This window comes from Mesoplodon densirostris, chromosome 6, assembly GCF_025265405.1.
Source record: "Mesoplodon densirostris isolate mMesDen1 chromosome 6, mMesDen1 primary haplotype, whole genome shotgun sequence".
NCBI classification, from domain to species: domain Eukaryota; kingdom Metazoa; phylum Chordata; class Mammalia; order Artiodactyla; family Ziphiidae; genus Mesoplodon; species Mesoplodon densirostris.
This window is the reverse complement of record NC_082666.1, coordinates 110,338,851-110,410,939: the sequence shown is the minus strand read 5'-3', so window position 1 is coordinate 110,410,939 and position 72,089 is coordinate 110,338,851. Positions and strand designations below refer to the sequence as shown.

General features: G+C 38.6%; 1 long non-coding RNA gene across 1 annotated transcript; it reads right to left on the bottom strand.

Moving 5' to 3' along the window:
• Window positions 1-45,531: 45,531 nt before the first annotated feature.
• Window positions 45,532-60,398, bottom strand: LOC132492778 (uncharacterized). Its single transcript, XR_009532864.1, has 3 exons — window positions 60,267-60,398; window positions 46,776-46,859; window positions 45,532-45,593 (listed from the first exon to the last, which is right to left on the bottom strand). It is a non-coding gene; the product is annotated as an uncharacterized LOC132492778 (long non-coding RNA).
• Window positions 60,399-72,089: the final 11,691 nt, after the last annotated feature.

Sequence of the window (72,089 nt, the reverse complement as noted above, 5' to 3'; positions counted from 1 at the left end):
GTATAGAAAAATAAATATAATTAAACTTCAAAATTTTTAGAAGTAAAATTTAAAAATAAAACAGAAAAAAGTTCTTCCCTTCACACAGATGTATTTCTATGAATGAATTATTTCCATGCTTATATCAATAAATACATAAAAGATGAATACATTCTAACTTGAACCAAAAAAGAAAAAAAAAACCTGAACCCAGGAGTTATACAGAGGAAAACTCTATCAGGGCACTTGCTCCAGCGGTAAACAATTCTGAAATTGGTCAGAGGTGGGGAATCATCTCCCATACAGCCAGCAGCCCGGCCCCCACACGCAAGGAGCATCCTCATTGAAAAGCTGGGGGACCGTGCCAAGGCCTGTGAGTAAACGTGAGCTGAGCCCCAGGCCAGCTGCTGCTGAACTGTTCCCACCCTTCCCAAGTAAAACACCTGAATACGTACAAGGGCTTGAAAGCCTAGAGGAAGGGCCGTGGAGCCACACCAGCGACAGCACGCAGGCCAACTTGGTGCCTGCAGGCCAGCCAGGATGGTCCTGGCCCCGGGCGCTCTTCTGGAAGCTTTCCATTTCCCTGCCTGAGATACCCCTCCTGTCCCGGCCCCCACTCCTTTTTTTCCTTCCTCACCTCAGCCCGGAGAGAAATTCCAGTGGAAGTTATGGGTGACACATCCTCTTCTTTACAGGTGGCAGCCTGGCAACTCCTGCAGAAAGTCCAGCAGAGCCCCACTCACACCGGGCCACCAACAAAGTCGTGGACCCTCACACCCTCCCACCAGCACAGCCCCGAGACTGCTGACGGGGCAGAGAATATGGAGTCAGGCACAGCTGCAGGGGCTATTGCTGCCTGGAGTGCTGTTTCTATTGACCTCAACCCAGGCACACTTGGGGAGGGCTTGCCGGCAGGGTCAGGCTGCCCAGGTCAGCTAATCCTCAGCCCTCAGGGAATCACATTGCAGAAAATGGACCTCACTAAGACAGAATATTAGCCAAGGAAAAAAAGGGCACAATGCCATTTGCAGCCCCGTAGATGAGTCTACAGGTAATCATGTGACTTTTAGTAAGTCAGAAAGTGAAAGACACATATCGTAGGATATCACTTATAGGTGTTACCTAAAAACGGATACCAGGGCAGATATTTCCACGGAGAAGGGCAATCACAGATTCATTAAACAAACTTATGGTTCACCAATGGAAAGGTGTGAGGATTGGATTCATTACGATATTGGGGTTAAGAGACATATACAAACACAGGTGAAATATATAATCACCAAAGACCTACGGAATGCCAAGAGAAGACTACTCAACATTCTGTCATAACGTACATGGGAAAAGGGTCCCAGGAAGAACAGACATATGTATATGTGTAAAAGAACCACATCTTGCACACCTACAACAAGCCAAACGTTGTAATCAAACTTGCTGTAATAAAAAAATTAAAAATTAAATTAAAAACTCGAACAAGAAGTCGTGAGACAAACTTGAGGGGCTTTCTCCTGGCACATTCCATTCTAAATTCCAATCTAGAACACGGCTTCCATTGAGGCTCTGTTGCCCTAGTAACCAGATTTGCTAAGGGAGAACTGCTGCCACCTTGTGGCCGTTTCACACAACAGCAGCTTTAATCCCAGCGATAATGGTCAGTGGATATTCCAAATCATTGCAGGCCTGTAAATGACACCTGTCCTGAAAACAAATCCTGGGGTCATATATCGACCAAAAAGTTCAAAAGACGTCCATATTTCAAAACGACTTTTTCAAGAGGCATATTTCACGCACATTAGTGTTCTGCTTCTTTTGCTTTCTTTCTTTTTTGGTTAAGGAAAAAAACGGGAATGGAAAAAGGCAACCCTCAGAATGGGCGAAAACGTTCGCAAACGAATCAATGGACAAAGGTTTAATCTCCAATATATATAAACAGCTTACGCAGCTTAATATTAATAAAACAAACAACCCAATACAAAAATGGGCAGAAGATCTAAATAGACGTTTCTTCAAAGAAGTCACAGAGACGGCCAAGACGCACATGAAAAGCTGCTCAACACCACTAATTATTAGAGAAATGCAAATCAAAACGACAATGAGGTATCACCTCACACCTGTTAGAATCGGCATCATCAGAAAATCTACAAACAACAAATTCTGGGGAGGGTGTGGACAAAAGGAACCCTCTTCCACTATTGGTGGGAAGGTAAATTGATACAGTCACTATGGAGAACAGTATGGAGTTTCCTTAAAGAAACTAGAAATAGAATTACCATAGGAACCAGCAATCCCACTTCTGGGCATATACCCAGAGAAAACCATAAATCAAAAACACACATTCACCACAATGTTCATTGCAGCACTATTTACAAAAGCCAGGTAATGGAAGCAACCTAAATGCCCACAGACAGACGAATGGATAAAGATGTGGTACATATATAAAATGGAATATGACTCAGCCATGAAAAGGAATGAAACTGGGTAATTTGTAGAGAAGTCGGTGGATCTAGAGACTGTCATACAGAATGAAGTAAGTCAGAAAGAGCAAAACAAATATTCTGTATTAATGCATGTAGGTGGAACCTAGATATATGGTACAGATGAACAGGTTTGCAGGGCAGAAATAGAGAAACAGAGGTAGAGAACAAACGTATGGACACCAAGTGGGGGAAGCCATGGGGTGTTGGTGGTCAGATGAGTTGGGAGATAGGTATTGACCTGTATATATGTATATGAATGAAATAGATAACTAATAATAACTTGCTGTATAGAAAAATAAATATAATTAAACTTCAAAATTTTTAGAAGTAAAATTTAAAAATAAAACAGAAAAAAGTTCTTCCCTTCACACAGATGTATTTCTATGAATGAATTATTTCCATGCTTATATCAATAAATACATAAAAGATGAATACATTCTAACTTGAACCAAAAAAGAAAAAAAAAACCTGAACCCAGGAGTTATACAGAGGAAAACTCTATCAGGGCACTTGCTCCAGCGGTAAACAATTCTGAAATTGGTCAGAGGTGGGGAATCATCTCCCATACAGCCAGCAGCCCGGCCCCCACACGCAAGGAGCATCCTCATTGAAAAGCTGGGGGACCGTGCCAAGGCCTGTGAGTAAACGTGAGCTGAGCCCCAGGCCAGCTGCTGCTGAACTGTTCCCACCCTTCCCAAGTAAAACACCTGAATACGTACAAGGGCTTGAAAGCCTAGAGGAAGGGCCGTGGAGCCACACCAGCGACAGCACGCAGGCCAACTTGGTGCCTGCAGGCCAGCCAGGATGGTCCTGGCCCCGGGCGCTCTTCTGGAAGCTTTCCATTTCCCTGCCTGAGATACCCCTCCTGTCCCGGCCCCCACTCCTTTTTTTCCTTCCTCACCTCAGCCCGGAGAGAAATTCCAGTGGAAGTTATGGGTGACACATCCTCTTCTTTACAGGTGGCAGCCTGGCAACTCCTGCAGAAAGTCCAGCAGAGCCCCACTCACACCGGGCCACCAACAAAGTCGTGGACCCTCACACCCTCCCACCAGCACAGCCCCGAGACTGCTGACGGGGCAGAGAATATGGAGTCAGGCACAGCTGCAGGGGCTATTGCTGCCTGGAGTGCTGTTTCTATTGACCTCAACCCAGGCACACCTGGGGAGGGCTTGCCGGCAGGGTCAGGCTGCCCAGGTCAGCTAATCCTCAGCCCTCAGGGAATCACATTGCAGAAAATGGACCTCACTAAGACAGAATATTAGCCAAGGAAAAAAAGGGCACAATGCCATTTGCAGCCCCGTAGATGAGTCTACAGGTAATCATGTGACTTTTAGTAAGTCAGAAAGTGAAAGACACATATCGTAGGATATCACTTATAGGTGTTACCTAAAAACGGATACCAGGGCAGATATTTCCACGGAGAAGGGCAATCACAGATTCATTAAACAAACTTATGGTTCACCAATGGAAAGGTGTGAGGATTGGATTCATTACGATATTGGGGTTAAGAGACATATACAAACACAGGTGAAATATATAATCACCAAAGACCTACGGAATGCCAAGAGAAGACTACTCAACATTCTGTCATAACGTACATGGGAAAAGGGTCCCAGGAAGAACAGACATATGTATATGTGTAAAAGAACCACATCTTGCACACCTACAACAAGCCAAACGTTGTAATCAAACTTGCTGTAATAAAAAAATTAAAAATTAAATTAAAAACTCGAACAAGAAGTCGTGAGACAAACTTGAGGGGCTTTCTCCTGGCACATTCCATTCTAAATTCCAATCTAGAACACGGCTTCCATTGAGGCTCTGTTGCCCTAGTAACCAGATTTGCTAAGGGAGAACTGCTGCCACCTTGTGGCCGTTTCACACAACAGCAGCTTTAATCCCAGCGATAATGGTCAGTGGATATTCCAAATCATTGCAGGCCTGTAAATGACACCTGTCCTGAAAACAAATCCTGGGGTCATATATCGACCAAAAAGTTCAAAAGACGTCCATATTTCAAAACGACTTTTTCAAGAGGCATATTTCACGCACATTAGTGTTCTGCTTCTTTTGCTTTCTTTCTTTTTTGGTTAAGGAAAAAAACGGGAATGGAAAAAGGCAACCCTCAGAATGGGCGAAAACGTTCGCAAACGAATCAATGGACAAAGGTTTAATCTCCAATATATATAAACAGCTTACGCAGCTTAATATTAATAAAACAAACAACCCAATACAAAAATGGGCAGAAGATCTAAATAGACGTTTCTTCAAAGAAGTCACAGAGACGGCCAAGACGCACATGAAAAGCTGCTCAACACCACTAATTATTAGAGAAATGCAAATCAAAACGACAATGAGGTATCACCTCACACCTGTTAGAATCGGCATCATCAGAAAATCTACAAACAACAAATTCTGGGGAGGGTGTGGACAAAAGGAACCCTCTTCCACTATTGGTGGGAAGGTAAATTGATAGAGTCACTATGGAGAACAGTATGGAGTTTCCTTAAAGAAACTAGAAATAGAATTACCATAGGAACCAGCAATCCCACTTCTGGGCATATACCCAGAGAAAACCATAAATCAAAAACACACATTCACCACAATGTTCATTGCAGCACTATTTACAAAAGCCAGGTAATGGAAGCAACCTAAATGCCCACAGACAGACGAATGGATAAAGATGTGGTACATATATAAAATGGAATATGACTCAGCCATGAAAAGGAATGAAACTGGGTAATTTGTAGAGAAGTCGGTGGATCTAGAGACTGTCATACAGAATGAAGTAAGTCAGAAAGAGCAAAACAAATATTCTGTATTAATGCATGTAGGTGGAACCTAGATATATGGTACAGATGAACAGGTTTGCAGGGCAGAAATAGAGAAACAGAGGTAGAGAACAAACGTATGGACACCAAGTGGGGGAAGCCATGGGGTGTTGGTGGTCAGATGAGTTGGGAGATAGGTATTGACCTGTATATATGTATATGAATGAAATAGATAACTAATAATAACCTGCTGTATAGAAAAATAAATATAATTAAACTTCAAAATTTTTAGAAGTAAAATTTAAAAATAAAACAGAAAAAAGTTCTTCCCTTCACACAGATGTATTTCTATGAATGAATTATTCCCTACAACCTGGAAGATTTAAAAAATCTGTAAGATTCCTCCAAGCAAGATCTTTGAAGGTATTTACATTTCATTTTGTAGAGACATTTGGTAGCAGACATTTTTGCAAAAGATAGATACATTTTACTTTGGCAGCTATTCACACATCTGGCAATTTCCAAGTTGGTTAAATAACAAATGTGAATTGATGAAGCTAAAATAAAAGAACTGTAGTTGGTGAGACCTATGTGTTTTAAACCGTGAACTTTGAGGAATTGTAGACATGCAAACTCCACCATGGTTTCAGTGTTAATGTGTGAGAATTAGCTAAGGTATTTTCCAAATACTCATTACTCTCTAAAGAGCTTCTGAGCAGGAAATCAGAACAGGGCCTGTGGACCTGAATTTTATGTAGTACCACAGTCGATTCTGTTGCAGGTGGTTTTCAGTCAGCCCTTTGAGAGACACCAAGCTGGGGTATTTGCCCAGATATGATTACCAATGGTCATGCAAGTCACCAATGAGATACAATCGAGAATCAACAAATGACTGAAAAGAGTGACAAAAGAAGAAGAGGATCCAGTAAGGATCAGTAGAGACGCTATCCCAAGCACTCTTGGCTAGGAGTTTTACAAATCCATTCATATAAATGGATGATAGTTAACAGCCAAATGGCACTGCACATTTTTTTAAGTTGCTGAGTATTAAAGTGTATGGCTAAGCATCATAAGTTTTGTTAAATTATATTTTGGTTGCTATAAAATTAGGTGTACATTGTGTGTCATAGATGTAGGGATACAGATGTGTAAATATATGTCATTGTTTCAGTTCTTCAGCTGATACTTCATAATGTCTTTGCAACTTCTAAATGAAGGGCCTCTTCAAATATTGTTTAGAAAGGAAAGATACCTGTTCATCCCTGTCCACCTCCCTTTCTTCATCCCCTTCCTTGTCCCTTCCCTTTTTTATATATCTTTATTGGAGTATAACTGCTTTATAGTGTTGTGATCCCTTCCCTTCTTGAACAAATTAGTCCATTAAGTGAGGTAAAATAACCCTTTGTCAGCATGGGGGAGGTGGGCATTCAAGGAACCAAATGACTTGGCATTGGGTCTCAGAGTCTGAGAAAGGGGAGAGGATGTCTGCATAAGGGAGCCTGGAGTTGACTGCTGAAGTCTGATTCGTGTGAAAGGGCATCCACATGAGGAAGTGGCCTTGGCAACCACTCTGTACAGACTGTCCTAACCCGTGCCAGGTGGAGAAAATGTGTGGATGGGAAAGTGGCAGCTACAAGAATTTACTTAAATACAGGAAGATTGATCAGATAATTAAGGATATTAAGAATATGGTAATCAGTGTTATTTTAATATCTGTGGAGGGAGTTAAAATATGAAAAGGGCAAAAACTAGAATGAAAGGGTGTTGAAAGGGAATGGAGGATGTTAATGTGAACACATGATTTTCAGTATAGAGACATTATAGAAAAAACCTAGACTATATGTATGCATATGTTTATGAATGTGTTTGTGAATATGTGTAAATGGTTATGAATATGTGTTTGCATATGTGTGTATGTATATATGTACATAAATCCCCTAGCTCTGCCTATTGAGAGTACCTGGGACCACTGCTTCCCAAGAGCAATGAATACACCTAGTGTCCAGATCTTGGTTTCTAAATACAGCTCTCCAACTGAAGGAACTAAAGCTCTTTGGAGAAATGGCTGATTCTAGAACCACTACAGGGAAAATATAAGATGACCCTAGAACATATTATTGTTTCAAGAAGTAAGGGATCAGCCATAAAAAGAAGTGAAATCGAGTTATTTGTAGTGAGGTGGATGGACCTAGAGTCTGTCATACAGAGTGAAGTAAGTCAAAAAGAGAAAGACAAATACCGTATGCTAACACATATATATGGAATCTAAAAAAAAAAAAAAAAATGTCATGAAGAACCTAGGGGTAAGACGGGAATAAAGACACAGACCTACTAGAGAATGGACTTAAGGATATGGGGAGGGGGAAGGATAAGCTGTGACAAAGTGAGAGAGTGGCATGGACATATATACACTAGCAAACGTAAAATAGATAGCTAGTGGGAAGCAGCCGCATAGCATAGGGAGATCAGTTCGGTGCTTTGTGACCTAGAGGGGTGGGATTGGGACGGTGGGAAGGAGAGCGATGCAAGAGGGAAGAGATATGAGGATACATGTATAACTGATTCACTTTGTTATAAAGCAGAAACTAACACACCATTGTAAAACAAGTATACTCCAATAAAGATGTTAAAAAAAAAAGAAGGGAGATATCACAGAATAATTGGGAAACATCAAAGGATATAGAAGCCAAACTGAAGGGGTTTCCACTGGACAAATCTTGAACAATCTCAGCCTCAAAATAAATAATGGCAGAAACGTATTATAGTCAATTGAATAAAATAGGAGTCTATTATGAGTTCATACTGATTTAAATAATTAAATTGAGTAAATTATGTTTGATGAGGAACAGGATATTTACATAATTACAAAGTGCCTTACCACAAAAATTATTAATAATGAAGGAGAAAAAAATAACTTTACAATGGAGAAGACTGGGTGATACACCTTAATCAAATGAGTAACATGATATTCCAGTAAGGTTACAGGTTAAAAGTTTGCCAAAATTGTTTGATAGGAAGCAGTGAGAAGAACAGAGCTTCACCACTGTGTTATTCCTGCCAACTACACATATCCTGAATAATCATGAGACAAATACAAACAGCTAAATCCTACAAAATAACTGATCCATATTCTTTAAAACTTTCTAGTTCATGAGATTCAAGGGAAGCCTGAGAAAATTTTCCAGATTAAAAAACTAAAGAGACAGGACAACTAGATGCAACATGTGACACTGGGCTGATCCTTTTATTATGAAGGACATGATGGGGATAATTGACAAAACTTGAAAGGGGTCTGAGGATTAGTAGCTCTGTGGTCATGTGTCAGTGTTAATTTCCTTATTTTCATGATTATATTTGGATATGTGTTTGTAGGAAATACTAGAGGATTTGGGGGACACATTGCATTGTGTTAGCAACTACTCTCAAATGGTTTGGGAAATAAATTATTTTTATTGTCATTTCAATCTTTCTTTAATTTTCGAGATTGTTAAAAGAAGGCAAAAAAAAAGAGGAGTAACCCTCCTTTTCCTGGCGACTGCCATAGTTAAAAGCTCAGTTTACAATGGTGGTCAGTTTTTCAGTCTATTTGTGCTAATTTCTGTTACTAACAACATAGCATCTTATTTTCTATTTGAGGTTTTTGGATTTTTCCGAATTATGCTTTTGCTTTTTATTCTATCAAATGTCTATGAATTTGATAAAGTCCTCAGTATTAACACAAAATCAGTAAGATTCATAAAAATAAAAATAAGTTCTTGGAGAAATTTATAAATTTCTACCTGCATTCAAATTGGAGTAAGTTGGCAAGAAATTTATAAGGGGAAAATACTATAAGGAGCACTCCCATTCAGAAACTCAAAATGGTTGCACGTGTTTATCTTGTAAGAGGTCTGTGATGAAACAGCAGGATGAAGGCTATATGTCCAAACTTAAATGCAATCTTTTAAATCGCCTTTCATGTCAGGCCATGTAAGAACTGGGCAATTCAAGAAGTAAATTAGAACAATTCTTATTTTCAATAATTTCTTAGGTCAACACTTAGAATAATGAAAAACTTATCTTTAACTCCAAGAAATCTGGACAGTTATTAAAGCAAATGTGTTGTGCTACTGGCCTACACCTGGTTACAAACAACAGTACGACTTCAGAAAACTCTGGACACTGAGTGGGCTTTCTAAATATAGCTTTTTCTTTCTATAAAGGTGTTTTACAAGAATGCTATCTTTTGTGAAAATGTGGCCTTTATAAAGGGTACACTAAGGTCTGTGACTTTTAGACCTAGAAAAGATTTGAAATATTTTCTTAGCCTGGGAATCCACATTTTAGAGGCATAGAAAGAGAAACCCAATGAAATTAAATATTTTGCCCACCATCAAATGGCAAACAAGTAATAACGACAGCACTCAAGCCTCTGTCTTCTAAATCCATTGAATGCAGCATAAGTAGATTGCAATAACTGCTGATTTTCATTGTCCTCAACACTACATTTCTTCTGTGCCTTAACCCTCTTCTTTTAAGAGGGATGACAACATTATCTGCAAACTTTATCTATAACTATTTTTTTTTAAATTTTGCTGTTTTGTAAACTTTTTGTTTCTATGTTGAAAATGTGTAAGGACATTTACCTTCTTTCTTGAAACACCTTTGCCTGCATTTATCACATTTTATAGTTGAACTATCGTGTAGCAATAAGTACAAAAGCGCCTCTAGCAGAGGAGATAATATCAGAGGCAACAAGGTGTGTGTATGGGGGGGCGGGGTTAGAGTTGACATACTTTAAGGGAGATGAGGAGAGAGGGAAGAGAATAGAAAGTTTATTTATTTGAAAAAATATGGCAAGTTAGAGAATTTTGGCTAAACTTAATACAATATAGCTTTCCTTAACTTAAATTCCGGGTTAACTTCCACTCTTTACATTGCCACAGACTAGGGAATAAACAAAGCAAAAAGATTTTTGGTACCACCATTTTGTGTTAATTTCATAAAGATTTCTACAAGACTTTTAAAAAATAAATTGAAAAACGAAAGTCTTGTCTTTAGCTTATTTTCCCTGCATGCTTGCACTTTAATAAGTTGATAAATGGCATTTAAACTCAATAGTTATGATTAATTCTGTCCCACAATTTTTAAAAGCACTGGGGATTGTGTGCGTGTGCATGTGCCCACCTTTACAACCAGTAAAATAAAGTTCTTGATCAAAAAATTATTATCACTTAGACTATTGAATAAAATCAGATATGATAGAGGGGCCAGCTGTTGGTAGGTTTAAAAGTCACCCTAGGTGACTAATTCATGCAGCAGTGTTGCACGTCTCTCTTTAGATGAAGCACTTAGAAGTATAACCAAGCATGGATCTAATTTCATATCTGAGATGTGTTTTATTTAGAGTTCTTTGGCAAGTGCTTGCTCTGTGTGTTTTTATAGTCTTTGGTTGTGCTATAAAAATGTCAAAATTATGAATTAACAGATATGCAAAAGTGAAATCCTAGAAGACAGGATAAACATGAAGTCCTCTAATTATCACTCAAATCAGTTTGGTTGACACAGAACTGGGAATCAGATAAAGACATTAATAATTCATAATGCTGAAGTTAAAATCTTCTAGTTACAGTACAAAAGAAATCCTAATTTGTACCACAAGGTAATGAATTCAGTACTTTTCATTTGTTAAACATTTGCTTATTACCCTGCACCGTGCATATAAAACTGTTCCCAAATTTGGAGGGCAAACAGGAAAAACAGACACTCTCTACCCTCAAGTTGTTTATACTGCAGTCAGTGAAATTTCTCTGCTTTGAGATCTTTTAATTCCTCAGCTCATTGTAACATCTTCTTCAGATGAATTGTTTTTTATGTGTTAAAACCAATGTTTGGCACTTTAAATAGTTTCTTCAATGTTCCTGATAGTGAAATAGAGTCATCATGGTAATTTCCAATACTAATTATAGAGTTGATAGGAGAAATGCTCAAGATTGATAGTAAAGTGATTTCAATAATCTACAAAATGTCTTGAGGTTTCCCAGATAACAACTTGTCTCCCAGACAAAAATGCACTTATTATTTATATTCCAAGCTTATAAAAATTTTTGTACTTTAATCATATAGAGATTTTACAACATCTTTTCATTCATATTTTAAGATATTTTGTTCAGTAGATTATCTCATTTAGAAACTATTGATTTATATATACATACTATGTAAATATTAGTATACATTTCTCAATGACTAGATTAGTGCTTTCTTAACTACTTAAATTTGTTTAATTCATATTGTTGTTCTTCAGCATTTCTTTTACTCACTGGAGCCTATCCTACTGACTTCAAAAAGCCTGAAAACTCTGAAAATCCCATTTAAAGTAACTGTATGGAAAATCTTTAAAATAACATATAATAATGGTAGAGAAGAAGTGTATTTAACATTGTGCTGAGATTATTCCATTAATAAAGAGATTAATCAATAAGTCTAATATTCAGACATATAATAAAAATGAAAAACAATCATAATACTGAGCAATGACATTTTCAATAAAGGGAGATATTAAATATTGTATAGGAAACTAGAATCTGCAAAGCAGACAAGTTGGCAATGATTATACATATATTTAAAATATGTTGAAACAGTCATAGACAGTTTTTCTTTTTGGCTGAAAAGAGGCATATTGAAGTGTTTAAGCACTACTTCAACTGGAATAGATGTTTAGACACTATACAGAAAACACGATTGCAGAAGAGCAGATATTAGCAGGTGTGTGAATGTGTATGTCTTTTTTTTTTTTTTTTTTTTTTTTTTGTGGTACGCGGGCTTCTCACTGTTGTGGCGTCTCCCGTTGCGGAGCACAGGCTCCGGATGCGCAGGCTCAGCGGCCATGGCGCACGGACCCAGCCGCTCCGCGGCATGTGGGATCTTCCCAAACCGGGGCACAAACCCGTGTCCCCTGCATCGGCAGGCGGACTCTCAACCACTGCGCCACCAGGGAAGCCCGTGTATGTCTTTAATTAATGTATTTTCATTCATTCAAAAAGGGAAGAATGCCACATTTACTTTAAAGGTGGCATTGTGATATGTTAAAGTTCCATTCTTAGACTTTTGCTGCTGTTGCTGTTCCTTTAGTATTCACCAAAGAGTACCGTCCTGTCATTTATCCAAGTTAGAAATCTAGGAGCAATCCTAGGATTCTCATTATAGGGTCCACTACCTTCATGCTCCCCCCTCAATAAGTAACACATTCTTGGCTCTCCTATATAGGAAAGCTCTCTCCAATGTACGCCTGCTCTGTCACTCTCCGGGTCCAGCATCTCTGCCTCAGCCTCCCACTGAAGTCACTTCTAGTTCATTCTGTGCAGGGCCATTTTTAAACCTTCCTCAGTCCTAGGCAATTGCCCTTTTAGAAGCTTTACCCTAAATGTTATCAAATGCATTAAAATGTGCCCAAGTCACATATCCAATATAATTTATAGATAACTATATGAAAGCTGAGTAACATTGCTGTTGTAGTAATATTAGTTGAAAATATTAATTACACAAGTTTTGATCTCCATTTTGCAGATTTGTTTTCATATTCTGGAGCCATTTTTTTCAGGTTCCAAACAATTTTCTAAGTCCTTCTCAAACTCCTAGTCCCTAGTGAGTGTGCTTTTACTGTCACAGGGTTGAACAGCCCAGACAGCAAGATGTCTGAAGATGAAGACCATCACAGGGATGAGTAAATCAGATACGTGGAAGTTGGAATGCAAAGTGTTTGTAGAAAAAAATATACAAATCAAGGAAGAAATTCAGTGTCAATTAATATGATGTATATCAGATGATAGTATTAAAAAGCCAGGTGAAAATAAAATAACTTAATAATGTACATATTTCTCTGATTGTTTACTAGTGATATACTGCTCAGTGTAAGGTGAGAACCACAGATATTATCTTCTGGAAAAAAACCCTTTAAGCCCTAACAGTTTCAGTTTATAAATTTCCTCTCTAATAAACGAGGAATAAAATAATTTACAATAAATTAATTATTTCCTCTTCTGAAGGTACCAATACCACAAATTCAGTCAGAAGATGGATCAAGTTTTTCATACCTTTCTCTCATTTCACATTTTTTAGATAAATGAGACTATATTTTGTCTAATGACTACCAGAACAACTATCTGGAAACTGTGACTTCATTATATGTGAGAGAGTATTTTAGGAGATACAGATGTATATTTAGATGGAGATATAAATACATAGCATATATACACAATATTTAATCAGACACAGGAAATGTAGGATAGCTCCAGAGTGGTACACCCTATGTTCTGAGCTGCTCCGAAATGCAGTTCCTTTTTTTTTTTTTTTAACATCTTTATTGGAGTATACTTGCTTTACAATGGTGTGTTAGTTTCTGCTTTATAACAAAGTGAATCAGTTATACATATACACGTTCCCATATCACTTCCCTCTTGCGTCTCCCTCCCTCCCACCCTCCCTATCCCACCCCTCTAGGTGGTCACAAAGCACCCAGCTGATCTCCCTGTGCTATGTGGCTGCTTCCCACTAGCTATCTGTTCTAATGGGAGTTCTCTGGGCACAAAGGGCACTATTTTCTGTAATGAGATTAGAAGAAAGGATTTGCTAATAATTGCTTCTATAGCAACTAAAAATCTTGGAATCCCACCTTTCAGCATTTTGAAAATCTTAAAGGGGATGTTGTCAGTAACAAAAAAATTGAAGACTGATTATGTATTTAAATTAATGATTCTTTAAATTCATCTGCCCATTCATCTTTTAAATGGATTCATGCTTCTCAGAAAATAAAATATGCTAATCCGTATATCCTTTTTCCACTGCGTAGGGCAACTATATCTAAAAACAAAAATACTATCATTTTACTTTCCTTTACTATATTCCTCCACAACTTGTGTTGTACTTTCATATTTTCTTTTCATTCTGCTAGTGAGATATATATCCATATATGTATGTATACATATATGTATATATACACATAATGTTTAGATTTTAGATATTTGCATTATGCAGGGCAATCCATAAAATGGATAGATGCTTAATTTTAATACCATTGAATACAATTTTCATAATTTTATACTTTAATTATTTTTGGAAGCACAAAACAGAAAGGGTAAAGCAAAGTTGAAATGGAAAAAGATGACCAAGCTGGCATTTTGCATTTCAGACTTTATATTTGGACTACTCAGTGGGACAGATTATAATAACAAAATTTTGCTTTTGCAGGGAGGTCAATCTTTGCTTCTGCATTGCCTCATCTCTTTTAATCCCATCCAGTTTATTTTTCATCTCAGAAACTATATTTTTCATCTCTAGGAACTCAATTTGGGTTATTTTTATATCCTCTGTATGTCTATTTAAGATGTTGACGCTTTCCTTTAAACTTTTTGAACCTATGAAAATTAGTTATAATAACTGTTTGAATGTCTTTGTTTACTGATTGTACCATTTTTCAGTCTGTTTTCATTAATTAATTTTTCTCCTTGTTATGGGTTATATTTTCCTTCGTCTTTGCATCCCTAGTAATTCTAGATTGCATGTCAGATATTGTGAATTTTACTTGACTGGTTGCAGGGCGTATTTGTATTTTTTTAAATATTTGTAACTTTGCTCAAAGAGGTAGTTAAGAAATAGTTTGATCATTTTGAGGCTTCCTTGTAAGCCTTATTAGGCTGCAAGTGAAACAATTTAGTCTAGGGCTAATTTGGTCCCACTACTAAGCCTATACCCATTGAATACTCTGTGTACTGAATACTCTAGTTGATGCTGCATGTATTAAATTATATCAAAACATATTTGTATAATCTTAAAGCAATAAATGCAACACATAAAAATATAAAAAATTTTAAAAATTAACTTTTATTAAATAAAACAAAAATGTTTTCTTCTAGTAATTGTAGTATTTTAACATATTTAAATACTGCATCCCTATGAAATTCATTTTGTTAATAAATATGAGAAGAGAATCCACCTTTATTTTTCACAGGTGACCAGGGACTTGTTCAAACACCAACATTTAACTGTATTACACAAAACATTATGCCACTGGTTTTTATGGGTTATCATTATAATTAACAGCTTTATACAGCCGTTGTCTTGTGCTGTTTGTTGTTCAATGTCTAAAAGTATTGTTTAATATATATATATTTTTACTTTTAGCAGTTTAAGCCAGGAGAGTAAATCCAGTTCCTATTACTCCATCCTGTCCAGAAGCACAGGTCTTAAGTGAAATTTAATACCAAAGAAACAGTTCCAAATTTTACAACGGATCTATCACTGGTTGTTAGCATATCTTCCCACACCCAAGACACCAAGATACCTTCTACTCACTGTTAAAGCTTTATGATGAGCAAAACTTCCACCACTGTGCTTCCTTAGCATGTGAGTATATTTTTAACTTACTGGTTATATATATTCTCTAATTATCCATGATTTTGTCCTTCTTTTTGATTAGATATTGATATCCACATTTTTTTTTCTAATAGCTCACAGAAATTTCTCTCATTAACAACACCAATAGAAATAACAATAAAAATCGCCTTGGGGGACCAAATTTATATCACATTATCAAGTTTTTATTTTGCTCCCATAAAACTTCTGCAAAATACAACCACTGTCTATCATCAGTATCATTAGAACAAAACCAAGTCATTCTAATCTCAAAAGCACAATATTTTATTTAACTTAATAAATTTCACATTATAAAAATTTTCTCATAGCATCATCCTTAATTCCTCAGTATTCACTAATCTTGGGGGATTTTTCTTTCAGTTATTTGAGACTAAGGATGATTTTATTCATCTCTACAACCTGGTATATATATGTACAATGTTTGTCAAAAGGTGGATATTCAAAAAAATTCTTGACTAAATTATGGTAATTCATGTGATCAGTTCTGCAGTTCTTAAAACTTTAAATTACTTGTTAATTCTAAGAGAAAGTCAGATACTTTTTAGAAGGATTTCCAAACCATGCTAAAGTGTCAGCCTTCATTTCCTTGTGTGAGGGAAACAGGAGAGAAGTAGATGGTTTTAAAGTTCTCCAAGCTTCTGTGTCCTTTATACATCCACAATTTTAATCCTTATCATTTTCAAGATTTGCTAAATTATTTGAGGTGATCCATTCTCTTATTAAAGTTACATATTTTATGTCACATACTGAGCATATTAACAAATAACTTACTGATAAATGACAATGCCCATAACATCAGGTTAATCTGATTTCCATGAAATGAGCTATAACTTCAAGAATATTAATTCATCTAATAAGGGTGATGATTTACATAATGTTGCCTAAAATATTTCTCTTGATTATTTAAGAGAGTTTTCCTAGGGGAAAAGAGCTGGGAAGTCTATAGAAAAAAAAAAAAACCATGATTAATTTAATTCCAGTCTAAAGGACTCCATATATAATGTATTTGAGAAAACCAAGTCACTATTATAGATTCAGATAAATGGCTGTATATATGAGATATTTTTAATGTAACCCAAATTATAAGAAATAGTTTTTTGGTATAGAAGCAACCACTCTTTTACCTAAAGGAAAATATAAAATCTGAGTTCATTGAAAATTTGCCTCATTGCCCTCTGTTAGTTTGTGCCTGCCCCATCCTTAGGGGCCCAGTTAAGGACTATTCTATCATCCATACATCAGAAGAGAATGTCTGTGTTCTATGTTGATAGTCAGTCTAAACAAATATTTATACAGTTGAGATCAGAGATATAAAATGTCAGTTCCAAATCCACCCATGATGGCACATATACCAGACAGATGACAAAGGTTATAAAGCCCTGTGAAATACTTGAATCATATTTTGCAACCCTTGAAAGAATTCAAGTTGGAGATTAGCAGAAACCAGGCTCAGTTCTGTCCATAATCCCCTTTATCTGTCTTCTAGCCAACAATATGAAAACCTGAAGCCAAGGTGACAAATAGAGTGTGAAGGGCCTTCTACTGCATTTAAGAAAAAACTGAGACTTGCTATAGGTAGAAATTATCTTTTCTATTACTATTATTGTTGATGTTGTTGTTATTCATAGAAATAATGAAAAAAAAACCTAAATAACATTATTCTGCTGGATTCTTTACTATATGCAACACAATAAATTAACTCGCTTCATATTACACTGGGCATATAACATGAAAACATGTGCAGAGAACAGAAATCAGTATCTGTACAGACAAATGCCCCTGGGATAGAGAAATCTATTATTTTAAGTCCAGACAATTAGATCTATTAAGGTGTAAGAGTGTTTCAGTACAGTCCTGCTAAAAGTAAACCTTAAAAGTAAATCGAAAAAAAAAAAAGGAAAACTGATGCCAGTTAGATACAAAATATAAGATTATGCTATGTATATGGGACAGGATAGAACTCTGAATGCACTCACATGTAGGGAAAGCAATATTAGTGACAAATCAACTAATGTCCTTATTGAGCATAGACGTTCCAAGAAGGGTGAAGAGTACTGTATATTAGATGTAAGACTCATAATATTCAAGTTAGTTGTAAAAGAAACAAGGTAAATGCTTTCAGTCAATAGGATAGGCTGAACTGATATTGAGAATCCTTTCTTGCAATCTGAACACACAGTTTGTTATACTTGTGTTTTCTTTTATATGTTGCTTTTACATGTAGCAACACATAAAAAGAAAATGAACAAGCTTACAAAAAATGGGGGGGATCCCCAGTCTCAGGATTTAAGGAGAAAAAACAAATTCAACATTAGAATAGTGAGGAGGAGTTGAAACCAAGAAATTCAAGGGGGCCCTGGAAATAATAAGCCTTGTTTTTGAGGGCTGGCTTTAAATATCTGTTGTCTTATCAGAAAACAGGTAGATGCTGTTGTCTTATCAGAAAACAGGTAGATGCTGGAAAACAATAGAATAATATCTTCAAAGTACTGAGCACATATAGCTGTCCAAATTAAAATTCTACACCTCATTTTAAAAAACTACTCAAGAACAAGAAGTAAAGAAATTTTCATTCATAGACAAAGAGGAATTACCACCCACAAACTGTAACAACAACAACAACAACATGACTAAAACAGTAGCAGCAGCTATTGGAATTGTCTGAAGGCATTAAAAAATATTCTGATGCCTGAAGCCAATACTTGGAGATTTTTTTTTTTTTTAACCAAAGGGATCTAGGCGGTGTTTCAGTAATGGGAGCTTTAAAAAGTTCTCACATATGGGCCTCCCTGGTGGCGCAAGTGGTTGAGAGTCCGCCTGCCGATGCAGGGGATACGGGTTCGTGCCCCAGTCTGGGAGGATCCCATATGCCGCGGAGCGGCTGGGCCCGTGAGCCATGGCCGCTGGGCCTGCGCGTCCGGAGCCTGTGCTCCGCAACGGGAGAGGCCACAGCAGTGAGAGGCCCACATACCACAAAAAGAAAAAAAAAAAAAGTTCTCACATAATTCTCATGTGTTTTAGGCAGACCATTGTACAAAGAATGTTCTTCAGTAAGAAAGAAAATAAGCATAAAAAGAAGTAGGAAGGTGCACTGAACAGTGACCAGCAAAGAAATTTGTAATGTTGGAATGAATCTGAATAACGGTTGAGTGTAAAAAATAATAGCCAATGGGGGTATGTACAAAGTAAAACTAAAACACTAGATAATATACTGAAATACTGGAGATCAGATTTAAAATTTGAGGGGTCCATGAACCGCTTAGGAGGAAGATGAGATAATTAGTTTTAGACTTTTTCAAGTTAGAAATATATGTCAAATTTTTCAGAAAACACTAAAAATGAATACTTCATATATGATTCATAAAAAGGTAGACCATAAAAAGAGAATGAAAAATGTGTTTAAACGAAGTTAGTACCGGGAGGGATAAAACATGGAAAAATAAAGGAGAAATAGATCAATAATCACCATACATTTGATCACAGAGACAATAAAAATAAATTTTAAAATTCCAGTTTATGCTGCTTACAAAAGACATATATAAACTATTTTTAAGATGCAATGCAATACTTCACTCGAAATAATTAATTATATACATGATAAATGATTTTTAAGATTACATATTTGGCATGATGACATGTATACAGATTTTTAAAACTCAAAGCAATCATGTGTTTTTCATGGATTCATTTGCATATAGTAAAAAGTTCAAGCATGGATTCAAAGTATTTATATTCAATTCATGATACCAGTTATCTAAGAAGAGGAAAAATGGGACTGAAATGAGAATAGAGAGGAGAGAAAAGAAATGTGTGTGTATCTGTGTGTTTGTGTGTGTGTGTGTGAACACATGTACAACAAATATGTGCTTCTTTCACAGCATGATTCACTGTATTCCATCACAATATTAATAAGATTTCGTACAATATGGACATCTCTGCAGAAATTAAAATTGTCACATGCTTATGTGTATTGGGCAATGAGCTCACCTTACTATTTCCATCCATTCTTCAATTAAAATCTAGAAATGTGAATGGGCTGTTAGAATTTAGTTAGTGAGCCAATTATCTTTACAGAACATGCTAGTTATGCACAGCTTTTCCTTGGCTTAACTATGTTTTAAAATAGCAGGCATTCATTTTACGTCTTTAATTGATGGCTATCACACACAATTAGTTTGAAATTTCTTATCAATATGCTTGAAATATACTTGGTTGAATCATTGGAGTAATCTTTTTTGAACTTACCCAAAAGTATGTGTTTAGCCTTCCTAAACACAGTGGCACATTTCCAAGTACAAAGTAGTTGCATTAGAATTATTCCTAATATGAAGACATTCAGTATTTGTGGCAACAAATTTTCTCTTGAAAACTTAGCTTCCAGATGGAAGAAAAATAAGGGTAGAAATGTATTTAAAGGCAAATTTGAAGATGAGAAATCAAAATTCACATTCCATAGTGAAAGAAAAAGGGTTAGTAATTACAGAGAGAAAGGCAAATACAATGCAAAAATTATTGGAACATATTTTGCTCAATTACAAACAAACTTACATGGTAAGTTGTAGCTTCCATTATTGCACCAATTTGTAGCATATTTTAATATTTTCATTTTGAAAGGAAAATTTTAAAAAGTCATCTATTGTTTTTTTAGAAAGTATCTAGAGTGGTTGAAGTGAAATAACTTTCAGAAAATGTGTTAAAATGGGGCTACAAAAGACTTAGGAGGACATAAGCTTGGTTCTTATTATTGACAGTTTGCAGATCAACCATGGGGATACACATTATTTCCAATTTAAAATGAATGATGATTCTATATACATATGTATGCATCTTATCATATTGATTATAAACCAAGTAAAATCTCATGAAATCTAAGTATGTTTGAAAAACTTAAACCTATTTTTATGTTTTTCCAAACACTAGAAAATGAAAGCAATTTCTGTTGTTTGTCATTTTCTTTTGGACTCTCTTGGCTTCCTGAAAATGATTATGTCAAGATATTGGAGAAATATTCATAGGAAGCAACAGAGGCCATGAGAATAGAGACCTACACTGCTTCCTCATTAGAAAAAATAAAATAAAAATTCCTGTCTATCCATTTCAAATTACATTCAGGGATGCTTATAATATAGAATTTGAAAGTTGAATACATACTAGTTGTCAAGTAGTCAGCCCCGTTGATTATTCATGCATTCCCTCCTAAGTATGTTGTTCTTAGAATTCAGAGGGGTCCTTTAATCACACCCCCCATCTTGACCACTCACATCTCCAGATTTTCCTACTTCACGGCATATTGGTGTTTAACTTATTAAACAAATATTTGTTGAACAGTTACTATGCATGCTAAGCAAAGGGGATCAAAGATGAATGAATATTCATTTGTCTTTAAGGAGACACAGTCTACTGGAGAGAGGCAGAACTGTGAACAGATGACTGCATAAAGAGGCAAAGTCAAGTCTTATTTATTCAGAGGAAGAAGTCCCCGTGATCAAGCAACAAGTAAAATCATTTCAGTGTGCAAGACATGCATTTGTGATTGAAAATGCACAAGCATATTTATTATCCATCATAGATGATCACCTATTATAATCAGTGAGATTTCTTAATGGCACAGCATCTAGAGGAGGACATCATGCATGAACCTGTCACATTCAGAAAGTAAGGAAGTGGCACAGTGGGAACAATTCAGGAAAGTAAATAAACATGACAGTAGGTTTTAAATCTACTTTACCTGTTCTTACTATTATTACTCTATTTGGGCAAGTTGTAGTTTTCATTGATGTTAGCATTTTTTCATCCACGACTTGAAATCTGACATTAAATATTAATATTATAAAAATGTTACAAATCGAATTCATTCACAAATTTATAAAAATAGATCAGCACCAGAGACCTATTTATTGGAAACAAAGTAGGTAGAACAATGAAACTCATTTATAGTTCCTCCTCCACCAAAGTGGACAGAAGTTTTATATGTAGAGGTCAATCCTGGGCCAGAGGCTATTTAATATTTTCATCAAGTCTAGGATGATAGAAAAGCATGTGGATTTAGTCATTTACAGTTCTCTTTAGTTGATAAGACTGATTAATACTTTGTCAAGATCAAAATTCAACATGACCGTAATATGACCTTGACAAATTGGAGAAGTGGTTTAAAACGATGCAATTTAATAAGTCTAAGGGTCAGGTATGGGCTTTAGAGGGATTGGGAAGGAAATGGAAATTATAATAATGTAGGTGATACCATGCCAGTGAGAATGCATTTGTGTGTGTAATATAATATGTAACAAATAATATTGAGTATGACTTGAGTCAAGAATATAGCAATAGCTTTTATTTTTTTTCTCTCTCTCACCATGGCATAGTGCTTACTCACTCACAAATATTTCTAATACATTTCCTCAAAATTTCATCATTAAATCCTGTATCCCTGCTGATAAAAGTAATTCTAAGATATATAAATGAAGAGAAGGGTATAAAGGTACAAATAAGTGGGTGAATATTAATGAAATTACTTTGTATTGTGCTTTACAAATACGATTTATGCATTTATCTTGTTACTAACACATTCATTCATTCATTCATTCAGCAATCATTACATATTAATAGAACTTCTACTAGGTCCCAGGCACTGCATTAGGTGCTGGTAATACAAGGTGTGGAAAAGCAAGCATTGTCCATATTTCTTAGAGCCTGCAGTCTAAAGAAGAATTACTAATTGTAGTAAATATAGATAGGGTACTATGAGCCATGGAACAGGGAGCCTTTCTCACCTGGAAGGATGAAGAAAGACATCCCTTGTGAAATGTCTTCTTAACTGAAGTATGACGTAGGTAGCCTAAGGGGACAAGGAAGTAAAGGAGTAAGTATTTCTTGCAAAGGGGAAAGCAAGTGTTAAGAATTTGAGCTTCAAAACAGGAATGCTTCACGTTGATATTACAGTCTCAACAAATACAATTAAATTTCTGGTTGTTAATACATTGCATAAAAGTGGAGGAGTGGATTTCTGCCAAAATTAGGGCATATAGTTAGGATTAGAAATGTGCTCTGTGATATCAGTGACTTTAACATTGCAGTGAGACTGGGAGAAAAAAACGTACAAAGAGGCTATCCTCTGGACCCAATGGCACCGATGTACATCAAGGCTTTTGCTGAAGTAGAAAACCTGCTATTGATATTGAGATGCTCTTGAATGAAACAATGACTTCAAATAAGAGTTCCAAACTGAAACTCAGAAAGACCACCAATCTGACATGACTTAAATTTGAACTGCTTCTCAGATAGGCAATTTATACTTTGGGGTAAATGGAAACTGGGCTTGGTTTCACTAATGATATCAATGACATTTTGCTATTAAATTTGGTTTAATATTTTCATTTTACAAATCCCTAACTTCAAAAACTCTCTAAGGGAAAGTAAGGGGAAAAGGATAGGACTAACTTGTTTAGTTACATTACCTTGAATTTTACATTTAAATTGAGCTGCGCTATCTCCACCAATGCTTGACTAGAAGCCTGCACAGTGAGTAGTTGTAATGGAGGAGATTGGCTCATTTTAATGGCCACATCTGATGGATCTCAAAGAAATTCAGGTAAAACAACTCTCTGCATAGTTCATAGTCAATTATTTATACTTACAGAAAAATGCCAAAGCCTAGAAAACTTTAAATGGTGGATAATCGTCAACATTCACATTTTTCCTTGAGGTTTTCAGGATCGTACAAACACATTTAGGCTTTGAAAGACACGTTTTGGAACTTTACTGGAGGTATTCTAAGAAATGCCTTCATGTTAAAACAATCTCCAAATATTTTAGGAATAACTAGTATCTCTCCGTAAATAATTCATGCCTTAATTAATTATTATCATTGTTAGAAATTAATACTGAAGTATTTCAGAAAAAGATGACATATTAAGAATGTGACACTGCTTCCATGTCATATAAGAGCATGAGGATATCTCTATTATGAAACTTACTGCATTTTGCTACAACATTTTTGTCTATCTTCTCTTCCAGATTACAAGCTTCTTAAAAAATCGACTGTGCACAGATCTAACTTTCTGGCCTGCATTTGCAGCACTGGAGACTACTATTGAAATATTAATTCAAAGGATATTTTAGAAAACATTATAGACAGAACTCTACCATAAAAGAGCATATATAAATATAGCATATTTTCTGATGTTATTGAATCATCTTAAATATTGGTTAATGCAAATTTCAATCTCTAAGGCACTTCTACAACATACCTGAAAAATGATCGTCATCTTGTACTTGAATGTCCTCACTGAGAAAGAAATTGCCAACTCAAAATAAGTTTATTTCACTTTTAGGAAGCTCTAATTGTTAGAAAACTCACTCTTAAAATAAGTTAAAATCTCTATTCCTCAACTTCTATGCATTTTCTTGGTTTTTAAATTAGGGGCAACTTGATCTTTTTTTGATTTGACAGCTCTAACATAGCTAAAGCTGGCGTTCAGGTCCTTTGCCCACTTACCTACTCTTCATAATTATTTTATTAAAAGAAATATATTGTGGTATAATATAAAAAATATACTAACTTGAATGTCCACTTTAATGAATTTTGACAAATGTAAATATTTTGTAACTCTGTTTCCATCAAGGTAGACAATTTTCCTATTACCCCCCTTTGCAGTTTTCCCTTTCCTCTTTGCAGTCACTCTCTACTCCATATTTGATACAGGCAACTGCTGATATGTTTTCTGTCGCCATAGATTCATTTTTCCTTTTCTAGAAAGTCATATAAACAGAAACATAAAGTACATACTCTTGTGTGTCTAGCTTTTTTCTCAGCATAGTGTTTCTGAGATTCATCCTTGTTGCATTCCTCATAATTCTGTCCTTCTACTGCTGTATGATATGACATTGTATGGATATACCACAACTGGTTCACCCATATAAATCTTGTTGGAGATTTTCTGATGATGGCCATTCTGACCGGTGTGAGGTGATACCTCAATGTCGTTTTGATTTGCATTTCTCTAATGATTAGTGATGTTGAGCATCCTTTCATGTGTTTGCTGGCAATCTGTATATCTTCTTTGGAGAAATGTCTATTTAGGTCTTTTGCCCATTTTTAGATTGGGTTGTTTGTTTCTTTGATATTGAGCTGCATGAGCTGCTTCTAAATTTGGGAGATAAATCCTTTGTCAGTTGCTTCATTTGCAAATATTTTCTCCCATTCTGAGGGTTGTCTTTTGGTCTTGTTTATGGTTTCCTTTGCTGTGCAAAAGCTTTTAAGTTTCATTAGGTCGCATGTGTTTATTTTTGTCTTTATTTCCATTTCTCTAGGAGGTGGGTCCAAAAGGATCTTGCTGTGATTTATGTCATAGAGTGTTCTGCATATGTTTTCCTCTAGGAGTTTGAGAGTGTCTGGCTTTACATTTAGGACTTTAATCCATTTTGAGTTTATTTTTGTGTATGGTGTCAGGGAGTGTTCTAATTTCATACTTTTACATGTAGCTGTCCAGTTTTCCCAGCACCACTTATTGAAGAGGCTGTCTTTTCTCCACTGTATATTCTTGCCTCCTTTATCAAAGATAAGGTGACCATATGTGTGTGGGGTTATCTCTGGGCTTTCTATCCTGTTCCATTGATCTATATTTCTGTTTTTGTGCCAGTACCATATAAATGCTGGAGAGGGTGTGGAGAAAAGGGAACCCTATTGCACTGTTGGTGGGGATGTAAATTGATACAGCCACCATGGAGAACTGTATGGAGGTTCCTTGAAAAACTAAAAAATAGAACTACCATACGACCCCGCAATCCCAGTACTGGGCCTATACCCTGAGAAAACCATAATTCAAAAAGAGTCATGTACCAAAATGTTCACTGCAGCTCTATTTACAATAGCCAGGACATGGAAGCAACGTAAGTGTCCATCATCGGATGAATGGATAAAGAAGATGTGGCACATATATACAATGGAATATTACTCAGCCATAAAAAGAAACAAAATTGCTGTATTTGTAGTGAGGTGGATGGACCTAGAGTCTGTCATACAGAGTGAAGTAAGTCAGAAAGAGAAAAACAAATACCGTATGCTAACACATATATATGGAATCTAAGAAGAAAAAAAAAAAGGTCATGAAGAACCTAGAGGTAAGACGGGAATAAAGACACAGACCTACTAGAGAATGGACTTGAGGATATGGGGAGGGGGAAGGGTAAGCTGTGACAAAGTGAGAGAGTGACATGGACATATATACACTAGCAAACGTAAAATAGATAGCTAGTGGGAAGCAGCCGCATAGCACAGGAAAATCAGCTCGGTGCTTTGTGACCACCTAGAGGGGTGGGATAGGGAGGGTGGGAGGGAGGGAGACGCAAGAGGGATGAGATATGGGAACATATGTATATGTATAACTGATTCACTTTGTTATAAAGCAGAAACTAACACACCACTGTCAAGCAATTATACTCCAATAAAGATGTTTAAAAATAAATCTTGGATATTTTGGTCATATCCAGTTTTACCTATTATGAATAATGGTGTTACACATTTTTGTGAACAAATTTGTGTGACCTAAGACTTCATATCTCTTGGATAAGTATGAACTATTAGGTAATTGCTTGGTCATATGTAAATGTATATTTAACTTTAAAGCTTTCATGCTACAGGCCCATTAACAATGTATTCATGTTTCTCTAGGTCCACACCAAAACTTGATATTAACAGTTTTTTAAATTTTAGACATTATAGTGGTATGTAGTGGTATCTCATCATAATTATAATTTGTACATCTTTGATGGAGCAATCTCTAATATATATAAATAATATATAGTTAATATATATGTTGTATACAATATATGTAAATATTTTAATTAAGTTTTTTGGAGTATAGTTGATTTACAATGTTGTGTTAGTTTCTGCTGTACAGCAAAGTGAGTCTGTTATACATATATCCACCCTTTTTTAGTTTCTATTCCCATATAGGTCATTACAGAGTACTGAATAGAGTTCCCTGTGCTATACAGTAGGTTCTTATTAGTTATCTATTTTATATGTAATAGTGTGTGTATATATATATAAAATGTAATTAGGCACTTAAAAATAAAAGGAAGACATGCAAATAGCCAATAGGCATATATTCATGGATACATATACTTTACATTTATATATATAACATATCCATACATATATTTTTGCCATTTTCTCCCATTGGATTGTCTTTTTATTTTTGAAGTGTAAAAATTCTTTAATCTGTATCTGAGTTCTTTGCCAGATATTGATATTGCAAACATTTTCCAAGTTTGATCTTTCCTGTTGATTTTCTTAATTTTGATTTTTATTCAGCAGAAGTTTCCCTTTCCTCTGTGGCTGTCACTGCCTTGTCAGGGTTGGGTTCTGATCCCTAGTCGTTGGAGCAGAGGCCCTCAGGTCTGTTTCTTAGCTGTGTTTCTGATCTGCGGTGTGAGGTCGGGAGGACTGGAGCACCCCCACTGGGATAGAAGCCATTGAGTATTCCTCCTCTGGAGGTGTTCACCTGTGGGTATGCTCTGTTTTGTCTCCTTTCCGCCCATTGTGTAGGCTTACAAAGTACGCTGCTGTTGGTACTGCTCTCAGTCCCACCTTAACCATGGTTATGGCGGCAACTGGCCCTGGTGACTCAGGCCTCGTTTTCACCAGGCCACTGGCCCAGATCCACTGAGGTCAGGTCCCAGGACTGCAGGAATGATGGACCCACTGTGTGAGATACGGCGGCAGCTCAGACGCTGGCCTGGCCAAACCCCAGCATGTTTGTGCCCCCAAAACCCACAGCTGCTAGAGCCAGACCTGTCTCAGCTGCAGGAGCACGTGTCCATTGGGATGTTCCCAGGGGCTGAATTTAGGAAGCCATCAGAGGAAGGGTAATGCCATGATTTGCACAGCCATGAGGAGAGATTTCAGCTGTTCTTCCTTAGTTGCATGTCCCCTGGAACTCAGCTGTGGCTTCAGCCCCATCTCTGCATGTGGGCCACCCACTGGCGTCTGCTCCCAAGGCTGCTGGAGCACACGAGCTTGTCAGGCAGGAGGATGTAGAAGCGGCAATCAGGGCAGGCAGGCTGCCCAGGTGAGAGGGTGCTGGGTGGCTATGGGACGTACGAGCCTGTCAGGCAGGAGGGAGTCAAGGTGGCAAGCTGGGCAAATGGGCCACCCAAGCAGGAGAGTGCTGAGGTGATGATGGCTGGGGGCCCGTGAGCCACTCTGGCAGGGGCCCTTCCTAGTGCCTGTGGAGGCAGGGGCCAGTGCGTGAGGAGAGAGGCTGCAATGGGGGCCCCGGCCTTTGTGCATCACGCAGCAGTGGCACTTTGCTTCTATGCTGGTCTGGGCTTCCTCCAGGAGCATTCCTTGTTGTGGATCTCCTCACTCCTATCCCCTTGAGCTGTCTCCTCACAGCCAACATCATTCCCCTTCCTGGGTCTGCTCTTCAAACCCCACATTCCAACACTCAGCCCCCCGTGTGCACCAGTGGTCCCCAGTGGCTGGGGCATGCAGAGCTGTGGCCAGACCACTCGTGTAGGCCTCACTCTCTCCTGCCTGCCACAGACTGGTTGCTGCACTGTTCTCTGAGCCACCAAATTTCTCCTTCTGCCCCAGCTTCTCTCCCCGCTGCTTCCCCAGATGCGGGAACCTCTTCTCACCTTCAGCTCCGCTCCCCCGCCCAGGGTCACAGGTCACGTCCCACTTCATCTGCTCTTCCTTTTCCCTTCTTCTTTCTTTCGTCCTACCTGCTTACGTGGGGATCTTTCTTGTCCTTTCAGGTGCCTGAGGTCCTCTGCTAGTGTTTACCAGGTGCTCTGGGAGAATTGTTCCATTTGTAGATGTATTCTTGATGCATTTGTGGGGAGATATGAACTCCACATCTTCCTACTCCTCCGTCTTCTTGACTGACTAATCAGCAGTTTGAGTTTTAAAAGGCCACATTTTCCCCCTTTTTAACCTTGGTTTCAGGTTCTACCTAATTTAGCTAATTAGGCTCAGTCTCAGGTCATTGTGGTCCGTATTTACATTTCTGATTTGTACCGACTTGCAAGACAAAGACAGTTGCTTTTAATTCCCCAAAGAACTGGCCTGTCACCTAAATAATATTAAAAGATGGATTTGCCCAACTATGTTTTCTTTAACTTGCTTTTCTGTATCAGTGAGAAGATTTCCAACTAGACTGAAATTTCAGAATTCTATAGTCTAGAACTTTATGGTTTAATTGATCATACCTTCAAAACTTGCATAAGGCATTCAACAAAGACCCTCTTTCTGAGTGCACGGGTTAGACCAGAGTAAAGTCTCCATTATTTATTTTTATTATCCCTTAAATATTAGCTGTCAGTTTTTACTTTATATTGTATAGGCTCAGGTAATCCCACTGGTTTCCTTTAGTATGTTTAATTAATATTTCCTTCATATGCCGTCTTATAATATCAGGCAGGGGAAGAATTCCCCAGTGAAACATGTCTATCCCACACAATATAATTAGGCAAAAGAGAGGTAATTATCTTACACAATGCCCATTTAAACATACCCATTTTTATAAAGACTCTGGGGTCCCCAGAGAGTGGTTGAGCCAAGGGACTCAGGCACTTTTGTCAATCTTTTAACTTGATTAATTGGTCTAACTTTTGCCCCAAGTAATTGTTGGTCAGGTATCTCAGTGTAATTTTATGTGTATAAAATTTACATGTAATAAAATATACGTATTTAAAACTGGGGTAAATAGGGCAGACTTGTTTGGGTCTGGCCCTTTAATGTTGATGACAAGTAGGAGATCCCTTTGGCCCATCCAATCTTAGGTAGTATTGTATCCAATCTTTGATTTATCTCATTAATGTCTGTTTTATTTATCCCACTTTAAAATAACCATCTAAAGATTTCTTATTCATTTAGGAGAAGTCCCTTTAAAATTTCCACCTTGTTGGGAAAACGTTTTTAGGCTTTTCCTTCAGTTTTTTTCCCTGTTACTTAACCTAATTAACAATAATTATTCTAATGTTTTTATTAGCATCTGTAAGACCCATTTAGGGGAAGCAGAGACCACAAATAAGGTTTCCCAAACCAATTTTTGGGGTTTGTTTGAAACTAAAGGAGTTTTTAGGTTAACCATTGTATGACTAATTTCCAGCATTTCTGCCCCCCCATAGGAGCCAACGAAACAGCTGTTTATAATGAGAGCTCTCTAAATATTTACCAATTTAGAAGTTTCTCCAATTTGAAGGATCCATCATCTGGCCATAAATGAGGTATACCTTAATAGTGACTCAAACCAATAAGACGCAAGAGGCTTCCCCACAAAAGAGTGTAAAGGATGCTGTCTAAATAAGATCCAGAAAGTTTACTCCCAAAAGTAGTTTAAGAAAGTAATGGTCTTTGTTGTACAGGCTGACACAATGAAGGTTAAGATGGCAAAAAGCCCCTGAGAGTTGTACAGTCAGACAAAAGACTGCTCAGAATCCCAGTCTATTTGACTGGCTGCCAAATGTACACCATATAAGTACTTTTGGATGGTAGTGACCAAGTTCTCAAAACACACACACACACACACACACACAGAAGAATATCAGAACACTTACATTTCAAAGACACAGGAAGAGAAATGCAAGTTTCCCCTAGAAAGCCTTTTGTTTTTTTGAAGTCAGAATTCTGAAAAGATGTTTTTATCGAGCCAGCTTTTTCTAACTTAACTGCATATGCAATCAAAGAGTCCTATCTTAGTCATTTTTAGGGCAAGATTTTCTTTAAGTCCCAAGTAAGTAAGCACTTGTAAATGTAAATTTTGTATGGACATAAACCTGGCCAGGATATCCATTGGAGGCTGGAAATCTGTTGTTCCTTTTTCTTTTGTATTGAAAGCTAAGTTCCCCATTCTGAGTTCAATTTGTGAAGATCACTTTTATTTTGACAAACTCTATTAAAGTAGCCAATTCAAGGAAGACAGGTTAGTCTTCCACCTAATTACCCAGTCCAACTTTTACTCAGTGTCTTTCACCTGAGCAAAGCCTCCCCAGTCTTTCAGCTGAGGATAAACCACAGTGTCTACACTGAGCAAGATCTTCCCAGTGTCTTTTAAGTGAGGCTAACCCACTTGAGCAGAAGTCTTCCCAGTGTTTTTCTACTGAGGATAAGCTCTCAGTGTTTAAACTGAGTAAAAATCTTCCCCGTGTCTTTCACTGAGGATGACCCAAGTACTTCTTCTTGAAACCAAGTTTCAAGGATAACACCTACTACTCAAGAGAAGAGTTGAACACCACTGAATAAAACTTAGGATCATCAACCAAAACTGGAGATCCAAGAACCAGGAGATACTCACCCAAATTCGTCTGGACTCTCTGAGAAAGCGGACAGGCCCAAGAAGCTTCTGCTGGTGCCAGGACTCTGGATCCTCATAGAGTTCAGGCAAAGAAGAAAAGTCTGCTCTGGGCCCCTTCATTGGTTGCCAAGACTGCTGACTGAAAACTATGCACAACCCAAAAGGAGAATTATGTTTTATTTGGCAGCTTTTCTGAGGACTTAAGCCCAGAACACAGCCTGTCAGATCACTCTGAGGAACTGCTCAGAAGACCTAAGGGAGGAGTCAACCAAAACCAGGTAGTCAGAACATCAAAAGGTTACTATTAATTAAAGAAAACTAGACATCTCAAGTTAAGGACTTTAGCACTTTTCTATGTATGAGAAGATGAAAGAATCTGGGCTCCGTGAAATCATTCCTTTGATATGCACCTTAACTCTAGAATCAGTACCCTGTTTTTCTCCATCCCGAATCCCCTCAAGGTGCACAGTTGAGGGTTCCTGCTTTGACATCTGACTTGATGACTGCAACATCCTTTGTCTACTGATATGGCAGGGAACATTTTTCATCCACGGGTAAGAAATTGAGGAGAAAATTAACATAATTCAAGATATAAAACCATTACAATATTAAAAATTCCCAAATGTCAAACAAACATAAGTACCCTTGACCTGTAAAATGGAAGATGCCAAAGAAGGGAAAAAAAGAAACAATAAAGAAAATGTAGAAAATAAAGCATAAAATAAGATGGCAGAAATCAATAACAGTAGAACAATAATTAAATAAATCAAGGTAAATGTTATCATAAGATTTTTAAATTTCCAAAAAAAAACCCATCAAACAAAACATATTGAAAATAAAGTAATAGAGAAAATGTAGAGAGCAAATATGAATGCAAAGAAGACCTGTTAGGTAGTTAGTCAGACATTAGCAGCAAGGAGGTGACAGTGGTGAGAAAGACAAGAAGAAGAAATTGAGTCACACGCAGCCATCTGGGGACTCTCCCTTGACTCCACCCAGAACGGGAGAAACTATGGTCTGGTGGTGGGCAGCTTATCCTGATAAAGAGAGGCACAGTAACACAAGGGGACTTCTCCAGGCTGTGCATGCCCAGACCAGACAGGCGTATAACCTATAGTAAATCCAAACTCATTATACCATAATTACAATAAATTACATGTGGTTTTGCCCCTCCCCCCACCCAGTAGGCATTTCTTGGGGATTCAAGGATGAGAGCATGCGCAGCAGAAAACTTGTTACATAGCTCAGGACTGTCAATCAAATAATGATCCTTGTCACTCACCCCCGCCTCTCTGCCAAATGCTCCTTAAAAGCGCTCGTAAGGGGCTTCCCTGGTGGCGCAGTGGTTGAGAATCTGCCTGCTAATGCAGGGGACACGGTTTCGAGCCCTGGTCTGGGAGGCTCCCACATGCCGCGGAGCAACTAGGCCCGTGAGCCACGACTACTGAGCCTGCGCGTCTGGAGCCTGTGCTCCGCAACAAGAGGCCGCGATAGTGACAGGCCCGCGCACTGCGATGAAGAGTGGCCCCCGCTTGCCACAACTAGAGAAAGCCCGCACACAGAAATGAAGACGCAACACAGCAAAAATAAATAAATTAATTAATAAAAACTCCTACCCCCAACATCTTCTTTAAAAAAAAAAAAAAAAGAGCGCTCGTAAGCCTTTATAGGAATGCTGCTTTCAATTTGCAGAAACAGTACACCCATCCCCCCCCATCCCGAGAGTGTACCTTTGCTTCGATATACTTTGCTTTGGGCTTGCTTCACTTCGCTGAAATAGCCTGTTCTCAGAAACAGCCTGCTCTTTCTCTCTCCTCTCTCTCCCTCTCTGAGAGTGTACCTATGCTTAAATCAACTTTGCTTTGTGCTTAAGCTTAACATGGTAGTTTGCGATCCTTTGCTTACTATCATGGAACCAAGATAGCTGGTCCAGGCCTTCCACTGACCTCCTCGGTTGAAGCTATTTTGTTACAAAGCATGTCCACATGGTGACAGACCTAGGTCTAAATTTTGATAAAAGGTTGAATTAAGGTGAGAATATCATATGGGAGGAAAAGACTGTAGGAAAAATAGTAGATGTAGGAGATATGTTTGTGAAAGTGCACATTCATGGCAATATAGCCAAATAAACTCACATGCCCACGTTCCCACTAAAACTGTATAAAATTATGACCAACAAGCAGAGAATACACATTATTTTAAAGCCCTCATGGGGCATTAAGACATATTTACCATGTGAATCCTTCAGTGAATCTTGTGTTACTGCTAAGGGATGTCATAAGGGAATTTTGTGTAAGACTCAAAGCTCCCTTTCTATATGGTTCAGGCTGGACTTGAAGCTTCAGGGGCCTGGGAGGATGGGGCAGGAAAGGCAAGGCACACTCAGAAAAGAGAATACATCCATAACACACTAGGAATATCTGAAGAGGCTGCTCAAGACCTGGCTCAGCCCCAAGGGTTTGACCCCTAGTCCTACTCTTCACCCTACAGCCCTTTAGGGTCAGGACCTTGGCTCACCCTAACCCATTCCTAGCTTCCGGGTATAGAATGAGTGCACATGTCTGAATGTTAATGTTCTCTCAAAATTTACATGTTGAAATCCTACCTCTTAAAGATAGGAGGCGGGGCCGTGCAAAAGTGCTTATGAGCTTTCATGAATGAGATTAGTGCCTTATAAAAGAGACTCCAGAGATATCTCTAGCCTCCTCCCATCATATGAGGATACAGAGAGAAGGCTCCAGCTGTGAACCAGGAAGAGAGCTCTCACTACGGGGTGGCCATACTGGTGACTTGATCTTGGGCTTCCCAGCCTCCAGAACTGTGAGAATAAATGTCTGTTGTCTTTAATCTACCCAGTCTATGGTATATTGTTACAGCAGCCCTAATGGACTAAGACCACATATTTCAAAATTTATCTGGAGAGTGGGGGCTGTCTTATCATTGCAAACTAAGAAGCTGGGTTGAGACAACATATGAAAGATTTTTTTTTAAGTAGAAAATTATGGATTATTGGATTTGAAAGTACTAGATTGGTTAAGGAACATGAGTACGTGTGTGTGTGCGTGTTTGCAGTGTGTCCCAAAAGTTTTTGTGCAGTTTAAAGATTTACTAACTCCAGAATTATAAACACTACAAACTTACAAAAACATCATTTGAAGGTTTAACTGTTACCAGATGCAAGTCTGTGTGCCTGATGCACAGTGAGGCTAAATACGGAAACATCAGAGTTTGAAGCAGAGAAAGGTTTACACAGTGCCATGCAAGAAGACATGTGGCTCATGCCCAGGAAAAACCCCAAACTCCCTGAAGGCTTTCAGCAAAGCCTTTTTAAAGGCAAGGTGAGGGAGGGGCATGACTAATTGTTGCAAATATCTTGGTGTTGGATCCTTTGTTCTAGAGGCTGGCCAGATGGGTCAGATCCTGGTCAGGTCATGTGTTCCTGTAAACCTCCAAGAAAACAATTATTATTCTCTGTTCTGCAACTTTTTATCTCCATGAATGGGCTCTTAAAAGTCAGAGCCTTAGAAATAGTCTATCCTGTATATTTCAGGCTCTAGGCAACATTGTTTTACAAAAAGTGCAGAGCCAGCCTGGATCACAGGGATGGACAGAGTTAGCTCAGGCAACAAAGCATAAAGATTAAAGTAAAAACGATCTCATGTGGAGGCAGATTTGTTCTTCCCTATTACATAACTATTTATACTTCTTTCATACTTATGAATTTTGAAAAATAAATTATTTTAATTTTTGTGTGTAGTTCCCTCTGATAGAAAATGAGGCAAAACATACACTATTCAAAATTCACAAAACTAAATAAGTGTAAAAGAAATTCAAGTTCTATCCCTGGGTTTACACAAGACACATACATGATGTGGGAAAGTTGGAACTGAGGACAAAGGAAATCCTGAGTAAAAATGTCTGTGAAACAGCCAGTCTTCCAGGGTCAGCTTAAGATGTTCAAGAGTTATCAAGTTGGTGGGCCTCAAGTAAAGGTCTCTAATGGATGAAGGAACCAGGTTCCAGATGGAATGAAGAGAAAATTGGCTAAGGTCTCTCTGACAGGATGAGAGTAGTTGGAAGGAGGGATCTGGAAGCCCCAGGAGGGTGCAGGTGTCTGTGGGTGTGGATGGGAAGGAGGGGCAGTGATTCAGCCTATTTCTCTTATTGCCCCTCCCCCCACACTCAGGAGCCCTTTGTGACAAGGCCACAGCTCTGTGATGCAGGCCTGGGGTTCTGCCATCAAGTGAACTCCCAGTGCTCTGTTGCCTGAGGGCAGCAATGCAGTTCAGAAGATGGAGAATCTCTTTTCTTTGAAAGACATTGTTGCGATCTGGCTGAGATCCAGCCCAACTTCCTGGGTGATTGATATCATCCTTGGGTTCCTGTGTGGACTGGGGCTCTTCCTAATGTTACTCCACTGCTTCCAGAGTAATCTATTCTTAGCACCACCTAGGAAACATAGAAACATCAGGAAGGTAAGAAACCTTTGGCTTAATCCCAGCAGAGATTCTCTCTTTTTTTCTTATTCTTATTTCCACTTTTCTAAACCACGTAGAGAGACTCCTGAGATGGGAACTCTCAGAAAAGTATAGAACATCATCCTTCTAGGGAAAAGCCAGGCCAGAGAGGGGTTAGAGTGGGCATGAGGATTTCTAGCCTAAGATCTTAGACCAGGAGTTCAGGTATGGTAGAGGGCTCCAGGGCAAGTCCCAAATGCAGTGACTAATGGTTAAGGACTGGATTACGAAGAGTTCAATCTCTGCAGGAAGGCTGACCCCTGAGCCCTGGTTCACCAGCCACCTTCCCACAGCGGGTGTCTCAAGTGAGACCTTCCTCTGTGTTGGGGCTGAGCCCCTGAGAGCCTGAGAGAAGAGGCTGGAGTGGAGGTCTGGCCTTGGGAAGCAGAATCCTATCTGACAAAGCTCACGTGGGCATTTAGGTCTGAGAATGTGTGTGTTTCTTGATCAGAGGAAAAGTGACAGAAGAAATCTATGGTGATTAAAACTTAAAAAATCCTTCTTGGGCTTCCCTCGTAGTGCAGTGGTTGAGAGTCCCCCTGCCAATGCAGGGGACGCAGGTTCGTGCCCCGGTCCGGGATGATCCCACGTGCCACGGAGTGGCAGGGCCTGTGAGCCATGGCCGCTGGGCCTGTGCGTCCAGAGCCTGTGCTCTGCAACGGGAGAGGCCACAACAGTGAGAGGCCCGCATACCCCCCCCCCAAAAAAAAAATTCTTTGCACTCTTCCAAGAAGAAAAACTGAAAATATTGTTATCCACTTTAAAGATAAGTAAAAGGGGAAAAAACCCCACAGAGTTTTAGTTAAATGTAGAAAGTCATGTTGTTCATGAACACAGCTTGCCTAGATAGAGGACAGTGAGAGTTGGGTGTTAGCCCCTCACTTTTTCTTATCTCTCAGCATCAAGTAAAGCTGAAGGGGAGGAGCAGGAGTAGGAAGAAAAGTAGATCTTTGAAAGGTAAGCCTTTGCCATTCAGCCCTGCGCGACCCGAGAGTTAGCTTCCATCTCTCCTAATCCTGAGGGCCCAGCTTCACGGTCTCTGAGGATGCCAGGGGCAGAGCTTATTCCTCAGGAAACAGAGCCTGAGCCTAATTAACAGAGCCTAATGAACGTGGAAGCACTTTGCAAAGGACAAACCCTTTTCAAGTGAGACTTACCATCACTGTCAGGGACATGTGGCCTTGGACACTGATACTTGGGCTCCAGAGTCTAATCCTCCAAAGATTTCCCTTAAAGGGCCATTGCACTCAGCCTCCTGAAAGACTCTTAGGCCTCTGCCTTCACCACCATGACCCAGTCTCCTGATTTCCAGCTTGCAGAGATTGCCTGGAAGAACTGGAGGGGACTCACGACCTGGTTTCACTTCTGCAAAGGTAAAGAACCTTTCCCCTTCTCTCCTGGGTCGTCCTTCCTCCCAGAGCCTATAATGTGACCCCAGCCCTGGGAGGGGGAGCCATGGGAGGGTGTGGCTAAGGCCCTAGGGTGAGGGAGAGCAGGAGCATTATGAAGTCAGTGTGGGGGCAGAGGAGGGTTCTTGGGCTGCAGGTGCCCACCCCTGCCTGTCCTGTCCGGCCATCCTGGCCCCATCTGCTCTCCTACAGCTGCCTGGGGAGGCTTCCTGGCAAGGGCAACTTTCATCAGCTCTCATGTCAAGACCCTCCTGGTGAGACGTGCAAAGCTGTGCCTGCTGGAGCCTGTGGAAGCTACTGCTTGAAGGGTTGGGAACCCTGCATGAACACCTCCTGTAGGGTTTCCTTCCTTGATCCAGACACTCGAGAGGTGCTGGAAGCACATATTAAAAGGTTTTGGGTAAAGCACAGGTGGACCCTACCCCTCAAGGTCCTCAAGCCCATAAATCTCTTTAAGTCGAAAAAGTGCCAACCCTCCACCGTTCTGCAGTTTGCCACTTCCCCTTCAGCCACCTGTGTGTCTGGGTCCCACTCAACAGTCAAGTTTGCTGAGTTCCTGGAGAAACCTCCTCGGGCTCATTCAGGAGAGAAGGTGATAAGAGAAGAGTCAGTTCCTACCCTGAAGAGGCCTCTCCTTGTCCCCTCAACTGTGTGTAAGGAAATCCAGAGTACCCTGGGAGCGGTTCCATCTATTGGCTACCATGGGCCCTCAAAGGCTTCTCTGACTGGACAGGAGGGCAGGCCACCTTCTCAGTCCCTCACACTCAGCCTTGTGGGCAGAACCTGGAAGAGTGAGAGTGTGGAATGGGTCAAGAGGGACAGCCTAGAGCCAGGTCCAATTTCAGCAACGGTCAGGAATGAGCCAAGAGAGGAGAGTGGTGGTCAGGCCTCACGAGACCCCTGCCATAGGGTAACAGTGATGGAGGTGAACTTAGGATCCCAATCTTTGAGAGGTGAAGAGGCCAGGGAGGCTGTGGAGGCCAAGGAGTCTCCTGCTCTTCAACCACAGTCTAGTGTTATCTTGGAAACCAAAGTGTTGACAAAATCCCAAACCACAAATGTACATATGAGGAGTTTAGAGGCACCAGGGGCCAGTAGAAGTTTTCTACTACCTAGACTGTCTGTTTTCCAACATCCAGGTGAGCCATGCCTTAACATGGAGGTTGCTAGTGAGTTTAACTCCAAAGTAAAGGTACAGTCAGACAACCAGCTTCAGGACTTTCCCAAACACAGGTTCCTTGCTGCAGACAACTTGGCTTCTCAGGTGCCTCAGTGCCATCCCCAGAGAGTCCCCACCAGAGACAGGTTACCTTCCCAGGGGCCAAGTGGCCTTGTGGAAGCCCAAAGGAGCCACCTAGGGCAGCAGGAGCCCAAAACTTCAAAACTCCAAGACTCATGGAAGAGCCAGAGCAAGATGATTGCCCCTACTTACAAAAGAGAGGACTGTAGGAGGCATAAACCAGGAGAGCATGAAGAAAGGTTTAAAGAATTAGGGACCTCTCAAGCTGGAAGTATGAGCCGCCCTGCCCAGGTCAGGGGAATAACAGACTCTCTTGGGAGCAGATGTCTCCAGCTCATGCCAGAGAAGAAACATAGCCCTCCAGAAAGCCTCTTCAGAAAAAGGATGAGGCTATTTTTAAAGTGGATTTTCCCCAAGAAAAAAGTCAATGGTCGAGATGCTCTGCAAAAAAAAAAGCCCATATCAGCCACTGCCCAGAGTCACGGATCCGTCAAAAGCAGATCAACCTTGAAGAGTGAGACTGCTGAGGGTCGGGCAGGCATGACAGCTGTTGGACAGATCGTAGAAGAAAACAGAGCAGTTCACCATGGACTTCATGCCACAAAGTTAAACGAACACAGACTGGAGTTCCAAGTCCCAGTATGTGGGGGTTTCGGCTGCCATAGGCTTACCCCCTACCCAGAGCAAGGGAGAATGATGGGTTCTACAGCCTGCAGTCATAAAGCCACCTCCAAGGGCCAGAGTTGTCCTATCAGGGAAAGGGAAGTCAGACACCAACATAATTTGAAAAGTGTAAGGTTCGACGATGAGCAGCTGGGCCTAAGGTGCCTCCCATCCTTGCCCCCCAAGAAGAGTTTGTTTCCAGTTAGTACCTGCCAGTATGGGCCAAGGATTCCAGGTGCCCCAGCCCGCCATCAACACTACTGTCCAAGGCATTGTCATCTTTGGGGAGGTGTCTTGCCTGGTCGACAGTAAAATCCTTCTTTAGTCTTCCCTTTAGTAGGAAAACATGTCTCCAAGTAAAAATTCAGTCCATGTAGAGAAAATGATTTTCTCATTAGCACATCCAAGATATTTAATGTTCCCCAATACATATATATATATATATATATATATATATACATATATTTTTTCTAATAAAAGCATAGTGTAATGGCTGCTGTCTGTGCTGTGCACTTTGTCTTCTAGAAGGGAGGGGCATGGAGGGAGGTGGACAGTAGCATCACAAGCTTGCTCCTTGTCTCGTGTCCCTTCATTGCACCTTATGATACTGTCATTACACAAACCAAAATTACTCTAACAATGAGATGGGAAAAACCTATGAAGCCCACACCCAAGGATCTGGTTCAACCAGTCTTTCTCCTTCTTCTATGCTACTTTGAACTTTATGCAACTGTAGTGGATAGGTTTACACGATAGGGCCGGACATTGCAATCCAGGCTCCAGGAAGTGTCAGAGCCAAGTGGATGGAAGTTTGGGGGGAATAGAGTATGGGCTCTGAGTTCAGAAACAGGAGAAATCTTGCCCCTGGATCTCTTGGTAGGTAATATCCAACATCTGCTCTTAAGAGTTCCTTCTCTCTCTGATGAAGTCTGGGATTGAGATATGCCCTATGAACCCCTTTTAGCTTAGGCATAATAAAATGTACAGCATCACCCTCCCCCACCTCTGTTTTTCCTAGACTTTAGAGCAGCAGCAAGGATGGCATTTCCAGCTCTGTGTGTGTAGGTGGGGGGAGTATCAGGGAGGCTGCTGAGGGCTGTGTTGAGTGCAGTCCCATATAAATGAATGGCTATGTTCATGGGTCACCTACCTTCCACTCTATGTTAACCCCAGAGAAGGAGTTTTGGATGAATGGAATAGGGGTGTGACTGTGGGTAGTAACTATCTGATGGTCAAACACTGTGAACTTAGGGTGGGACGTAGGTGTAGAAAAATCCCTGGATCGAAGGAAGGAGGCAAAGTGGTACCAGATTCCCATAAATGTGCAGTTCTGAAAGAGCAGCCCCCTGACATACAACCACCATCTAAAGGCCTAAAGGGGAGGAAAAGTTAAGGGTCCAGTAGCTCATCATGACCCCACCCCAGGGTCTCTACCCTATTCCAACTCTAAGATCACAGACCTAGAGAAACCACCTTTAGGTCAAAACAGAAGGTCAAATTTATAGAAGTAAAGCAAATCAGGGAAGGTTAATCTCTTAATACTCTATTTAATAAGCTTACACATCATCACCTCTTGACTTTTAGGAAGGATAACTTAACAATAGGTGTAAAAGCCAGGACTAGGGAACTTGGGATGTGACTCCTAGTCTGGTGACCTTCACATAAACACATGGCCCAAGGACTGCTCCAGGGGAGAGGTGGGGACTGGCCTGTGATTGTGTAGTAAGCCTTGCCCGTCTCCCAGTCCTTGATCACCCCAGAGCCTGGCAGGTGAAGAAGCAATCAGACAGGATTTGTGGTGGTGTGGAGGTGACCTGGCAAAGTGGATGGGGCAGGGTGCAATCCAGGGGTGTTCCACTGATCTGCTTCTAGCACAGCTTTTCTTGTCTCCTGACCCCCATCCATATGGAAAAGCAGGGAGAAGAGGAAGAATTTCTCTAGAGTGATTTGGTGCTTTCTGCCATGTGCAGGGCGCATGGTGGACACAGCTCCAGGTGGTGTCTTTCTCATTGTGGAGATTTCTGTTCCAGCTGATGCCCCTGATCCAGATGACAACAGAAATGGACCCCATCCCCCATCCCTGTCAGGCCCCTCAACACGTGGAAATGCTGTGACCTGGGGTGGAGGGGGCAGAGTGAGCACAGGACTGCTCACACCCCTGGTTTCTCCCTGGAGCCAGGCCCTACCTCTGGGCCCCAATTCCCAAGGCAGCCTCCAGAATGGGCAGAACAGTGAGAGTGGAGCCAGGACTTGTGGGAGGAGTCGGTACCCAGAGGAAAGAGTTGACAGGGCTGGGACCTGAGCCTGGCTGCTGCTGGGTGCTCTCAGGGGCACCCAGAAGTGAGTTCTGGGAATATGGGGAAGCTGGACTTGGACCCCGCTGGCTCCTGCTGGGAGAGTGCCACAGACAGGTGATGCTGATGGAACAGCAAGAAAACAGAAAGAATCAAGTCCCTTTGCCTTTCTCTTGCTGCTCCGTCTTCCATAAGGTACAGTAAGACAAGAAATTGAGAGACCAAAAGAAAAAAAGAAATGGAGAGACCCAGAGACAATACACAAAGACTTCACAGACACACCTCTCAAGAGAGACTTCTCACACAAACACCTTTCTCAGAGATCACATACTGAGACCTCACACAGGGACCTCATGTTGCTTCACAGACCCTCAGACAGAAACCTAGCACAGATTTAACAGATTTCCCAGAGCTACCTTCCAAAGGGACCTCATACAGAGACTTCACACAGAGATCTCACCCAGAGACAACACACAGAGACTTGGCACAAAGACCTCACAGAGACCTCACATCTATTCTTCAGTATCCATTGACGAGCCTTTCTTAGTGAATATGAAACCACTTAGCAAACTGGCAGCATGATAAATATATTATCAGTTGTGCCCCTCTGAGATCCACCAGACACTCACTGTCAGCATTACTCTAAATGGGGACATGTTTGAGAAGTTTTGTTCTTTTGGAATGTCACTGCCTCTGAACAAAAGAATTATACATTCCAAATGTAGATTTTCAAATTTCTTTCTTAGGTGTTCATTAGCTTGAAAATCACATATTACATTATTTTATTTTTATTTATTTTAAAAGATTTTTATTGGAGTATAGTTGAGTTACAAATTTGTGTTAGTTTCAGGTGTACAGCAAAGGGAGCCAGTTATACATATACATATGTCCACTTTTTTTAAAGATTCTTTTCCCATAGAGGCCATTACAGAGTATTGAGTAGAGCTCCCCATGCTATACAGTAGGTTATTATTATCTATTTTGTATATAGTCGTGTGTATATGTCAATCCCAATCTCCCAATTTATCCTTCCCCCCCTTATCTCCTGGTAACCATAAGTTTTCATTTGTACCCTTTTTTTAGGAGAATCACAAATTTTAAGCACAACTAAAACACTGTCAGTCTCCAGTGAGAGAAAATATTTGTCCAGTTTTAGTTATCATCCAGTCAAATGGTATCTGGCACATTTTTTACTTTATTGAGGACAGAACTTAAACTTGAGATGGCTTACTTGTTTCCTTTGGGAACATAAGAAAAACCTGCAACAAAGGTACTCTAGGAATGAAATAAACCAAGAAAGAAGCATCCGGACTCACATTCACTTCCCAGAGGGCTGTGTAACTAGCACATTATTTTGCACATAATAGCTTGCATCAGGTTTGTGGGGTTTGCTTTATTTTTGAACAGGCCAATAATCATGTGAGGATTTTTCACAAGTCAAATTTCTGGTTTTAAATTTTACATTCTGGGAAAATTATGCTTCTGAATATTATTTTATTTCTTAAAATGTGGTAATGCCCTAAAATGATATTACACAATCATAACGTTCAGCTAACATACTTAAAAAGATGGGCTATTAAGGATTCATTCTTAAATAATTCTATGAAATGCACATTTTCTAAGACATGCAGTTAGGATCCACTTTATATTCATTATAGGGTTAACACATTGCTTAAAAAATTTTTGAAAGATTATAAAATATATGACTTAGCCTATGCTTGACATTCTACATGTTACCTCATAAAATTACTGAGGGAAGGATATCTTAATATCTGAATTGAAGGTAGTGTACATTTAATCTACATTTGGCTTATAACAATGAATAATGAAAGGCTTTCATTTATTATATATCTCACACTTTCCAAAGGGTACACTTCTAAAAGACTACTGATTTCTCACTGCTAATAAGCAACCTATTGCCCTTGCCTTGGTAAAATCTATCTTAATGACAGCTGGTTGTCTCCCAGATTATCCATTGGTATTACAGCGTCACGGTCTTTTAAGAGGAACGGGGCTGACACGAGGACTCTTTGGGCTTATTTCTACAAGAAATTTAGTTTTTCTATTCTCCTAATTAAAAAATGTATAATTATTAATTTTTCCCTTTACTCCTTTATGTCATTGAATCAGAAAACAATGGACTATGGTCATGTATGTCATCTAATACTCTATCAGATCACTTTTTTTAAATAGTGCAGCTTACTCAGGTAAGTTTACTGATCAGAACAAAATGGAATCAATTAGGAAAAAGTTCATACAGGAAAATATCCTTTTCAAAGTTGACTATTTTAACACAGTTAAATAAGTGATTATTTTTTAATCCTTTGAGTTAAAATTGTTCAAGGTGGCCAAGAAAGTCTGGAAACATGAAAAATGTCCATAAAAGCACTTTATTACTATAATACGTTGAATGTGTTGCTCCTCATTATTAATTCACAGTTCATTAAGCTGGCCAAAATTACAATGAACAATGTGCATTAAAGCAAAATTCCCATCAACCATTGTCCATCTGTCATACATTGTGTCAGATGATTTGTGTGTCTAATTTTCATGGAAAAACTTGTACCTTTACTCCAGAATAAGAAATCAAGGGGATCAATCTATTAAAAAGATATTAATATTCCCAGACTCTGTGGCCTTCCGTATTTTCTTTTTAAGAAGATTCACCTAGTGCAAATCTTATAAATATTTTTACCATTTAATATGCCCAGACAAAATGGATACAAAAATTAGATAAAAGAGAAAACAACAAAAACAGATCCCCTTTGTTTTCAAAACATTTGATGTTTACATCGAAATATTTTGTTGAAAATGAAGTGATTTTTAATCTATAGTTAAAAGACACTATAATGATATTTAGAACATATTACAGATCTGGATTTTTACAAATAGGTTTTTATTTAAAACAGGTCTCACACTGATATCAAGAAACCAGGCACTCTAGAACAAAATGTGGAGAGATGGCAATTATGCGATGACTTCTTAATACTCCAAGGGAAAAAGATTTTTTCCAAAGTAGTCCATCTACAATATTAACCCTTAAGATCTACTCCCCTTGATAGCTTTCAATATTATTTTCTCTTTTATGCACATTTACTTTATAATTAACTCCTACAGGAGGACATTTCTGGAAACGTTCCCAGATATCTACAGCCACACTTTCTGTCATGATCACACCATGGAAAAAGTAGGGAACATCCAGATCCTGATGATCCAGGGGGTTCATCATTACGCCTTTGAGGTCAGTCAGAATCATAATCATTCCCAGAACAGGGTCGGTCTTTACATTTGTGCCCCTAGACATGCAGATTGTAACACTACCCACCCAAAGGCAAGTTGTCTTCCTTACTCAGGTTTGCAGGGGCACCACTCACTGTGGTAGCTAGAAGAGTCCGTTGCCCCCAGCCCGGACCTGCTTTCCCTACTCTCCACAGACACATCGTACTACAAATATACAAGTGGTGCTGATGAAACTTCCAGAAAGCTATAAAATAATGCATGCCAGGCACGGTAGATGAGGATTTAGAAAATGCTAACATCTTCTCTAGGAAATAAAGGTGGCATACCTATGTGGCTTTAAGCATTTTTGTGCATTAGCTGGCCCCCTGGATCTGGGAAAAAGCATCTGATTTTAAAGTTTCTCAGCCTCATTCTCTGCAATGAAATCTGAAGCTCTTCCTTCCTTCTCTGAGTCCAGAAGCTGGAATTGATACAGTGTGCTCTCTGTGATTTGTCTCTACCATTTGTTTCCAGTGACCACTTCAACTCAGATATCTCTCAATTCAGGGATCACTCCTAAACTTCAGGACGAAGGTCACTGCCCTTTTTATTCCCACCACAATTTTATGCTAGTAACCATTTACAGTGTCAATAAATTTATTTTGTAGAATGTGCCCCCTGGACTCCACCTGCTAAATCTGTTTTGTGGGCAAACCATTTGTTACTTAGCTAAACAAATTTTATAAAATCATATTTCATAAAATTGTATTTTATAAAATGTTACTTTCTTATTTTATAAAATTGGTAAATCCAGGGATTTAGGCTTAATTATTATTTTTTAAAATGTTGGTACTCATTTTGCCAATTTTTCTCTTTTTACATATATCAGAAAATATGTTAAGAACTCAACTGTGAAGATACCACTATTTTTATTTTTTCTCACTTTTTGTACTTAACTTTTATAACAAACCTTTATTATTGCACAGGAAACAAGAAAGTTTGTTCCTTGGAAAACATCAGTCCTAAGAACGTACTAAGTTAAAGCTTAGCATGTTAGATCTGCGAGTAGCCTTGTCTTTTTTTTTTTTTTTTTTGGTACGCAGGCCTCTCACTGTTGTGGCCTCTCCCGTTGCAGAGCACAGGCTCCGGACACGCCGGCTCAGCGGTCATGGCTCACGGGTCCAGCCGCTCCGCAGCATGTGGGATCTTCCCGGACCAGGGCACGAACCCGTGTCCCCTGCATCGGCAGGCAGACTCTCAACCACTGCGCCACCAGGGAAGCCCAACCTTGTCTCTTTTTTAATGATGCTTTTTTCTGAATTGGTAAAAAAAAAAAAAAAAAAAAAAAAAAAGCCTTAAGGCTTAGGAACAGAAGCAAATTGAGAATTAAAATCCAAATCATTCAAATGAAGTTTGTCAGAACAGTTTGTGTGTGGAGAGGACAGCTTCTAGGCACTTCAGAGAAACCAGCAGGACAGAATTGAGAATAGCCAGCACCTTACAGGGCTTCCCACAGAAATGCTTTAATGCAAAGAGGTGACTAGATTTCACAGGGAGACCAGGGAGAGGAGGCAGAGATAATTAAATCACATTCAAGCACCTGTTTACCTGGGAGGTAAGTTCCTTCATATTGTGGTCAGATGCTGTTTAGGGGGACACTGGTGCAGGGGAGGTGTTGGGAGGATGAACTCTTTTCTGAGTGATTTTGCAAGTGTGAAAATTCATCCAACAGAGATGCTAGAAAAATTTGCTCCTAGTAGCGAGCATCCAACATGATATTTTGGGACAAAAATGTGTATTTGGAAGAACTTTTCACAAAAGAGCAGTGATCGGAGGAAAAGATTCATATGGGCCTGGCTAGTAATATTCTTCCTTCACAATTTTCTTGTGGGTTCCTGAGGCCTGTTGTGACTGCTTGGAGACCTGGTCCCCAAGCAATGGCCCTCTTTGTCGTACTCAGGGTAACCCAGGAAGTTGCTTGTCTGAAGCAGAAAAGGTTCTCCCTTCCACTCATGTCCTCTTGCTGATCAGATGAACACAGGGCATCATCTACAGCTGAGAGGTGTTTGTTAACTACCTTTGTTTCATAGGACACAACTCATATATACTCTACAGTAATGTTTATCACTGTCTTTTATAATCTCAAGGTAAGAAGTAATCAGTGTTAAAATCATTCTACTGGAATAACAAAGCACATGATTTTTTTTTCCCTAATAGTGATTGTATTTGTTTGCTCGGGCTGCCATAACAAAATACCACACTGGCTACTAGGTGGCTTAAACAACAAAAATATTATTTCTCATAGCTCTAGAGGCTAGAAGTCCAAGATCAAAGTATCAAGTTTAGTTTCTTTGAGGTCTCTCTCCTTTGATGGCTACCTTCTCGCTGTGTCCTCACATGGTTGCCCCTCAGTCTGTGCATGTCTGTGTTCTAGTATTCCCCCCTTATAAAGATACAAGTCATCTTGGATTAGAGTCCATCCATATGATCATTTTACCTTAATTTTCTCTTCCAAAGCAGTATTTCCAAGTAGAAGTTAAGCTGACTGTACAAGCAATCAGGTATTGAATAAGAGGCATTGCTATGGAGACAAAAAAACAATGGTTAATAATGGAGGCAAATTTCATACCAGTTTTTGAGTTCTGAGGGTAGACAGTTGAGAAGATCTCTAAATGTCAGGGTTAAAGCATCTTTTGTAGTTTGAATGTCCATCAGATGTTCAGGTAAACTTTCTGAGTGGTCCATATAGCAACAGGAATGAAGAAGACTGTCTAAACATGAGCTGCTGTGGAGATTTCTCTGAAGTTTATATTAAGATATCTACCTTCAGTATGCAGGACTTCAGAAAAAAAGGCAGTTTTAGTTTCAATGATTCCAAGTTAAAAGGGTGGGAGAAAATTTGGAAACACTAGTTTGGAGAGTTGTAGTCAGGTAGTGGAGGAAACTAGAAAAATTCAGGACACAGTCCAGTTTTCAGGTAATTAACAAAACTTCAAGGAAAATTAATAGCACTAGAATCTAATATCCACAATACGTATTTTGGTTTCTATCGAAAGATAATTTTTCTCTCTAAAATCACCCTCATTTCTATCAAAGATAGCCAAATTAAGACAAATTTCTTTGCAAAATAAGTCTAGATTCAATAAACTTGGTCTTATTTATATAAGTATAGCAAGGATTGTGACTGACCATATAGGCTTATTTTTTATTTTTATTTTTTGCTTTTATTAAGAGAATTTATTGCCTCTCTCTCCTCCCAATAGCTCAAACATGAAGAAGCAACATCAGAGGAAGACAGACAGAAAATGGCTCTTTGAGTTTGTCCTTCTTGGCATTGGTGAAGGAAGAGGCAGCTTTCTCAAAGTTTTTATCTGCTTAATAGGATGTAGTGGAGAAAGGGAACAAGGAAAGTCAGAGGATAAGTGAACAGGCTCTGCACCTACCAAGGATGTGTTATCCTCCTAATCGTCCCAGTAGGAATATTCCATTCATGTTCTTTGATCTGATCCTTGCATTGGAAGACACTTCTTTTGTTCATCTCTTTTTTTAATTTAATTTTTATTTTATATTGAAGTATAGTTGATTTACAATGTTGAATTAGTTTCAGGTGTACAGCAAAATGATTCAGTTATACATATACATATATCCATTCTTTTTCAGATTCTTTTGCCATATAGGTTATTACAGAATAGTGAGTAGAGTTCCCTTTGCTCTACAGTAGGGTCTTGTTGATTATCTATTTTATATATAGTAGTGTGTATATGTGAATCCAAACTCCTAATTTATCCCTCCCCATACCTTTTCCCTTTAGTAACCATAAGTTTGTTTTTTAAGTCTGTGAGTTTGTTTCTCTTTTGTAATTAAGTTCATTTGTATCATGTTTTCAGATTCCACAGATAAGTGATATCATATGATACTTGTCTTTCTCTGAATTACTTCACTTAGTATGATAATCTCTACGTCAATTCATGTTACTGCAAATGGCATTATTTCATTCATTTTTATGGCTGAGTAATATTCCATTGTATATATGTACCACATCTTCTTTATCCATTCATCTGTCAATGGACATTTAAATTGCTTTCATATCCTGGTTATTGTGAATAGTGCTGCACCGAACACTGGGGTGCATGTATCTTTTGGAAGTATAATTTTCTCCAGATACATGCCTAAGAGTAGGATTGCTGGATCATATGGTACTTCTATTTTTAGTTTTTTAAGGAATCCCATAATATTCTCCATAGTGGTTGAACCAATTTACATTCCCACCAACAGTGCAGGAGGACTCCTTTTCTCCACACCCTCTCCAACATTTTTGTAGTCTACAGTTTGTAGACTTTTTGATGACGGTTACTCTGACTGGTGTGAGGTGATACCTCATTGTAGTTTTGATTTGCATTTCTCTAATAATTAGCGATGTTGAGCAGATTTTCATGTGCTTTTTGCCCATCAGTATGTCTTCTTTGGAGAAATGTCTGTTTAGATCTTCTGTCCATTTTTTGATTGGGTTGTTTGCTTTTTTGATATTGAGCTGCATGAGCTATTTGTATACTTTGGAGATTATTCCATTGTCAGTCTCATCATTTGCAAATATTTTCTCCCATTCTGTAGGTTGTCTTTTTGTTTTGTTTATGGTTTCCTTTGCTGTGCAAAAGCTTTTAAGTTTGATTAGGTCCCATTTGTTTATTTTAGTTTTTGTTTTCTTTCCTCTAGGAGGTGGATCCAAAAAGATATTGCTGCTGTGAAAGAGTGTTCTGCCTGGATTTTCCTCTAAAAGTTTTATAATGTCCAGTCTTACATTTAGGTCTTTAATGCATTTTGAGTTTATTTTTGTCTGTGATGTTAGAAAATTGTTCTAATTTCATTTTTTTACATGTAGCTGTCCAGTTTTCCCAGCACCACTTATGGAAGAGACTGTCTTTTCTCCATTGTATATTCCTGCCTCCTTTGTCATAGATTAATTGACCATAGTTGTGTGGGTTTATTTCTGGGCTTTCTATTGTGTTCCATTGATCTATATTTCTGTTTTTGTGCAAGTACCATACTGATTACTGTAGCTTTGTAATATAGTCTGAAGACAGTGAGCCTGATTCCTCCAGCTCCATTTTGCTTTCATAGTATGCTTTGGCTATTTGGGGGTTTGTGTTTCTATACACATTTTAAAATTTTCTGTTCTAGTTCTGTGAAAAATGCCATTGGTGGGGGCTTTCCTGGCGGTCCGGTGGTTGGGACTTCACCTTCCAATGAGGAGGATGCAGGTTCGATCCCTGGTCAGGGAGTTGGGATCCCACATGCCATGCAACCAAAAAAACACACAAAAAAACCCAAAAACCAACACATAAAACAGAAGCAATATTGTAACAAATTCAATAAAGACTTTAAAAATGGTCCACATGAAAAAAATCTAAAAAAAAAAATTCCACTGGTAATTTAATAGGGATTGCATTGAATCTGTAGATTGCCTTAAGTAGTATAGTCATTTTGACAGTATTGATTCTTCCAATCCAAGCACATGGTATATCTCTCCATCTGTTTGTGTCACTTTCGATTTCTTTCATCAGCATCTTAGAGTTTTCAGAGTACAGGTCTTTTGTCTCCTTAGGTAGATTTATTTATAGGTATTTATTCTCTTTGATGTGATGGTAAATGGGATTCCTTCCATAATTTCTCTTTCTGATCTTTTGTTTTTGGTGTATAGGAATGAAAGAGATTTCTGTGTATTAATTTTGTATTCTGTGACTTTACTGAATTCATTGATGTGGTGTATCACACTGATTGATATGTGGAGATTGAAAAATCCTTGCATCCTTGGGATAAATCCCACTTGATCATGGTGTCTGAGCCTTTTAATGCGTTGTTGGATTCACTTTGCTAGTATTTTGTAAATGATTTTTGAGTCTATGTTCATCAGTGATATTGACTTATTTTTTCTTTTTTTGTAGTACCTTTGTTTCGTTTTGGTATCAGGGTGATTATGGCCTCATAGGATGAGTTTGGGAATGTTTCTTCTTCTGAAATTTTATGGAATAGTTTCAGAAGAACAGGTGTTTAGTGTTCTCTAAATGCTTGATAGAATTCACCTGTGAAGCCATCTGATCTTGGACTTTTGTTTGTTGGGAGCTTCTTTTTTTAAAATAAATTTTAATAAATTTAAAAAGTAAATTTATTTATTTATTTTATTTTTGGCTGCATTGGGTGTTTGTTGTTGTATGTAGGCTTTCTTTTTTTAGTTGTGGCAAGCAGGGGCTACTCTTCATTGTGGTGCATGGGCTACTCATTGCGGTGGCTTCTCTTGTCACAGAGCATGGGATCTAGGCACGTGAGCTTCAGTAGTTGTGGCATGCAGGCTCAGCAGCTGTGGTTCGTGGGCTCTAGAGAGCAGGCTTAGTAGTTGTGACCCACGGGCTTAGTTGCTCTGTGACATGTGGGATCTTCCTGGACCAGGGTTCGAACCCGTGTCCCCTGCCTTGGCAGGTGGTTTCTTAACAACTGCGCCACCAGGGATGCCCTGTTGGAGTTTCTTCATCACAGTTTCAATTTCAGGACTTGTGATTTGTCTGTTCATATTTTCTATTTCTTCCTGGTTCAGTCTTCGAAGGTTGTACCTTTCTAAGAATTTGTCCATTTCTTCTAGGTTGTGCATTTTACAGGCATATAGTTTCTGGTCGTAGTCTCTTATGAGCTTTTGTATTTCTGTGGTGTCCATTGTAACTTCTTTTTTTTTTTTTTTGCGGTATGTGGGCCTCTCACTGTTGTGGCCTCTCCTGTTGCGGAGCACAGGCTCCGGACGCGCAGGCCCAGCGGCCATGGCTCACCGGCCCAGCCGCTCCGCGGCATATGGGATCCTCCCAGACCGGGGCACGAACCCGTATCCCCTGCATCGGCAGGCGGACTCCCAACCACTGCGCCACCAGGGAGGCCCTGTAACTTCTTTTGTATTTCTAATTTTATCGCTTTGAGCTCTCCCCATTTTTTTCTTGATGATGCTGGCTAATGGTTTATCAATTTTGTTTATCTTTTCAAAGAACCAGCTTCTAGTTTCATTGATCTTTCCTACTGTTTTCTTTGTCTCTCATTTATTTCTGCTCTGATCTATATGATTTCTTTCCTTCTACTTAATTTGGGTTTTGTTTGTTCTCCTTTCTCTAGTTGCTTTACGTATAACGTTAGGCTGTTTATTTGAGATTTTTCTTGTTTCCTGAGGTAAGATTTTATCACTATAAACTTCCCTCTTAGAAATGCTTCTGCTGCATCCCATAGGTTTTGGATCTTCATGTTTTTGTTTTCATTCGTAGGTATTTTTTAATTTTTGCTTTGATTTCTTCAGTGATACATTGGTTGCTTATAGCATATTGTTTAGCCTCCATGTATTTGTGTTTTTTACAGTTTTTTTTCTTGTAGTTGATTTCTAATCTCATAGCATTGTGTTTGGAATAGGTGCTTCATATGATTTCAATTTTCTTAAATTTACCAAGGCTCACTTTGTGGCGCAGCGTGTGATCTATCCTGGAGAATGTTTCGTGTGCACTTGAGGAGAATGTGTATTCTGTTGCTTTCAGATGGAATGCTCTCTAAATATCAATTAAGTCCTTCTGGTCTAATGTATCATTCAAGGCCTGTGTTTTCATATTGATTTTGTCTGGATGATCTGTGCATTGATGAAAGTGGGGTGTTAACATCCCCCAATACTATTGTGTTACTGTCAATTTCTCCTTTTATGGCTATTAGCATTTGCCTTATATATTGAGGCGTTCCTATGTTGGGTGAATATATATTTACAATTGTTGAATCTTCTTCTTGGATTGATTCCTTGATCATTATGCAGTGTCTTGGTCCTTCTTGGTCCTTGTTACAGTCTTTATTTTAGAGTCTATTTTGTCTGATATGACTATTGCTACGCTGGCTTTCCTTTGATTTCCATTTGTATGGAATACCTTTCTTTTACCCTCTCACTTTCAGTCTGTGTGGGTGTCTAGATCTAAAGTGAGTTTCTAGTAGGCAGCATATATATGGTTCTTGCTTTTGTATCTGTTCAGCCAGTCTATGTCTTTTGGTTGGAGCATTTAGTCTCTTTACTTTTAATGTAATTATCAATATGTATGTTCTTACTGTCATTTTGTTCATTGTTTTGGGTTTGTTTTTGTAGCTCTTTTTTCTTCCCTTCCTCTTTTGTTCTCTTCCCTTGTGGTTTGATGACCATCTTTAGTGTTGCATTTGGGTTGCTTTTTCTTTGTGTGTCTATTGTAGATTTCTGGTTTGCATTTCCCATGAGGTTTTGATATAGCAGAGTGTATATATATATATATATATATATATATATATATATTATATATATATATATATATATATATGAAAAGTTGCTTTAAGTTGCTGGTCTCTTAATTTCAAATGCATTTCCAATATCCTGCATTTGTACTCTCCTCTTCTCATGATTGCTTGTTTTGATATCATATTTGTGAGTGGATGATTTCCTACCTTTACTGTATGTTTGCCTTTAATGGTGAGCTTTCCCATTCATAATTTTCTTCTTTTCTAGTTGTGGCATTTTCTTTTTCATCTAGAGAAGTTCCTTTAGCATTTGTTGTAAAGCTGGTTTGATGGTGCTGAATTCTCTTAGCTTTTGTTTGTCTATAAAGCTTTTGATTTCTCTGTCAGGTCTGAATAAGAGCCTTGCTGGGTAGAGTATTTTTGGTCGTAGGTTTTTGCCTTTCATCACTGTAAATATATTGGGCCACTCCCTTCTGGCCTGCAGAGTTTCTGCTGAAAAAATCAGCTGATAAGCTTACTGGGGTTTCCTTGTATGTTATTTGTTGTTTTTCTCTTGTTGCTTTTAATGTTTTCTTTGTCTTTAATTTTTGTCCATTTCATTCATGTGTGTTGGCATGTTCCTCTTTGGGTTTGCCCTGTATTTCACTCTCTGTGCTTCCTGGACTTGAGTGACTGTTCCTTTTCCATGTTAGGGAAGTTTTTGGCTATTATCTCTTCAAATATTTTTTCAGCCCCTCTGTCTCTCTCTTCTCCTTCTGGGACCCCTATAATGTGAATGTTGGCACATTTAATGTTGTCCCAGAGGTCTCTTAGACTGTCCTCATTTGTTTTCATGTTTTTTCTTTATTCGGTTCCAAAGCAGTGATTTTCACCAATCTGTCTACCAGCTCACTTATTTATTCTTCTGCCTCATTTATTCTGCTATTGATTACTTGTAGAGTATTTTTCATTTCAGTTATTGTTTATCTCTGTTTTTTAAAACTTCTAGCTCTTTGTTTAAACTTTCATCTATGTTCTTGGTCTGTGCCTCCATTCTTTTTCCAGTTACTTGTATCATCTTTACTATCATTACTCTGAATTCTTTTTCAGGAAGATTGCCTATCATCTCCACTTCACTTAGGTGTTCTTCCAGAGTTTGATGACGTTCCTTCATCTGGAACACATTTCTCTGCCTTCTGTGTTTGTAGCCTCCTTTCCTCAGGCTGCAGGATCTTGGCTCCTCTCACTTCTGGTGCCTGCCCCCTGATGGGTGAGGTTGGTCCAGGAGCTTGTGCAGTCTTCCTGGTGGTAGGGACTGGTGCCTGCCCACTGGTGAGTGGAGCTGGGTTTTCTCCCTCTGGTGGGCAGGGCTGTGTCAAGTGGTGTTTAGAGGCGGCTGTGCGATCAGAATAAATTTAGGCAGCCTGTCTGCTCATGGGAGGGTCTGTGTTCCCACCCTGTTGGTTGTTTGCCCTGAGGCATCCCAGAACTGGAGACTGCAGGCTATTGGGTGGGGCCAGGTCTCAGTGCCCAAATGGTGACCTCCAGGAAAGCTCACACCAAAAAATATTCCCTGGGTCCTCTGCCACCAGTGTTCTTGCCCCCACAGTGAGCCACAGCCAACTTCTTCCTCCCCAGGAGACCCTCCAAGACCCTCAGGTAGGTCTGGCCCAAGCTTTTATGGAGTTACTGCTTTGCCCTGAGTCCCAGTACACATGAAACCTTGTGTGCACCCTCCAAAAGTGGAGTCTCTTTCCCCCAATCCTGTGGAGCTCCTGCCCTCAAGTCCCACTGGCCTTCAAGATCAACTGCTCTGGGATCTCCTCCTCTCATTGCCATGTCCCCAGGCTGAGGAGCCTCACGTGGGTCTCAGAACTCTCACTCCTGTGGGAAAACCTCTGTGATATGATGATTATTTTCCACTTTCTGGGTCACCCACCCAGCAGGTATGAGATTTGATTATATCACAAAAGCACCCCTCCTACCATCTAGTTGTAGCTTCTTCTTTGTCTCTGGATGTAGAATGTCTTTTTTGTATGTTCAAGTCTTTTTTGTTGATGGTTGTTCAGCAGTTCGTTGTGATTTGGGTGGTTTCATGAGAGGAGGTGAGCTCACGTCCTTCTACTCTGCCATCTTTCTCTCTACCCTCTCTCCTGAATGTCACTGTGAGGAGTTCTGGCTTCTTAAAGTTCAATTTTGATTGAAATTCATGAAGGACTTCAGGTTTTACCTCTGGTCAACCACTATCTCTGCAGAATATCTCCAGGGTTAGAGGGAAATCTCCCATATAGGCTCTTTTCAATCTGCTTTGCTGGAACTTTTTATAAGGAATCTCCAGATTAAACTTTTAATAGTCCCTTGAGGCTAAGAAGCCAAGCCAATCATTTGACATCTATAGATTTGGGTGAATTCTTCTCCTCAATGTCCCCCAGATATTCTGAGGTTCTTGCATTTGCCAGGGAGTGACCTTCCTTACTCAGCTAGTAAGGCTGCTGGGAACTCTAAGCAAGGTACCACACTATTTTCCCAAGGGGCTTTATTGGCTCCATGAAGTCAACCTTAGTTTCTTAAAGCTGTTTGGTCAAACCTAAGTTTATGTATATCTCTCTCAACTATGACATTCTAGGCAGAACTTTAGTAATATAATCAATGTTTGCAATTATGTGCTATTATAAGGAGAACAGATTCTTATTGAAATTATGCAAATAACTATATTGCCAAGAAAATAAAAATGTTCACTGAAAGCTTCTGAATTCTGGAGGAATCGGGTAGGGAGAAAAAGACAAATGATTCAATTTTGCTTACAAGGGTATAATTTACCAAACTGCTCTAAGCTTAAGAGAGAAAAACAAATTTTCCGACATTTGGAGAAACAAAACTTAAAAAAAAAAAAGCAATGTTTCAAATGTAAAAATCATAGGGCTTCCCTGGTGGTGCAGTGGTTGAGAGTCTGCCTGTGATGCAGGGGACCCGGGTTCGTGCCCCGGTCTGGGAGGATCCCACATACCGTGGAGCGGCTGAGCCTGTGAACCATGGCCGCTGAGCCTGCGCATCCGGAGCCTGTGCTCCACAACGGGAGAGGCCACAACAGTGAGAGGCCCGCGTACCACGAAAAAAAAATCATAAAATGGGGCTTTCCTGGTGGCACAGTGTTTAAGAATCTGCCTGCCAGTGCAAGGGACATGGGTTCAAACCCTGGTCCAGGAAGATCCCACATGCCGCAGAGCAACTAAGCCCACGTGCCACAACTACTGAGCCTGTATTCTAGAGCCCATGAGCCACAACTACTAAAGCCCGTGAGCCACAACTACTGAAGCCCATGCACCTAGAGCCCATGCTCTACAACAAGAGAAGCCACTGCAATGAGAAGCCCACGCACCACAACGAAGAGTAGCTGCCATTCGCTGCAACTAGAGAAAGCCCATACACAGCAACAAAGACCCAATGCAGCCAAAAATAAATAAACTAAATAAATATATTTTTTAAATCATAAAATATTATAACCATCTTCTTCAGTTTACTTAGTCCCATGTAATTAATTCTTGTTTTGTTTGATCTTTTGTTAGAAGTTTTATGAAACCGTCAATTTCTCCATTAGGGTTTTGTAAATTCTTACTCAGTTCAGTGTAATGATTTGAAATTCATCAGAAACTTGTGTTCTAGAATACTTGTTAGATCCTTTTCCATGAATTTCTCTGAACATGAAACACATTTTCAGGAAGCTTTTGTAAAAGCATCTGAGTAAAACCATTGTCTAAGTAATAAAAGACAAATATCCATTACTAAAAATTTGATTCATTCTAATGGAATTGACAAGAAAATTTATCTCTGTGACACAAAACATTTAAGATAATAACTAGAATTATGACTGATAACATTATACTAGGACATATCCAATTTTAGGAATTTCATATACTTTCTAGAACATTTATATTAATAACATTCACCCTTATGATATAACCTAGAGTTTATGATCATTTATTTAGCAATGCTTCCCATGTAAGTAACATACCAAATAAGCCTAATGAGTTTCATAGCTCTCTTTTCTAATGAGATAAAACAAATCTTTGAGGGTGTTCCAAGGGGCCTCTGGAAAACCTGAACATTATTTCCAGGTCAATAAGACTTCATTTTGAATTTGACTTAGGGGAAAATCTACTTGTTCAAAAATAAAAATGTTTTAAAACACTTTGTCAAATATGATCATATGTCACTGTGAATTAATATTTAGTTATCAATTTAATCAAAGTGACAAAGATTCACATGTAAATACAGACAGTTAAATAGTGTAAAAAGACTTAGCTCTTTTAGTATTGAAAGCACTCAGTTTTTCTTCAAAATTATCAGACTCATCAAGACAAAATGTACAATATTTGTTTTGCTAGACAGATTACATTAAATGTAAGAAAAAAGTCTTTGTTTACAATTTCTCATTAAGAGCAGACCAATAATTAAGAAAATTTTGCAAAAAGAGAGAAAAAACAAATTTTAATTTTCTACCAGCTTACTTTGGATATTAAAACTCAATCACTTTATTAAATTCATTCCAATCTTAGACCTGACTACACATAAAATTCCTTTCTAAAGATTCCTTTTTAACAAACCTCTTACAACTTTCTCTGCCCATTTTGATTTGCCCCTTGTTCTCTTTCCCATTTAGAAGTTACCAGCTTTAGGACAAAAATCACTTAACAAAGTTTTTACATGAACCAAAACATCTCCATAGCTTACACTTTTTCTTACCCCAAAACATATTCTAATTTCCTTATAATTCCTAGTAGCTTTAACCACATATATTATTTACAATTCTTAATCCTTTGAAGCTTTAATTTTTTTGTAAAGATAAAGTTAAAAATTATTAACTGTGTAAGTATTTTGTGGCTTGGCAAACTTATCAATACATTTCATAATTTCTAGAAACATATTCGACTTCATAGTACAAGCTTTTTTTTTTTTTTTTTTTTTTTATTTATGGCCGTGTTGGGTCTTTGTTTCTGTGTGAGGGCTTTCTCTAGTTGTGGCAAGCGGGGGCCACTCCTCATCGCGGTGCGCGGGCCTCTCACTATCACGGCCTCTCTTGTTGCAGAGCACAGGCTCCAGACGCGCAGGCTCAGTAATTGTGGCTCACAGACCCAGTTGCTCTGCGGCATGTGGGATCTTCCCAGACCAGGGCTCGAACCCGTGTCCCCTGCATTGGCAGGCAGATTCTCAACCACTGTGCCACCAGGGAAGCCCCATAGTACAAGCTTTTAATGAAGCACAAGACATGTTTACTAATAGAACCAAACATATTTAGTGTGTAGTAAGAGGTCAAAAGTAGGTAAACTTAGACTCGTGCAGCAATTAATATTTCAGTATTTTGTCTTAGTTGGAAATGATCTAGACATTCAATTCATTTAATTTAACTTAGCAAAACTCTAAGGGTACAATTTATCAAAGACATTTAGAAAACTATTTAAGTTGACATAGCAAAAACAATTATTGCTAAAAAAAGTTTACCTAAAAGAATTCTTATCTTATGTCTATTTAATTAATTTGTTCTTAACAATCACTCAGATTACTCATGACAATTTCATAAGGTGTTAAAGTAGTGTTAGCCATCATCTTAAATTATTATTATTCTTACTGTTTTCTGAGAAATTTTGTAAAAGAGATAACATGAGCTTATTTGACTTTTAGTAAAACTACATAGCATAAAGCTATTATACTTAATGCTGATAACTCTTAAGATATGTCTGTATTAATTAAACCATTAAACCTGAACTAGATTTTGCTTACCAAAAATTATCTAAGATCATGTGAATTTGAAAAATATTTGTATTCGTTTTTGTTATATTTTTGAGAATTTTTAGATTGCTTGTTGGAATAAATTAAGTTTACTCACTCAGATAGCTACAGTCTTTTATTAGTTATGGAGAAGACTTTTAAGTCTTCTTGCCCTTTAAGTGTACTTGCCCTTGATAAACAATTTTAAGGAGACTGTGATTTAGAGTTTGAGCAAGAGAGGGTTTTTTTTTGGTGGTTTTTGTTTAAAAAAAAACCTCTTTCCTTTTTTTTCTTTAAATTTTAGTTTCAGGTTCTAACAATTGAGATAATCTGGGCTCAGTCTCAGGCAATGTGGCTGTGTTTACATTTCAAAGACATGGTAAGATTTATAACGTTAAGGGACAGAGAAAAAAATGTAAATTTTCTTCTGTGAGTTTTGGAGTGTATTTTTCTATTATCATAAGTCTCAGGGTAATTATTATTTTAAAAACTTTTTCTTCTTAAGTACAGGACAATTTTGCTCCAATTATCCTCAACTTTTATAATATCTACAAGAATTTGAGAGGAATAGGTTTCAGGGTTGGTGAAGATAAATGGGCCTTGACTTGTTCCTAAGTTGCATTTCTGGTTTTGTAGAGATTTGGAAGACAAAGATAATTGTTTCCATTAGCTCTTGAATATTGGCTTCCAACTGATCTTTTCCTAATTATTTGTAGGAGGGCCTAAGGAATTGCTGAGGAGATGGGGCAATTTTTAAAATTTTTCTTAAAAAGGGGAATTCACGTTGGATCTTTAAGTCTAATTTCTGTTATTTCATCTTAATAACGATTCCCTAAGGCTAGCTGTTATACATTATTTTTCCTTTCAATTTGATCCTTCCATAAATACCAATATGACAGCTGTTTATGATGAGAGCTCTCAAAAAGGTAATCTTTTAAATACAGCATATTTAAAGGAGCCATCATCTGGCCATTGAGGAGTAAGACCTTTCATTAATTTCAAATAGTGACTCAAATCAGTAAGGCTTTTTATGGAACGACCCAGAGGTAACTTTTCTGGCTTAGAATAAATCCTTACCATGGATGAAATAAGCATACTTTCAGATGGAGAGGGCACGGATGGTATAGCCCCTATAATGTGAAAATTCATTTCCAAGGATAATCTAAGAAAGCAAAGGCCTTCATTGCACAGGCAGTAAGGGTGGTATAATGCAAACTGTGTCCCTGGTCTCTCCTGGGAATTTGAGGCCCCTCTGATCCCAAACCTACTAATCTGTGACATCAGGCATATGCTGCTGGAATGGGACTTTTCCAACACTTACAAGGTAATGAAGGTTGAAACAACAAAGGCCCCTTATGGACTGGGTCCCCTTAGGACAAACTCCTCTGACAGCTGGCACAACAAGACTAGAGTGTGCTGTTTATGACTTTGCGTCTCAGAACCCCAGTCAATTCAACTGGTTACCAGATGCACCCCAGTAAATACACCATCCAGATGGTGGAGACCAGAGAGAATATTCTCACTGGACAAAAAGCCAAACTCTCAGGACATAGAAAAATACAGAAGGAAAAATCTCATCCAGTTTTTATCTAGAGGACTGACAGCAAAGTTTGTCTTAATAGGCACTGGACTGGAGAGAACTGTTAACTCACCAGTCTGTGAGGCTGTCTCCAACAGCAGACTTATAGGGCCTATGCCTGTACTCTGCCCTATGGTTCTTTCTTCTTATGAAACATGACTCAGGAGACAGAGACAAAGAAAAACAGTGACTATCTCTGGGAGGAAAGGATTAAGAAAAACTGAGACGAGATTACTCATTTCCAAAAACCAGATTTTCTATGTCACAAGGATCTTGCTCCATAAGTATTTTCTTCTGCTAATCTAAATTTAGAGATAGAGAAAAGGAGACTCTTAAGCACTTTCCCACCCACCAGACCTTACAGGCCTGGGAAGTTGAGGAGATAAGAAATTTTACCTTCTGCTGGCCTTTGTCATGTGTCCTAGGATCTCTCAGCTGCAGCCGTCTTGTGGTGGGAAGCAGGGTTTAGCCAGCCTCCTGGTTGTCTTGTCAGCTGTTGAGGAGGAAGAAATGTCCCTGCCAACCTTCTTGAGTTAAAGAAGTAACAAGGTTTATACAGCCTTCTTGACCATGCATTCCCTATCTCTGGTGCTAATGATGTCTTTCTACCTCCTGGTACAGGGAGGGCACCATTCACATGAGATATTAATTTCCTGCTTTCATGGAGACAGATAGGAAGGTCAGTGTGTCTCTCTTGCATCAGTCATTTCTTCAGTAACTTTAATTCAAAGTAATATTCCACTGAGGCATATTTTGGAGCATCCTGCCCTGGGCACCAACAAAGTCAAATGGTTTAGAGAGAAAGCAAGTCCCTTTGTCAGCAGTGACCTGTGCTCATGGTGATTGTTATTCCATCTCCACAATACCGTTGGGCTGGGTGCTCAAGAAACAGAGCTGTGAAAACATGGCTCCTGTCTCTTATAATTTATAGTAACAATGTTTCAAAGAAAAACTTTTATTTAGTGCCTCCTTTGTGTTAGACAATAATGCTGGTATATTTTCAAGATATACAAATAATAGAAAGAGACATGTATGGTACTTGAATTGTAGTGAGACATTAAAAATTTTTCCCCCCCAAAACATCTTTTTCTTTATACTTATAAGAAAAAAAAATGTAGATTCATTTTGGATAAGATAAAGAAAATGTATGAAGTGATAAATCTAACCTGAGAAAGTAGAAAAGAACACAGTACACAGGCTCTGAGCATTCTACTCACAGAAAATATTGTCCTGTTCTTTTGCAATATGGACTTGTTCCCCTGTCCCTATGGCTGTCTCTTCCCCTCTCTGTTTCTGCCCCTCTTCTCTCTCTCCCTCACACATACACACATTCACTCCCCTACAAAAAAACCCATTGACTAAATGCTAATTGGCAGGCACTGTGCTCGAACTGAGGCTACAGTTAAAAGCAGAGATTATTTTTCCATCCTCATCAAACGTATATTCCAAGACGGAGAAAGTGAATACTAACCAAAGAGTCACACAACCATAATATTGCAACCACAACTAACAACCATAACCACGGAGTTAAGCTAAGCAAGCCACTATTGTCAGCTGTCTCTCAACCCTCAGTAGAGTGTGTTCCACTTAAAGGCCTTGAGTAAGTCAATATTCTGTTGAGAAAAGCCAGGAAATTTCTCAGTCTTCCACATCTGAAATTATGCAGTTTGGAATGTCAGGAACAAGAGTGAGGGGAAAGCTCATTCAGAACTGCAGCTAACCAGTTTCTCTCTTTCTGACTGCTGCAATAACCTCCTAGTCTATCCTGTGTTTACTCCTGTTCCTCTGGCCTGTTCACAGAGCTGCTAAAGTGGTCCCTTAAAATTTAAGCCTGATTGTGCCACTCTATACTCAAAATCGTCCAGTGAATTCAATTTAATTACAATAAATCCAAAGTTCTCACCAAGGCCTCAAAGTCCTTTTTGATCTGTTCTCCCCTTCTCCCATGTCTCTCTTGGCCTCATTCCTACCATTCTCCCCCTTGTTTTCTGTAATCCAGCCAAACTTGCTTCTTCTGCAGCTTTTACTAAAACACTACTTAGTAGACAAACAATTTATTTTAAATTAGGCAAAAAATTTAATAAGACACTTAACCAAAGAAGATACATGAATGGTAAATAAGCAACATTTTAAAATGTTCAGCATTATTAGTCATCAAAGAAAAATTAAAACCACAATGCAAATAACTTCACATCTACTAGAATGACTAAAATTAAAAAGATTGATAGCATCAAATGTTAGTAAGGATGGAGAACAACCAGAAGTCTCATACATTCCTGAAGAAAATGTGAAATGATGTACTACTTTGGAAAACAGTTTGGCATTAATACAATCCCCTAATTTCACCCCCTAGGAATTTAAATGAGAAAAATATGTCCACACAAAATTTGTACATGAACGTTCATAGAAACAACTTTATTCATGATTGTGAAACTGAGTAGAATCCTGTGGGGCTTTCCCAGTGACAGACTCAAAGTGTTCCCTGCTTCTTGTTTGTAGAACAAAGCTTTAGTCTCCTAGGCCTCCCTTGATTTCCAAAGAGCAGTTAATGATTATAGAACTGACCAAATTCAGAAACAAAGGAAAAGCAGTCAAGCAAGAAAAGTAACAATAGATTGAAAAACAGTGTTGTCTCTATCCCTTTCTCCTCAAGGGCTATAGATAACAGTCTGACACATATCCTTGATGTGGTGCTCCAAGGACAATGGTGCTTCAAGGACAAAGGACAACCCTCTCTGAAAAAGTGTCAGCGTTACACCCCTTATCAGACCCTTAATTGCCCTCCCCACCATGTTGTGATGGTTATGAAATTCCTGAGCCCAGCTGGGCGATGAGACCTGTCCCAAATAAGAAAAGGCATCTTCCCTGTCCCACTGCCACTCCATAGAAGGAAAGTATATGTGCCTCGACCAATTAGTAAACGAAATTTTCACCTTGGAGCATTCCTTTGTTTTCTGGCTATAAAAACTGATCAATAGCACATGTTTGGGGTCCACTCCCCCAGACTACTAGAAAGTCAGCCTGCTGTTCTGGCAGAGACACTTTCCTCTAATAAATTCTATCTTCTTTACGTTCTGCCTTGTGTCTGGAAATTCTTTTCCAACCCACGTATGGACCACGACACTTGAGCGTTTTCTGTAGACACTAAGGCTCTCCACCTGATGGAGGATTTGACTACATGCTGATCACAAGCATGTAGGTCCCAGACTGGTTGGAACAAGAAGGCTGATGATTAAGGTTCCCAAAACATCACCCTGTCACCTCTCCACCAACTAATCAAAAGAATGTCCATGAAGTGATAATTCACCCTGAGACCCTCACTCCTAATGTTGTCTTTAGAAACATTTGCCCAAAAGTCTTCAGGGAGTTTGGGTCTTTTGAGCATTAGCTGCTTGTTATCCTTGCTTCGCATCCTGCAAATAAACACTGTACTTTCCTTCACCACAACTGGTATCAGTAGATTGGCTTTGCTCTGCATTGGGTGAGTGAATCTGTGTTTGGTTTGGCAATAATTTGGGCAACCATGAAGGGGCCACCATCCCTAGTGGGCATCTCAACCATAGCACACTGGCCCCTGACCAGTGGCAGCTCATGGATACTACTCAGCAGCTGCTTGAGCACCTTTGTCTCAGAGATGGCCCTGAACACTTGCCACTGACCAGGCATCATTGGCCCATGGCACTTTTGATTTCTGTGGTAAAGGGAAAAAGACACATGCTTTGCTGGTTGAGATTTCTCTAGTAAGTAGTGGAACTTGTGTGTGATAATACCAGGGTATTCATTCTCTTAGCCATTTGGGTCTGTCAGTGGCTAAACATTTGTTGGGATTTTCCCTTTTGGGCTTAGGAGTTTGAAACCCTGAGAGACTACATTTGTTTGTTTGTTTGAGATTTTAAGATTACCAGCCATAAACAACTGAGAAGGGGTAATCAGAGCTCTGTTTCATCTTATATTCCCTACGCTGTATTTTGCAGAATTGGGAAATTCTTAGGTCTTACTTTCACGGGCTCATACCCATGAAAAGGAGAAGGTGATATTTTTTCTAAAATCATGTGGTCACAGTATTCTTTAGGCTCTGGAGAATAATGCCCCAGATGGGGCACTTTTTGACATTCTAAATCTTGTTTTTGCATATGAAAAAGCTGGCTTGTTAAAAGTATCTCTTCACTCTTCTGACCAGAAGGAAACAAATCTTACTAGGAGGAACTTACATTTTTCTCCCTGTGCCTTTGAAATGTAAATGTTCTACCCTGGGCTCTAATGTACTCTCACTCACTCTTGTCTATACCATCGCCAATTCCTGAGACTGAGGGGGGAAAAAAAGGGAGAAGAGTCCTTTTTAAACTCAGGCAGGGAAACTGTGAGATCTCTGTTTGTCTGGAATGTATGTATGTCCATGTGTACATTATAAATATATCTCTTTTCCTTTGGATGGTATTATCAAAGTTAGTTTGTAAATGAGCTCTATTTAATTGACTTAAAGGAAATTAAGCACTTACAGAAATTCTCAGAAATATAAAAGAAACTAACTTGAATGAATTTCGGATTCATGTGATCTGAAAAATATTCAATATTAAATTTGGGATAATGGCTGACTTGGTCTAATGTCTCATAAAGTTTTCTTGGGTAATCTAAACATAATTTTTGAGAACAAGTGAATAAAATAGAGGTAAATGAGACAAGAGTTTTTAGGTGAACTCTGGGAATAATTATGTTTTAGGAATGTCTACTTAAAAATAGCTTTTCTGGAAGTTTTAGTAACTTGAAATTTTAGAGTTTAACTAAATTAAGCTAAATGATGAGAATTCATTGAATATCAAGGTCTTTTCCAAATAAAATAATATACTGAAATATTAATTACTAAACATTGGCTTCCTTTTACAGAGAAAGTAAAGATATTTAAGACTATTAATAAATATGTTTGGTGTCACACTGAGACATTTTCCATAAGAAAGCACATATTTTTAGAAATTATAAATAGCATTTATTTATAAATTTGCCAATCTACAGAATGCTAATGTAAAGAACAGCTCATAATTGCTTACTTCTTAATTTTCACTAGGAATTTAGGTTTTTAAGACTTGAGAATTCTAATTAAATATGTAATTAAAGCCACTAGAAATAATGAGAACATTTTCATATACAGGGTAATAGGATGTGTGTTTTCATTAAAAGAAGGTATGAAGAATAGGAATTTATTTTGTTAAAGGAAAAGGAAGTAATTTTGTCTTAAAGCTGGTTATTTCTAAAGAGGAAATAAAATAAAGGGCAAGTTAATATGAATATAGAAAGTTGTAGATTTCTGGGGAAAAAGTAATCTTTAGAAAGAAATTCTATGTGTTGTCAGGACTCACTAAGATTAGAATGAATTTAATTGAGTAAATGAATTTTAAGATTAAAAGTAAAGTGGTACAAAAACTTAAAATTTTTTTCTCTCTCTTTTAAGAGAAAAAAGTTTTCTTGGAATATTGATTTGCTTTTGATTAAGATTGTAAATTTTCTTTACCTTTTAAATAATCTGTTATAACTTTCTGTACTTGCTTTTAAAATCTTTCATTGTAACTTTGCTTAAATGCATAAGCATTGTTTCACAGTGGTCTGTAATCCTATTTGACCAAGTGTCTTGAAACTTTTTAACATTTTGGATAAACTTCTCAAGGATAGAATCCTAATGAAAGATACTTTGACCTCTAGATACCTTTGGGATGTTTCGGAGGACCCCTAAGTCATCTCAAAGAGAGATATTAAACTAATTAGGATGATTTGGTATGTTATGGGAGGCACTGTCAATTGATTAGAAATAAATGTATCTCCAACCTTCTTAGGTTATACATTTAGATTATACTAAATATCATTAATATAGATATTCTTATGTTATATGAAATTAAATAAAATTTCTAAAATTTGAATATGTCAAATTTGTATGTTACAGAAGTAAACAAATTTTTTTTTGTCAATTGCATTTTAACCAGCTCTTTAACTGTGTCTTTTTAAGTCTTTTTATCATTCATAGATGCTTTTGCAAAAATGCTTCATCTTCAGGAAGATTCATACTAAAGACTTTCTGACAAGTGCAGGTTTCTGATAACTTTCAAATCATACCATTGAATTGGGTAAGAAATTAAAGAATTCTAATGGAAATCCCGATGGTTTCATAAAGGTTAAGGCTGCAAACTGTAAACAGCTCAAATGTTCCTCATCAAGTGAATGAGTAATTCACATCAGCAATAAAGGGGAATGAAATATTAATATACATAACATGGATGAATCGCAAAACATGCTGAGTGAAAGAAAACAGGAACCAAATACACACTGTTAGATTCTATTTATGGAAATTTGAGAATGGGAAAACTATAGTCACTGAAAGCAAATCATCATATCACTTTTGTAGGAAGGTGAGGATTGACCACAAAGGAGCCTAAGGAAACTTTCTGAGTAATGGAAATTTTCTGTATCATGATTGTGGTAGTGATTACACAACTGTACATATTTGTCAAAATTTATCTAACTGTGCTATACACTTAACATGAGTGCTATTAGTTGTATGTAAATTGTACCCCAATAGGGGTGATTAAAAGGAAATATATATTATGTATGACATATAAATATATCTTTACATATATTACCCATATATCATGACAATAGAATAAAATATGTTCTTAGTGATTAAATTGCCATTTAGCCAACATCCAGAATGCCAAACATCCTTATTTTTTTCTTGTTTTTCTTTCTCTAACCTTTCAAAAAGCATCATTTTTAAGAGTCACATCAACATTGCTGATTAGATTTGCAGTAATTTGAAAACACAGAAGACATTCCTTTTAAAAATATAAACAAAAGCTTCTTTCATCTGCTCTCTAGATCTTTTTATTCTTATGCCACGTTCTTTACACCAGTTGACCAATTGAGTTAGGCACTCATTTCCTTTTTCACAAATCTTTGTTGTGTTTCTGCTAGTTCTGCATTAGGGACTATTAAGGAGGAAAACCACTGACACAAAATGGTTTCATTTGTGCTGAAGCCCACGATACCACGCATATATTTAATACCTAACCTACTTGCAATTTCAACCTTCACCAGAAATGTTATCTTAATTCTGAAATCTGCAATTTTCTGGTCGGCACCAATGTGGTAATCTATCACAGGGGCCCTCTCCATCTCCCCCAACCCAAGAAGAAGAGGCAATCTGCAACATAAAACTCAAGGCTTCCCTTCCCTACAAAGAGAAGATAGTACTGGTCCCAAATAACCTCTTTTTCTTTTGCTAATGACTTTCTTGCCCACCCTCCTTTCTATAAAAACCTTCCACTCTGTAAAATTTCTCAAAGTGCCCTTCTATTTACTAGATGAGATGCTGCCCAATTCATAAAGCATCAAATAAGGCCAATCAGATTTTCAAATTTACTCAGTTGAATTTTGTTTTTTGACAAGACATGATCTTAAACAAGATAAACATTGCCCCTGTTTTCATCTCAGGTGGCCTCAGCCTGCAGCTGCTTGAAGCAGGATTTTGGTTCCTGGCCAGAGATTGAAGTCAGGCTGGGGCGATGAAAGCACTAAATCCTAGCCACTAGACCACCAGGGACCAGTGAACAGTGACAAGGTCCTGGCCTGTCTGCTGTGTAGAAATGAATTTCCACAGAGATGGAAAGTAGTGAAGCAAGTAAAGTGTTTATTAGGAGGACAAAGAATACATGTGGCTAGACACATGGGCGGGCTCAGAGAGAGTTGCGCTCACTTGGTAGTTTGAATCACTTTTATGGGGAATTTCTTCCAGGTTTCCTTTGACCAATCATCTTGCTTTGCCTGGTTCTGAGTCCATATTTGGTATACCTCAGGGTCCTCCCGTGTTCATGTGCATCTCTTAGCCAAGATGGATTCTAGCGAAGAGGCCTATGGGTAGTTGACATCACTTACTATGGGGTGGTGCCCTCTCCCTTTTTGACCTCCAAGGAACCCTTCTGCACATGTGTAGCTGGGAAGGTCTCCTTGACTACGAGAATGAGGAACATCTAGTCTTTTATCTCTTATCTGGGCAGGGCACAGCCTCCTTTCTCGATTGCCCTGTTATTGATATTTTGGAGTTTCTGTCCAGAGGGAATGAACTCCTGCTGCTTACCCTGGGGCCCATCTATCTCCTGCCTCACTTTCACAGAACTCACAATCTGCTGTGAGAGACAGTCAGAATATGAGCACACACACACAAATCATTTTAAAGCCCGATAGATTTGAAGTCAATAGAAAAGACATTGAGGGCTTCCCTGGTTGCACAGTGGTTAAGAATCCGCCTGCCAGTGCAGGGGACACAGGTTCAAGCCCTGGTCCAGGAAGATCCCACATATCGTGGAGCAACTAAGTCCGCAAGCCACAACTACTGAGCCCGCAAGTTGCAACTAGTGAAGCCCATGAGCCTGGAGTCCGTGCTGCGCAACAAGAGGAGCCACCACAATAAGAAGCCCTCACACTGCAACGAAAACCCAATGCAGCCATAAATAAATAAATATTTTTTAAAAAAAAAAGAAAAGACATTGAAAAAGAAATGGGCCTCCTTTTGGTAAGGAGGTCAGAGGTTTCTCTGTAACTTCGTTTGAGAACAATAAGCCATGTCTTTTCCTTCTTCTACATTTTCACTCCCCACTGCTGACCCCAACAAAATGCTGAAGACAGAATTTGCACTCAATAGATTACCTTTTAAATTGATGTAAAAGTATAAAGTATATTTATGTGCGTTAAAGTATGGAAGGGCATACATTTGGAGCATAAAAGCTCAGTACCTGCTGGAAATATCACATAATTGATGAATATAAAACTAATTATATAATAGGGAAATTAAAAAGAAATTTCAGGCTGTGTAGAGACTAAATTAAGAGAACAATAACATATATAATAGCTGAATATTTTGGCATTTGAAATTATAATTTAAAAAATAGATAAGAGAGGAAGAAATAGGAGTCTTAATTAATAACTGAAGGACAAAGGGGAGATAGGTAGCTTATTTAGCTTATTTCTGCCTTTTTAGTTGCAGAAAATATCAGTTTTGAAACCAGATATGGTTGCAATGTATTCGTTCTGCACAAAGTGCTAGGATGAGTTTCCCCACACCCACAGTTTGGGGATAGTGCTTTACTCATAACTCATCTTTCATGCATTTACCTAAATTCTTGTGGAATACAGCTGGACTTGCAGCTCATAAATATGACCTTTGGATGTATTTTAAACACTACTGAACTCCATTTTAATTTTACATATTAAAGCCTCTGGGCTCTATTTACTCTTTCATTATATAACATTCACTTATCTTATGAAAAACGATGTGATTCACTGTTGGTCTAGCATTTTTTTTTTCACTTATTTGGATGATTTTTAGAATCCAAACTGTATTGTTATTTATCTTGGAAAACAGAAACACTTTCGGGAGTCAATTCTCTGAGTCCCAAACCCCTCACCTGACACCCTCTTGTGGTGCTGTGCCCTGGGGGGAGGATACAGCAGGATCTGCAGGTGGAGAGGCCTAGAGAGCTGAGGGTATTATGGGTCTGGTTTATCGCCAAGATTAGTCAAGCCCCAAATTATAGTGTTGAGGGAGAAATTTTTCATGTAATGAGGTGAGGTATGGGGAAGTCATTTAGGCTTATACATGGTTCAGTGTAAACTTTGTGTGAACTGAAAGAGCCTGTCAAACACACACAGCACATCTGCTTTAACCATTAAGGAAAAGAAATGTCTGATTCAAAAAGAAGGATAAATGACTCCCTTCTTATGATGCCCATGTTAACACCCTCTCGAAGATGAGGCTCCTTTCCCACGTGCCAGGATCCTACTATCTCACTATATATGTACTAAATCTGTCTCTTTTGAAATCTTTAAGGAATAGACCCCTGTCATGTTTGATGTATGTTCTTTGTTCTGATAAAGTATAAGACTACCATGCTTCAGTGGAGAAGTTCCTTAGAGCCTTTTGAGGGGCTGCCTCCCAGATTATAGCCCTCAGCTTGGCTCAAATAAAACTATTTTCTGTTCCTATTATAAATTCTTTATTATTTCCCTCCACAGTGTGTTATTCCTTATGAAGTCCAGCTGTTCTAGGCTGACACCAAGCCACCCTGAAGCAGCCATCGTGTCTTCATTGCCTCTTTCTCACATCTGGGTCCTTGAAGGTTGCTGAGATCACACTTGCTTGTCTGTGTCCATGGAACCCAGGGCAGAGCCCAGGTCCTCCCACCAGGGCCCTGGATTCTGGTACCAAACCCAGGAGAAGGTGTGCTCTAGTGAGATCAGCCTCACCTGGCACCAAGGCCAAGATCGTCATGTGTTTTTTCCCAGACTTCTTCTGTGGGAAAGGGTTTTGTGACATTTTGTTTTCCCTAGTTCACCCTAGAGAGATGCAAGGAAGTCTGATGCAGACTTTCCAGCTTATAAACATCTGAGGGCTGTGTCTCAGGTCAGGATCAATGTTCCCTTTTCCATGGGCATTCAAGTCAGTGAGGCAGCCTGACTTGAGGGCCAGGACTCTGCCTCTGTAGTCCTGGAGTTGATGGCTGAAGGCTGGGGACAGGGGCGCTGCAGTTCTGCCCAAGGGGAATTAAAGGCCCAAAAGCCCTGGTTTCTGCAGGAGTCTGATCATCGCCTGGAATGTATGCCAGTTAACATATCATTTCTTTATCCTATTTATTCATTATTGTTATTTCTCATTGTACTTTGGGACTCAATTTTTTATTGTTATAGAAATCCAATGTTTTCAAAGATTCTCCCTCAAGGATTCTACTGTTAACATTTTTCATTAAGAGAAATGCCTGTCTATTCCAATCTTTCTTTCCCTCCATTATTGACTGTGTCTTTTCTAGGTCTTGTCCTTGTCTCCTGGGCCACAGTCAGTAATGTCTCCACTTATGTATTCTGAGTGCGTGATCATTTGCTCCAAGGGATTCTGCTGAATGAAGTATAAATTCTGATATCTTTCTCTTGCAAACTTTCAAAACCTACAAATAAAATGAAGATATGGGCAATATAAAATGAAAATATAATTTTCCATTCTTATTAATATCTATCTCTATTTCAATAGAATTCAATTATTGGCCCCTGGTGACTATATTTTTCAAAAGAATTCCCTAAATAATTACCAGTAATTCACTACTCCAATGTAATGTAGAAGATATTCTTAGTGTATTCTTCAAATTCATGTTGATGGAATGCTCAAGTTCCCTATATCAAATTGAGCTCCTATATTCCCTCTGATTAATAAAACTAAGATATGTTTGCTAAAGATTGTTGAAAAACAACGTTTTAGCTTGACATGGACAGTACAAATATAGTATCACTAAGGGTGAAAATTTAGTATATGTCCTGTGGACTACCAATTTCATGTTCCACAATCACAATCGAACCATTTAAATGCAGAATTATTTCCTAATTCTGTTAAATAAACCTCATTATAAATAACAAGCATTTTGAAAGCTTTACATTTTTAACTATAGCTAATTAATTTGTACCTTTTCTCCTCTATCAACAAAAATTGACTTTCATGGTTAACTCAGTTAAAAAATAAAACAGCACAATAGGAAAGAAGTAAAATATCTCCATTGCCTACAATATATAATAATATATATAAATATGCTGATGAAAAAAACGTGGGTCTGCTCTCCCATGTGCAGTAAAGCAAATCTACTGACAGCAGGTTATGGCGAAGGAAAGTGCAGTGTTTACTGCAGGTGCCAGGCAGGGAGTTCAGGTCAGCTAGTGCTCAAAACACCTGAACCCCCTTTCCTGATGGGTTTCATGGAAGCATTTTTAAATACCAGGTAGAGAGGGGAATCACAGGGTATGTGATCAGCTCCTGCACAATTCTTTGGTTGATGTGAGGTAACAGAGCAGTGTCACAGTGGTTAACATTATCAATCCTCAGGCTCCAGTAAAAGATCTCCTACTTAAAACAGTTTTAAAACTTAATAAAAATAAACATTAACTGAGTAGAGGGAAGGTATCCTCAATTTCAGAACAGTGTAAAGTCAGCAAATATCACAAGTGATGCATCCCTTGAAGATACTGATCTTGACTGGTTGCAATTTTTAAGAAAACACATTTGGGTAAAATTAACTCTGCACTTAAAAAAATTGAGTCACAGGTTTTAGGTTTTCTAAATGCTCTAAAAGTACTTATTTTTCCTTTCCAAGAAGGGACTTTCAACCTCCCCCAAAGTAAAAGGGCAGTGCCTCTTGTATT